The sequence below is a fragment of the Miscanthus floridulus genome, chromosome 6 (genome assembly GCF_019320115.1).
Source record: "Miscanthus floridulus cultivar M001 chromosome 6, ASM1932011v1, whole genome shotgun sequence".
NCBI classification, from domain to species: Eukaryota; Viridiplantae; Streptophyta; class Magnoliopsida; order Poales; family Poaceae; genus Miscanthus; species Miscanthus floridulus.
Window position 1 is genome coordinate 65,728,612 of NC_089585.1, and position 72,089 is coordinate 65,800,700.

Here is a 72,089-nt window from a genome sequence, read left to right on the forward strand (position 1 = left end):
AATTAATTATAGTAGTATCCTCAATAGAATTCATATTGTTTTCCATACTTCTATTCTATTTTACAGATACCTTAATTTAGATGGACACTTCTAGATTAATATGTATTATTATAATGCTACTTCTAAGAACTATGAGAGTTCATCACTGAGATGAGAGAGGTTAATTTGACATGTTGGTTTGGCGGTTCCACCAAAAGATGGCAGCATTGATGGCACAAGACTGAAATAGAAGGATAATGGCAACATCATGGGGCATTAAGCTACCGCCTTTTGCATCTCATCAAAGTTCATTTGTTATACTGTGTTTATTACTGGATTCTTAATTTCAAAGTACTTATAAGCTCTGCTAATTCTTAGTGAAGTATAATAATCCTGTAACAAAGCTATGCATTATCTGTTTGTCATTTGAAGAACAAAAGAAATTCGTTTTTTGCAAACTGATCTCCTATTGATTGCAATACATCTGATCCAGATAATTCCAAGTACCATGAAAACTGAGATGAGAGAGGTACCAGTGGCAGAATGGCAGCTCCATGACACCCACCAGGTACCTGATCAAATGCAGGGAGCTGTCTTGATAGGTTTATATGCCCAGGTCCATAGTTATATACTCCATTAGCCATTGTTCATCACTATGATGTTATTGCTTCTCAAGATATAATGTATGTGTAACTAAACTTTCCTCGAAACCAAGTTACATTCCAACTACAATGGTTCATATATATCTCGCTCTAAATTTACAATGATACACTTGACAAGGGTGCAGCATAGGATGTGTGTTCCATTTTGAGTGCATTTACACTGAAAGGTTCTTTGATGTTCACTTATGCAATTCCAAGACGGGCTACATATTATTTTGACATTTTTAGCAGTAACCACTGGCCATAAAGAATTGGAAGATGTGCAAACTTCATCAATTTTTGGAGATGCGCTGCTGAAGGACAGTAGAAGTCAAACAAATATATGAACTCTATAGGAACAGATCCAAGATTTAAAGTGGACAATTTGAAAATTGGTTACCTATTATTGCAGCTCACATCCAGAACAGGTTGATTACATTAGGTCTTTAGCATATTGGAAGGCTTCAAACAAATATGAAATAAGTTCCAAGTTGGTCCAGTTTTGCAGTTTTCTTAACCTTAGTTATTCTAAGTTGGTGGCAGATGAGAATACTGAATCTCCACTATCCCAAGCCTTTACTTCTGTATAGATCTTGTATGGTTAAATTTAATTTTCCTATGGAAGTGGTAATATTAATACCATATAACAAAGAGATGCATCTTTATTCTTTAACAACTTATCCCTCAACTTATATCAGCCATCAGTTAAGAATGGCGAGCAGACGATACAGACTTTGGATGCAAGATCGAGCCTACTGACTAAGCAACCAGAGAACATCACCCAAACCTAAAACAAACAACTTTGTTACACATCACAGGTTCTTAACTCCATCGATGAATTCAATTACCATGTATCCTGTAATACCAGTTTACGAAAAAAAAAAAAAAACTACACCATTGGCAATGACCAAAGGCTCAGAGCCACAAAGCGCAATCGCTGCAAAAAAATCCTCTCAAACGACGACTACAGACGTAAATTCCATGCAATTCAAGTTTTAAACCTCACACACCAACTAAAACAACTATACTAAATAAGAAACACTGGCCTAACCTGTCGTACAGGTGCGGCAAAGCCGCGCCAAGGTTTCTAGTAAGATTGATATTGACACCATCATCGATGACTTCGCATCAAGGAACGTTAGAAGAAATTTTTAAGGTAATTTAATATGTATATAAATTATTTCATATGAATATTGCTTTTGCATTCAGCTGCTTATTAGTAATATTTTGTATATGTGTGTATATATACTATCAATGGGTACTACTAGTAGTATTATCATGTTCATATAAAGGGACCCAAAATTTTAGCTTCGTTGTAGGTCAAAGAAAACTCAGGACCGGCCCTGGGACCACCGGCGCTGAGATCTGAACGTCGCGGGGAACCACCAGCTCAGAGGTCAGAGCTTCGTGGTGATTGCTTTGCTTGTCTTCGCTTGCGCTGCGCGGCACCAAGCGAGTTTCCAGTTTCCTCTTGGAGCACAGCTGTTCCTTGGCGTGCTGCATGGACGGAGGCCTGTATTTGTTTAAAGAGGAGGCAAAAAAAAAAAAAAGGATCGGTTTGCACTGGCGATAGGTGCATGAGTGTCTCATCATCCTCTGTGCTCTCAGCTTGTTATATTACCATAGTTAGGTATCTGCTGTTTAATTGGAAACCGATCGTTCAACTAATTGTTGGGTGACTGAATAGTCAAGATTATCTGCCAAGCCTGTCGCTAAATTTCGGTAGTACGCTGGAAGGGTACAGAGCTGAATCGTGGGTAGCTGGGTACCACATACCAATTGAGAACAAACATTGTAGGCCCGTAGAAATGTGTAGAGCAGAGAAAATAATATGACTGCCAGATTAATTTTCACTCTGTCGATTATGCATCCATGAAGAGATATTGCAATACACTCTAGTTCTCCTGTTATGTCTGGCGTGGTTCATCATCTGATCCAATACACTTCAAACGCCTGTGCATTTATGCCTTTGGTCTTGCAGCCATATGTTGGGCAATTTGGAAAGCTTAACGCCCTGTTCGCTTGGGCTTGTTTGGCTGATAAGCCATGGCTGAAAGTATTGTTGGCTGATTTGGTGTGAGAGAAAATTAATGTTCGTTGGCTGAAAAAGTACGGCTTATAAGCCAAATAAGCCCAAACGAACAGGGTACAAAACAATGCTTGCTTTCAAAACAAAACTATAAAACACCCTGCTGAAAATTTACTAGTCGTGGACAGGTTTGTACAACAGTGAAAGGCAAGTGCAGGTGGCAGAGGGAGTCATGATCATGTTACAAATGGCATACAGACTAGTGGTTTCTCAGGCGTAGGTTTCTTCATGCAAGTTCCCTGCTCCAACTTCCAGGCATCCAGCGGATGAATGACCAAGACATGGACAAGATGGTGACATCCCTCCTCTGTTCGCCAACTGGTAGTGTTTCTAAGGCAATGTCTTTCTTTTCTCGGTCGACCTCTTGTTCAATGGACATGTAACAATCAGTATGATGTCCGTGATGGATGGTTCGTTTAATTTGTGTAAGCATGGGGTCTCAGTCTAGAATAGTAGTCACATAAGTCAAGTAGGGTAGTCCTAGAGTGATCGTCACTAAAAAGTTCTGCCTATAGAAACAAGTCACATCATCCCAGAAACAGAGAAACGCCGTTGTGTAACTTTTTCATTCTTGTGTAAACCGGTACACAAGAAGACAAACAATGAGAGGGACAACTGAATATCGATTCATATTGCAGCAACCGCAAGAGTCTGTATCTATCTATATACACAATTTCCCTACCATTCTATTAGCTGGAAGCCTGGAAAGAAAAAACAACACGAGAGCTGGAAGAACAAGAAGAAATCAAGAGCCAAAACTGTCCTTCGTCAGTCATGCCACCGGATCAGCATAACGACGCATCAGCCTTGATCTCTGCTCCTTGAGGGCTTTGCCGAAGCCTTCTCACCTTGTTTGGCTGCCAAGCTTCATCCTGACAAATGCTCACACTCTTTGAACACAAGTCTCAAGTCTGTATCTAATGTTGGCGTGGCTGGCTAGGAACACGACAACAGCTCAGTGATCTTGGCACTTGAACCTGGTGTGGGTGTGGCTGACCCAGTTTGCACTATGCTAGGAGTTTATATAAGAAGGGACACAGGCAGGTGGCAATGGAAATAATGAACAAGAGGAGACTAAACTATGCACCCATCCACTTGCACCATGTCAAGAGTGGCAGCCCACACACTATATGTACTTGGACCATCAGACAAGGGAGTGAAAAACAAGTATCCCACTGACCACTGTCTATCTGATCATGTGAGCCTGTCTTGTCCCTCATCTCACAATAATCTACTCCACGCGTGCTCAACTTTGGCCTTTCAGGCATCAAGTTAATGGCAAAGTCAGTCTTGACCTCTCAGGAAATGGAAGCGTGCCCGCCAACCCTGAATGGCCCTCCATTGCGCCTGATGGACAACCTGACCGATCTCGCGCACACGCTTGGATGGATTGCATGTGTTCTGATCGGACTACAGCAAGGATTTGCCTGGATCTAGCCTTTGGTGTTCGCCCCAGATCACGAACAGCTATGTTCTGTATCTCTGTTCCGGGTAGACAAGATAGTAGCGCATTGTTTTGTAAAACATCTCGACAAAAACTGTGATAACTGCAAAATTTGTGTATGATGAGAATTCGAGTTTCTGAATGATATATGGGAAAATATTATGTGCAAACCCTCAGCTCAGTGTAATCGTGAAAACTCTTTAGAAAAACTTAGGATGGAGTTTTCTACTGGAGGTCTTAGAGCCATTGGGTTTCAGCAGAAAATGGCAAGACTGGATTGCATCTTTACTAGGAACTGCTTCTTCGAAAATCCTAGTTAACAGACAGCCAACTCAAGGGATTAGGCATTCTCGTGGTTTGAGACAGGGAGACCCCCTCTCCCCACTGTTGTTCATACTAGCTATTGATCCACTTTAACGCATCATCGAGAACGCGGCTCAAAAAGGATTACTTATGCCGATCCTCCCAAAAGCGGCAAATCTACGTTGCTCACTTTATGCCGATGATGCGGCTATCTTTGCGGAACCATCGGCCTCGGAGTTAGATCAACAACAACAACAACAAAACCTTTAACTCCCAAACAAGTTGGGGTAGGCTAGAGTTGAAACCTAGCAGAAGCCATCAAGGTTCAGGCACGTGAATAGCTGTTTTCCGAGCACTCCTATCTACGGCTAAGTCTTTGGGTATATTTCATCCTTTCAAGTCTTCTTTTATTGCATTTACCCAAGTCAACTTCGGCCTTGGAGTTAGATCGACTACACAAAATTTTAAATTTTTTTGGTGATTGCTCGGGGCTGAGAATAAACATTTCTAAGACAGAGATCTTTCCTATACGAGTGGATAAAAATACCGTTGATCATCTCCTCCGGAATTTTCCTGGGAAAATATGCAAGTCCCTGGCAAGTATCTTGAACTTCCCTTACATATTAGAAAGTTGCGCAAAATCGAAGTTCAACCTTTGATAGACAAGATTGGGGCAAGATTGCCGGGTTGGAAGGAAAGGTTCCTATCCACGTCGGGTACAGAAACTTTAGTTAAGACAGTCTTCTCATCACAACCCATCTATCACATGACAGCTTTTCCTGAACACAAATGGCTAATCAAAAAGATCGATCGTTCGCAAAGGAGTTTTCTGTGGAGGGGCAAAACTCCAGACAAGGTTTACGGTGGGCACTCTGGTGAACTGGCCAACGACATGCCGCTCAAAAACAAAAGGCGGGCTTGGGATTTTAGACCTAGAACGCTTTTCGAGGGCGCTAAGATTAAGATGGCTATGGTTCCAATGAAAGCACAAAGATCGTGCATGGAATGGACTAGAGTTACCTTGTGATAGCAGGGACCGTGAGTTGTTTGCTGCTTCCACGGTGGTGACGGTAGGGGATGGAAGGGCAGCACGGTTTTGGACATCATCATGGATAGACGGGATGACAGCAAAGTCTCTTACACCGTCTTTGTTCCATAAAGCAAAGAAGAAGAAAATATCAGTCCAAAAGGCACTTCAAGATAATCAGTGGATCTCACACATCCTTCCCATTCAAACGGCACGAGAAATCCGGGAGTATGTAATATTATGGGGAATAGTACATGGAGTTACACTACAAGAAAATAATGATGGTTCCATACGATGGCGTTGGACGGATGATGGGGAGCATACGACTAAGAGTGCATACCAAATCCAATTTGAAGGCTCATTTAGCAAACTTAGACTCACGCCAATTTGGAAAGCGGGGGCAGAGCCTAGATGCCATTTTTTGCTTGGATACTCCTTCACAAGAAGATACTCAATGCCAACAACTTATTGAAGCGCAATTGGACACATGACCCAAATTGCAAACTATGTGGGGTCGAGCCAGAAACACCAAATCACCTATGTAAAGATTGCCCCTTCTCGAAGCAAGTTTGGGCATATTTAAAACAATGGCTAAATCTTTCGGTGCTCAACTCGGTGAGAATGAATGGATCACTACACAATTACTGGTGCAAATGTCGTGCCAAGTTTCAAAGAAGACAAAGGAAAAACATAGATGGAATTATGATCTACTTTTGGTGGAATGTTTGGAAGGAACGAAATAGAAGGACTTTCCACCAAAAATCTCTACAACCGTTACAAGTCGCTCTTCTTTGCAAAGAGGACATCCAGCAGTACCAGTTGGCAACAAGGCCCATCGTCAATGCAGAGTAGCAGTTTGTTTGGTTTGGTTTCGTTAACTAGAGAGTTGATTTTCCCTTCTTTGTTCCCAACATGGCCTTTTAATGGTGTTGTAGAGGGTCTGTGCACGCTTGTCTTTTCAGCCGTACTTTTTCAGCGAAGGAACAATGTTTTTCTCTCGCAACCAAACAATGAACAGTACTTTTCAGCTTGTCTTTTCAGCGAAGCGAAGTAGTTGGCCATCGTGCCTTAGTTGTTGAGTTGTTATTGTTTCGTGTAATTTTGCTATAAATAACGTTGCATTTTTTTCCTTTTTATTCGTCTAATAAAAATCCGGCAAAGCTTTTGCCGCTTTTCTAAAAAAAAACTTATGTCAGAGTTTTTAAATTTTTTGAAGTTATGAACATCCATAGTGCATCTATAGATGTACATGTAGAAAAAATTGAGATTCAAATTTGTTTTGTAAAATAAATTTTATTTTCTTTGCCCTGGAGGGTTGTTTCCCTTGTACATAAAACTCTCTTTTCTCCATCTTAATTGAAGGGCAGAGCTCCTGCAGTTACATTCAAAAATAATAATAATAAATTTTAGGTGCATATGCTGATATGCACAGTGAGTATTGGTCTTCTAGTGCATATTCACCTGGAATTTGTTATTTTTATATGGGTTTGAATCCTTAAAATTTGCTACAATGTACATCTATAAATGCATTGTAGATGTGCATAGTTTCAACATTTTTCAAAACTCCTACTTATGTTTTTCTAAAGGGCCAAGATTTCAATGAGTAGAGGGTTTGCGCTGAATATTTTCCCGTGATATATAGCCAAAATGAACAACGAAATATTACATTGCTGTTTTGTTACGCACGGTTCGCTTCGTGTGAACATCATTCTAGCATTTTTCTAGTATTTTTTTAGTGTCTGCTTAGCTAGTTTAGTTCATTAATTCATCGACTTTTAAAATTACATCAAACCCAAAAATTTGGAATTCAAGTGAAATGATGCTTTTGTGGCATGTATTCCATGAGTTCACCAATACTTCTCTTGAATTGTTCCAGAATTTCACTTTTTTGGGCTTCTTAGTGGATAGAGAATTCATACATTTATTGGAATGTTTCCAGCTAGGCTTCACCGTTTCAAGTATTTATCAGATAATGTCGCAAAAGTTCCAACTTTTGTGTATGAAATCAGCAAATCAAATTATTTCCAAAAGATGTAATCACTAGAATAGGATCGCAACAGTTTCAGATCAGAATGTAATGGAAACAGTCTTTCTGATTAATTCCACTGATGACATCTATGAAACATAAATTTAGATCGGCTTCATCATTATGCTGTTGGTAAACCCGCGATTCATGTGCATAAGAAATTGTGCAAGCGAATGAGAGACAAATAATAAGAGAGGAACAAATCTGAATATTGATTCATGTTGACTGCCTCTATCTATATACAATTGCCCTATCTATTTAGTAGCAGAAAACACCAAGCAAGAACTGGGAAAAGAAAACAAAAATCAATAGCAAAAATTGTTTTTCGTCAGTCATGCCACCGGATCAGCATAACAACACACCGCGAAATGATATAAAGCCTTGATCTTTGCTCCTTGAGGGCTTTGCTGAACCCTTCTGTCCTTCGGCTCCCAAGCTTCATCCTTACAATCTGAACTGTCACACCTTGGACAGAACTCACAAGGCGTATGTAGAGCTGGTTTGTGTGACTAAGAACACCACTACTGTATGATTTTGCTCTTGGTGTGGTTGGTCCTCAGCAGGCACAATGCTAGAAATTTATATAGGCAGGGTCAGGCGCAGGTGCAGATGGTTGTTATAAGAGACAGAAAAGCATATAATACACCCACCTGCATAATGGCAAGACTGGCAACCACACAGCATGTACTTGGACCATCCGACAACAAGGTAAAAATCTAAGAGCCCAATGTCCATCTGATCATGTGAGTATGATTCATCTCATCTTACAATAACCTGGAGTTGGCCTTACAGGTATCAGTTTATTAGCAAAGTCAATGTTGATCCCTGAAAGGAGATTGGGGCGTGCCTGGCAACCCAAGATGCCCCTCCGGTGCGCCTCACAGATCCACAACCTGACCGGTCTCACCCTCGGCACGCTGAGAAGGATTTGCGTGGAACGCATGTGCTGAGATCTGACTACAGCAAGGATTTGCCTGGATCTAGCTAGCCCTTGGTGTCTGCTTAAGAACATGATGAACAGCCATGTATATCTCTGTCCCTGGGGATAAAATAGTACTACTGGAGTGTAGGGACAAGCTGCGCTTAACTTTGCTTTTGTGATGGCAATGTGAGCTTTGGAGAGGCATAGAGCATGCCATATATGGTTTCTAAAGAAGGGAGAGTGACCAACATTACAGCCTTGGTTTAGGTAATCTCTTCTTGTTTGCCCCCCTTCACTAGTTACCTAATTTTGAAATTGCATTGACCTGACAATATAATTCGGAGTTCCGGAAAAACATAAGTATTTTCATTGCATTTTTATTAGTTCATTTTTTTCGATTTTTCTTTTGGTTGGAGCTCAGATTGTACACCATGAGCCTCTTTTATGAATGCTTCCAAAAATGGGAAATGCTGGTGAGAAATAAATTAATTAGTTAAACCAACCCCCTACATGCTCTTTTTAAGTTTTGAGATTAGGCTTTGCCTGAAATGCATGCTAACGCACATTGGATGAACCCCCAAAAATGTCTTTACTCCAAAAAAGCAATCAATGAAGAAGGACTGTCTAAAAGGTTTCTTTTTTGGTTTTTCCGACATGAAGTCAACAAAAAAGATTACTTAGAGGCAAAAAATTGACCACAAGAATGATATTTGTTGTAGATTAAAGCTGAAAGAAAAAGGTTAAAAGTAAAATTAACAAGGGAAGAAAAATGTACAGGGAGGCTATATGTTGGATTTATAGGGAATCGAAATAGTAGAAGGGAAAATATTCATTTGTAGGGAATTTTTTTCCATATGATTGTATCCGTGCCAACGCAATGAGAATGACCGGACTTGCGTCCATATCTATATCCTGCGGTCATCAGAAGTCTGACGAGGCAAATGTAAATGCCACAAGGATGCAGTTGGTGGAAGACCAATAAGATGGAACCAAAGGAAATGTGTAGAACCCCAAGGAAGAGAGGGAGACCCAAATGATGCGTTCGGCTGGTTCAGCTTATTCTCTCTCCCAAAATACTATTCAATCGTCTAAAACCAGCCAAAATCTACTGTGCATCGGACCATCCGAGCCAGCTGAAAGACGCAGAGGACTTGTGCTGTTCCTTTAGAAGACTTCATTTTCCATTTCTCTCCTGGTACAATTCCTGAGGAATTGTGGAGTCCATAATAAGGCCTTCAGAATCAGAAAATAGCACTCAGTCAGTGGAAGCAGTCGTATACACTGCAGATTCAGATGTTCTGGTTTTCTGGCAAAGAAGAGGAAAGCAATGAGGTCAGAACGTCAAACTGCGTGGATCAACGTGTGTACTCACTACTCAGAGGCACCCGTGAAGGCATTGTGAGCGACCCATTGGTTGTTGTTCTCTTGTTCATTGATTTGGCATTCCACACATGATTGATGTGATTACACAATGACACAGTAGACACTGATGAACACCAGAGCGAATCCTACTGCTACCACCTCTATTTGTACTACACTATATTGGCCCTTGGCCCTCTATGTACAGCAGCTGGCAACCATTGTGGCACCAGCACGACACCCCCAAAACTTCGGCACCCGATGATGAAGCATCAGGCCAAGACGGTCGAGCTCGCCCGGCGGATCCACCACCACCAGTTGATCTTGGATGAAGCTAGCTTCGCCATGGCATGGATCCCAGCGGTGGATGGATCAGTCGTGCCAGCGCAGGAGCATGACGACGCAGCGCTGGATGATGTAGAGCCTGGCCCTCTGCTCCTTGAGGGCCTTGCCGAACCCCCTCTGCCTCCTCTGGCCTCCAACGAGCAGCTTCATTGTGTTGTGGGTTGGAGGAATTCTCCCAAGTGGGCAATGGGGAGGAGAAGCTATAGGTGTTGTTGGCTCAAGTAGCAGGTGTTGAACTTGTATCACCACTCCAATGGGCGCCGTATATATACAGCAGAGCAGGAACCTCAGCAGCTGATGATAGTGTAGGTAGCAGAAGAGGAGGAGAAGGCAGGCAATTGATAATGCGGTGCGAGCGGGCCAGACGGGGCGTGCAACGGCAGGCAGGCGCCAGTGAGACGGCCAGCGCGGCGAGATTCCGCCTGTCCCCCGCCTGCCCGTGCTCGGGGACCGCACGCCCACGCCCACGCCCACGCCCGGATGGTTCGCCCGTCGTGCGCGGCGCGCCCAGCGGTGCCGGGCCACTGTTTGCTGTTTGCCTATGGAAAATGTGTCGGGGGCCCCGGCTAGGGCAGGCGGGCGTGCGGCCGGACGGGGCGGGGGCCTCTTTCGTGCTCCTTCCTGCTCGTGCGGTGCGGGTGCGGGTGCGGCGTCGCTGGCACTGGCAGCCACCACGCCCTCCTCCCTCCCGTAGTCCTGTACTCCTGTCCCGTGTGTGCGTGCGCGTCTGACTGACCGAACCGACCGCCCGTGCGCGCGCGCCGCCCGATTGAATCTTCTGATCATGAGTTGCTTCATTCAGCTTTTAATGGTGTGACTAGTAGACCCCCGGCCAAAAGTCCTTTTCTTTCGGCGTTCGTCGGGGTTAAGCTTTCGTCCCCATTGCCCAGTCCCCACAAAAAAAACTTCAGAATTCAAATAACGACAATGTTTGAGTTAAGACGTGCAGAACCGACGGACACCTCGCTCGCTCACTCTCGTACTCAGTCCCTCGTTTCCTCCTCCTTCCACGCTCGTGTCTCGTGCCTACCCTAATGCGCGGCCATGGTTGCCTCCCTAGACGGTGGCGACGCGCTCCCCCACCCCGATAGCATCCCTCCCCCCACCCGACGTCCTCACCCACCGGGAGTGTCCAAGGCCCGCGGATCCGTTGTCCCTCTCCCCCACTCTAGAGAAATCCAAACAAACCGCTGACCCTCCCATACCCCGGCTGGCGGCGCCCTCCACAGATCCGACAGCGTCTCCTCTTCCTCGCCCGACGACGGGCATGGGGGCGTATGGGCGCGCACCATCTAGCGAGCCCGCGCCACAACAGTTGCCCACCAGGTAGGTCATGGCCGTGCGGCGATGTTGTGTTTCAAGTGTTTCTGGACGTTTTTTCAGACATGTTGCAAGTGTTTCAAATGTATGTTTCAATTGTTTCATGTAGATGTTGCAAAAGTTGATCGGGATGTTGCATATGTTGCAATGGTTGTACACGTATGTTGCAAGCATCTATCCCCAATGTTTCATGTGTTTTTTTTACATGTATGTTGCAAGTGTTTTAGACGCATGTCTCAAGTGTTTCACATGTCTTCTTTTGTATGTTGCAAGTGTTGCATCTGGATATTTCAAAACTAGATCGGGATGTTACACATGCTGCAATGGTGTATCAAGTGTATGTTTCAAATGTTTCATCTGTTTTAGACATATGTTGCAAATGTTTCATCTGGATGTTGTAAAAGTATATCAGGGTGTAGCACGGCGCGACCGGTGGCTGTTGCTGCTACTGGGGCGTAGCCGTGGGTCAACCGATGTGGGTTTCCCTGTGCGGGCCGCGGGTCCCTATGACGAACATGGGCGCGGGTGCTAGGGCGGGACGCGGGACACGGGGTGCGGGGCGGGATGCGGACACGACGTCCCGTCCAGACGTCCGAGCGCTAGGCGTTTCGTTCAGATAACTGTTTGAACAAACAAGTAGTCTTATATGTGTCATTTAGAAAGAACTGTTATATTTCTAGTGACACATATAACTAAATATCATCGGTTGTCATTAGAATTTACCCCTACAATCCTAAGCATAACCGTGGCAGGGGACAGCGGCCACATCACCCCGAAATCTCCGGGCCACAAGTTCCTGCGGTCCTAGTCCGCAAAAATATATCGCGGCTCTTCCCCTCCTCATCCCAATTCGCAAAAAAAATCTTCCATCGTCTCCCTCTCTCGGTCTCTCCCGAGGCTGCGCCCCTCCTCCTCGCGACCTGCGCCTCCGCCCCTGTCGTCCCTTCCTCTCTCTGTCCCTCTCCCTCTCTCTCGACGTGGTGGTCTGCGTCCGCAACGCTCACCTCCTCTCTCTCTCTATCTCTCCGTCTCTACTCTCCCCTTCCCCTCTCTCTCTCTCTCTCTCTCCCTCGCTCTTACGGACAGCTGAGTAAAGAGGGGGCACTGTGTGTCTAGGACTCCAAGGATGCCACACCTTGCTAATGACTCACCACTGCCCTGTCATCATTTTCTGGTTCCGCTCAGCGCGCAGTGGCGGACCCGGTGCGTGTGTGTGCCACGGATGAAGCGCGCACACTGGATCAGGACGTTAACAAATGAACCACTTATACTTGGGGGTTAGCGGGAGTGCATGCATGGGCGGAGCCACATGACGGCCATAGGGGGCTGCGGCCCCCCCTTGGTCAAGGGAGTTTTCTGAAGAGCGAAACGTGAGCAGCTATGACGTATGTTATTAAGTGCAATATGCTTGAGTGAATTCTTCGTCTGGTGCTATCCCAGCACCTCTTGCCGAACTCAGCACATGGTGCTTCGATTAAAAAATTGACTTGCACCACTATATATGCGCCTAAAGTCTTTGAACTGCTCTCCTCCCTCCCTCCTTCCCTCCCTAGTCTACGTGTAGGAAGGTGAAAATTGACTTTTTATTTGTTACTAATGCTTGATACTTGATATGCTGGACTTCATGCTAGCTTGGTGCAATATGTTGGACTGAAATTTACTAAGATATATACATCTTTGACGTGGACTGTGGCTAGCAATACCTTCTAATCTAAAGGATGCAACTGCTATTAGGCACTATAGATTTTTTAGCTCCCATGACAGTTGGCTGCTGCTGCCTACAACGATTGCTATACTACGTAAAGACAATATATGTTTCGCAAGCATTTCTCTTCTTAAAGCATTGGCAGGCATTGTATTGAATGATGTTGGAGCTCATCCACGATGTCATCAAACGAGTTTTACATATGCAGTGCCGGCCCTGAGGGTGGGCCAGGAGGTGCGACGACCGAGGGCCCTCGTGGGATTGGGGCCCAAGCCCAAATATATAATACTCCATACCCTTTAACTATAGTTTATTAGAATTAATAAGAAGATGCAGTGGCCCATCAGCAAAAGGAGTCGTCGGTCTCTTTCTTTCCACGAGGCAAGGAGCCGAGCCGCCAACACTTGCACACGTGCACATAGCGATCGCGAGTCGTGACTTCTGGACTTCTGGCAAGACGGCGAGACGCGAGACTGTGAGAGACGCAACGCCGATCACCAGTTCACCACACGATCACCAGCGCAGATCACCGAGAAACCGACGCCCGAGTTCCAGTCTTCCAAAAGCCAGACGACGACGTTCCAGACGACGACGGCGACCATGCAGCTGAGGCAGGGCTCGACGAAGACGACAACATCTGATCTTGGTTATTGCCTTCTACTCTTTTTGTGATTTGTGAATCTTAGTTCTGAATAAGTTTATGTCCAAATTGTCTAGGCCCAAGTTTTTTTCCTTGTTCAATTTTTGTCTAGTACTTTGTACTCATGTAGTCATGTTTTTCTTGTAATTTAGGTCAGGTGTTAGAATTTTAGAATGTTACCTAAGAAACATTTGTCGAGAGGGGCAATCGAGACGAGTTCGTCAGAGGGCCCTCAAAATCATAGGACCGGCACTGTACATATGCACAAGTACTTCCGGCATGTTTGCTGGTTGGTTTCTGGGCTGGTTTGGACTGGCTGGTGCTGGTTTATTATGAAAGAAAAACACTGTTAGTTGATTGATTTGGGCTGGCTGAAGTATTCATCTCATTTTTCATCTTACTTTCTGGCTTCTCTTGTTCACGGAGCAAGTGCAAGCCGGAAGGTACTGGCATCTATCGGTGTGGCATGAGCTTATGGAACTGGCCCCTCCTGATTTTAGCTCAGGCTCCGCCAATGAGTGCATGTGCGCGTGTCGGGCATGGGATGGGCCCATGGCATCATGGTGGGCAGTGGCGGGTGAGGTGAGACTGAGAGGCGCCGTGGATGCTGTCAGCGGTGAGAGGAGAGGACCAGGACCATCATCGGAGCATGCACACAATACTGTACTGCTCACGCTGGTTGCCTGATTGGCCTGCTCTGATTACATTGATTCATTGGCCCTGTTTGAATTCATGGGTTAGAGCTAGTTTGGATTAGTTGGAGCTCAACTAGTTCTAAAGTAGCCAAACAGGAGGGCTAGAGTGGGTTATTTGCAACTAGCCCACCCTAAAAAACTATCCCCCAAAGAGGTGATTATTTGGACTAGTTGGAGCTATTTGAGGTGGGGTCCACTATTTTCTCTCTACTTTCACCCGCACCAATGATTTGGAAAGCACATTTATTATCATTTTAACCCTTGTATCCAAACATCTCTTAAGCTAGAGTCAGTTCAGGGCTAGTCCTAAGCTAAAACTAACTCTAACCTCTAGGTGTGCTAAGTATCAAACAGAGCCATTGGCTGTTTCACTTGGTGTCCTAGCGCGCCCACCGATTCGGTCAAGCACTCAAGCCCCATGGGACAGCGCATGTGAGTGATTCGTAAGTACGACCTGCATCGAGATTCACGGTTTTCTAACGCTTTTCCTTTTTTGTTCGGTTTTCGACGTCTCTCATCTGTGAGCAGTCTGCCCGTGTTCAAAATGAGCAGAACTAGCGTTAGTGATCCTTAGGGCAACCACGGTACCGTGAGCCGGTTACCGGCTCTAAGACAACTTCCCAATTATATTAACTTTTAGCACATAATTAACTCATAACTTGAATAGACTAACATGACATTCTTACATATAGTCTTGAAATATGTGAAAGAAACTAGATTTTAATCAACAGCTAGCTTTTCTCTTTTCTATTAAAATATAAAATAATATGATTAGAGTTAACTCATACCATAGGAGCTAGCCTGAGAAGACTAAGCTTAACGCTGAAATATTTATAGTAAAGGTTAAGGGGATATACTCATTAGCGGAGCCAAGATGAGCACCTCGGGGGGCTAATTAATAGAGATTTAAAACAAATATCGAAGATTAACGGTGAAATCATGTTTTTTCTACCGTAAATACAAAGGAAAATCACTCTCACAAGGGGGCTGCTACCCCCCTAGCCCCCGTGGATCCGCCACTGGATATACAAGACACATGTATGTGCAGCTTGTATCATTATTTCCAATACGTGATTGAATCAGACTCTATACCATGACGGGATACACACTATTTAATTTAGGCAATCTCAACTTAAAACTATTGGTAGTTTCTATACCATTTAATATGCTATCACAAGTCAACCAAAAAATACAACGTGCCAAGTGATTTAACATGGAAAAGAGAAGAAAATAATTTGTCAGGAAACATGGTTTCGGCATGGTTGTCTGGTAACTGAAGACACCAACAATTTGACGTTGAGGCCAAGGAGTTATTTCTTCCACGAGCTTTGTAGGGCCCATGGCTTCTTCCTCACCATGACAAGCCCACACCCGTCCTCGGTCGGCCCTTTGCGGCTAGCCCATCTGCGCCCATGCATGGGAACACATGGTATATGCCCTTTATGTCAAGTTGTGATGAGTGATTGTCAGGAGATGATCGGCTTTGGTTGAGTTTGGAAACTAACCATTGTGTGAGTGTGTGTGCAGCATGTCTCTTGGCTATGTTGATGTGTAATGCAAATGTGGAGTACAGAGACGCTCAATGTACATGGACAAGGTCAAGTAGAGATATGACGTGTCAATGAACTAGGAGCGGTGAAGGACGGACGTAAAGCTTAGACCGAGGGACCAAGATGGCCGACCTTTTGCTTGTTCACACTTGTGGACATCAACAAGCAAAAGTACATGAGGAGGAGTAGACCATGTTGACCAAGTCAAGACGACAGTTGACCAAGTCAAGTGGAGACGCTGGGGGACTTGGTGATCGAACGGTCGAGAACGACGGTGACATGTGTCGAGATTATGGAGGAGGCGTAGCGGATACGCTTCTCCAAAGGGTTTGGTGGTTTGGGCCTCAAAACCATCGATGGCCGGTTTTCGGGTTTGGGTCTCAAAACCCGATTGGAGTTTCGGCGGGAATGGGAGGAAGCACGTGGCGTCATCACGAAGCTTGCATCGAGACGAAGCAAAGTCGTAAAGAGCCCATGGCCATCGAATGCACAAATCTTGAGTTGGACCAATTTGCCCCTGAAGTTAAGTGGTTCAGCCTAAATATCTAAGGGCATATTAGGGATTGTGTAATAGCTCTGTAAATAAGAGGACGTCAGCTCCTAACCAGATGTCTGTCCAGTATTTCATTTCCCGCACTTCTATTTAGGTGTATAGGTTGGTAGTTTTCCAGATCTAGTTTTCTGTATTTCGAGAGAGCCTAATACCTCTGGCTGTAAACTAGTGTTCCATCACTACTAATGTTCTGTGTACTAGTGTGTGTTCATCAGTGTAAGACGAGGCCTTGTGCAACTTGATCTTGCTGCAATGAAGAAGCTGACCTCTTCTATCCTTGTGCCAAGATCTTTTGATTCGCATGTTTTTGTTTTTTCCCTCCCGGTTCCCTCTCTTTGCTCCTTCGATGGATTTTGGTTTCCTGAGCTTTTGAGGCGGATTGGTATCGTCAGCGCTGTTCTATGTGAGTCAACCCGTCCAATACTCATAGCCCACCGGCCCGAGGGGGGGGGGGGGGGTTGTATCGGCCAGCCTGGTCACTTGCTTGTAAATGATCGTAAATTTTCAGCCAGCAATAGTGTTTTTTTCTCACACCAAATCAGCCAGCAGTAAATAATCTACGATCGTTTACGGCCTCCCGAACAGGCTGCTAATACTTGATGGTTATTCAGGAACATAATGGATGTTGTGCTCCCATGAGCTCGAGCACCCACTTGGCAATCCTGTCGGATGCATCCTTTTTTGTGGATGGCCTTGCTGAGTGGGAAAGAGGTGACTATGTGGATGTGGTGCCAATCAAAGTTGTTCAGCATCTTACGTTTGGCGATCAGCACTGCATGCAGCAACTTTTCGATCCGGAGGTAACGAGTCTTGGAGTCGAACTCGCTAACAAAGTAGACCGGCCGCTGAACTTTAAGCACGTGGCCAGGCTCCTCGCGCTGTACCACCCATGGCGGTACTTACCACCTGTATGGACGTCGCGATGTAAAGGAACAGTTATGTAGAAAAGTTTATCGGTTCCTTTCTTTTCAAATATTACACCACAAGTAAATCATTATACTATCAAGTTCTCTCGGGTATTCTTTCTTTATCCTGCATCTTGTTTTCTTTCAATGTCTATAGTGGAGCCCGGATGGTCCATCTACTCTTATTAAAACAGTTTGCTTTGGCCGATGCTCAGGGTGTCCAGGTCAGTAAAAAAAATTTACAGCGTCCGATCGTCTTTCCACGGTCCAAATTTATCCCACCGTTTGTACATTACAACACTTCAGCTGGTAAAAAAAAGAACTCCCTCGTCCTCTCCACCGAAGCCTCAGGGGCCGCATCCTCACGCCGCTTTCTGCCCTCGCGCCCACCACGCCGCCCTCTGTCGTCACCTCCGCCGCCTGCCGAGGCCGCCACCGCGGAGCTCCGCATCCGCCTCTCCGCCCTCCAGAGCAGCTTGTAGGCCTGGGCGAACGGCCCCGGTGCCGCCGCCACGTCGACCTAGGGTTTCGACGCGGAACCGGACCCAGCCCTGGCTCAGCCGGCGTGCCGGCGCGGGTGGTCGCGCTCCGTGGCCGGCTCACCGTGCGGCGTGCTGCTGGGCCGGCGGCACCCCTGGTTTGCTACGCCCTTGCTCCGGCGCCTCCCAGCGCCGCCCCCATCGCCCCTCCGCCCCTGCTGAGCGTCTCTTTCTGGACATGGCCTAATCAACGACTACATAACCAGGTAGCCGCATCAATTCCTGATTTATCTGTCCATACTAAATTAGCTTCAACATCTTATTTCTTCTAATATTAAATTTGGGATAAAATAAATGTTGATAGTATTTTGCTCTTCAGAATTTTACCTTCCTGTATTCTATGGTTGTTGCCCCAGAAGGCAAGTTCAACTCGTGAGGTCTTACGGATCAACCATATTTGATTATTTTGTTTTTAAATTATTCTTGACATATGCATATTTGCCGTATTGGCTTCTTGTCTTTTTAGATCTATGATTCAGTGTGCTTTGAATTAACACATGCATATATCCCGTGCCAGTTTTTTTTTGTTTTTTTGTATGATTTAGTGTGCTTTGCATGGAGAAATATTGATGTTGTCGCATCACCTAGAAAAACTCTCACCAATTTCTCTCTTTTTTGGTGTAGCGGAGTAATAACCCAAGAATAAGATACTAGGCCATTGATATTTGGCAAGTTCATCCTAAAGCAAATTTCTCGATCTGTTTAGGGAGTAAGTTCTGTCATGTTGTTCTCACATCGATTAAAACTCTTATCAGTTTCCTTCTACTTTTGGTGTAGTGGAGTAAAATTGAGTACCCAAGAATAAGATACTCAGCAATCATCAATATAAGTACTGTGCATCCACTCTTAGTTTAAAGAATTGCTGGCAACTAACTTTCATATGGACTCAGTTCTGTCAGGATTGTTCTACAACAGATATCCTATTTAGATCAATACGTTTTATGGTTCGAATTTTTATACCTATATTATCTGATTAGATGTACCTAATATCGGAGATCTTTCCTATAATTGTGGTGTCTTAATTAACATGTTCGCTAAGAAAATTGATTTTCCATGAGATTAAATTTGAAGCATTATATTAATTTGCTAATTTAGTCCAGAACACGCAAAAAAAATTGGAGAACATCAAAGGGAGGTGTCCCAATCTGTTATGGGAGTTGAGAATTCTCTTATGTTACCTGCTTGATCCAATGATGTTGTTTACTCCACACCATTGTATATTCTGGTACCTACATTCGCTAATTACTTCTGCCTGTTATTGGAGTTTTTTTGTTCAGTTAAACTTCCTACTCATCCAGTTAACTGCTGAGCTAACAAACATGGTGTCGGATCTTGTTTACCCCAATCCACTGTCTATTTTGATTTCTACAATCGCTAATTAGTTTTCCTTGTTATTGGACATTAGTTAAACTTCCTGCTCATCTGGTTAACGGTTGAGCTGAGCTTAAAACCCATGGTGTCGTATAACGTTGGCTGGATTGAACCACTTTGTCTTCATCCCTCAGTAGAACCCATTTTGGGAGTAATACTAGGCTAATATTGGGTGTTTAGTTAGCTGCTAATTTAAATTAGTTGGCACTGTTGTCCTTACCTTCTTCTGCTCCTGGTTCTGCTGAAATGCATTAATCATTAGGTTGTACTCCAAATTGGCCCTGCTCTACATAAAATATGATGTTGGTTCTACTCCAAATTGATTAGGTTCTGCTCCAAATTTGTTCATAGCGGTGTCAAAGGGGTCTTCTTTAGGTTAAACCTCGCGGTTCTACTATTTGGTCACATGAAGTTTCACCTTAATTTGGCCAGGTGCCTCTCTTTTTTGGCATTGTTTTTCCTGATTCGTCTTTTTAGCTAACATGCCAGATTAGTTGGTTTTCTTAAGTTGTTTTCCACCCGTTCTACCTCTGTCCTATGTTTGAGTAGACTTAGATATGCTCATTTGGGACATAGGTACGTACTACTATCTGATACAAGCATTTGCTATAGGGAATTCATTCCTACATAATATTTCATACTTTACACCCTTTGCAGATTTCGGTGCTCCCTCTATGTCCAGACTGCTGCTTTGTCCCTAGTGCCTGCTGCAAGTAGTGAAAATGCTTTTTGTTGTTATTTTATCCCAGATCGCTTTACTTTTTTTGCTTTTGCTTCTCCTAAATATTTAGTCCATCGGCAAGTTCAGTCCACATAGAAAAAAAATATGTTCTGAGCAAACTTTAGTTAGTCAAGCAAATATTGTAGATTGCTAAACATAATGTGTGTGTTTATATTACAAATTGCTCTAACATAATAGCTTCCTGTGACTGCTCTACCTGCGGCACATTTGGAATACATTGATATATCTGAACATTATGACTTCCTAACCTCAGTGTCCAAATAAGAACGATGTGTTTGAGTATCTTTCTTGCTGTCCATATATTTTTACTATATGTGCTTAGTCAGTGATTTCTTCTTTCTTCACATTTTGTACTATGGCCATTGGAAACATATTGATTGGAACACCACATTCTACAGCTTGTGTTACTTCCTAGTGCTGCTATTTATTGAGTTCTTAAATCCTTTTTTGCTCTGCAGTACACTTTGGAGTGCCATTACAGCAACACTAGCTTTGCAGACCTATCCACACGCCACAGGTTAGTGCCTATTTGTAGATTCATATTTGTACATTTGTTGTACACTGATTGGAAAATTAGATTTCACTGCGCCTGTTACTTATTGATGGTACTATTTATTGACTTCTTAAATTCTTCTTTGCTCTACAGCAGGTTTTGTGCTTCCATCACAGCGAGTAAAGCTTTTCCAGGTCTTTCCATACGTCGCAGGTTGGTGCCTATTTTTGGATTCATGCTGTTTGGGTTGGATATGTATTGATTGGAAAATCAGATCTTATAGCGCCTGTTATTTCCCGCTGATGTATATTAACACTTGTACACTTGATTATGCAGTACCGAATGTTCATGCAGTTACAACCTCTCTATTTCGTTCTGTTCATAGACACATCTATATCTGCCCTTGATCAATTTTAGCTCTCTTCTTTAGTAACCTCTAAGTAATGTTAGATGACAATATGCAGTCATGATTATCACTCTTTTATGATATTTTTTTCTCATTTCAAGTGAGGCATTGCCATATGTCAAACCATTCTAGCTACCTACCAGAATACCCAGGGAACTTATTCTGTTAGAGATCCAAACAATGCTACTGAGGGTATCTGTAAATACTTTTTTCTTTTGCAAACTGCATGGTCGATGTTTATTTTCTAGACTTCATTATTTGCAGGTATTTGTTTTTGGTCTTGACCTAGGTGTGGCAGATGAACTTCTGAAGTAAACCTTCAGGTCCATACAAACGACTTCTCTATGTCAAAATATCTGTACGAAAGTGTTGTTGATGTGTCCAATATTCAAACAGGTATGAAGAGTATCCTCTTCTGTGTATTATGCAGATCAATTTATAGACCAGTCGATGCTCAGCAGTAATGCCATCTTCGGTATCCGTTCTATGTTGAAACCTTTTTTGTGTCAATATTTTACTGCCAAAATTAGCACCCAAGTGGTTATAGTAATTCCACATTAACTGAGGAGTGTATTGTGTAAATTTAAACCATATGACAAGTCATTCGAAATTTATACTGAATGCTTCTATAATTTTCTGAACCACATACTACTGTATGGATTTTATCTTCTTAAAAAAACTATTTCTTTAGAGCATCACCTAAGGAGGCCAAAAAGGTGCTAAATGGAAGGCACCTGCGAGGCCAAAGCATGAGGCTCTCATGGGGTGGTAACCAGAGGCGGAGCCAGGATTCAAACTTAGGGGAGGGCCATGGTGTCCGCGAAGATTTAGGATCCAAATAACATGGGAGCCGAGGTGGCTACGGAGATTTTTTAGAGGCTCATAGCCAACAATCTTTAATTATTTGCCCTCTGTTTCAAATTATAGGACGTTCTGGCTTTTTTAGATTCATAGCTTTTGCTACGCACCTAGATAGACAATTATGTCTAGATACAAAGTAAACACTATGAATACCAAAACGTCTTATAATCTGAAATAGAAGGAGTAGTAGCCACGTTGAATAGAAACCATAAGAGTGAAAAAATATGCCAGCAATTAAGTAACAAAGGAAAATGAGATATGTATCCAATCCAGAAAGTACATTTATCTAATGTAGAAAAATTCTAAGGTATAGAATTATACATGTAACTGGATATCCATTACCATTAGTGATTCATAGCCTTTGTGCTACATCCCATTGCATAGCGACAGAGCGGCTGACAGTGCGTGAGACTGCGCGGATTGCATTTCCAATTGACTGCCGACGCGCGCGAGGACGCACGTGATGGACTAGTATTCATTAAGCTCTCCAAATTAAACCATAGGAGGATGATATTCCATACTTGTTTAGTGTAGGAACAATCTTTTCAAAGAAGCTTAGGTGTTTCTGGGTCATTGGAGCAAACCTTGTAGATTGGATCATTCAGCCACCCTCTTTTTTTTTTGCAGATTGTTTGTCGATAATATCTTTTGGTGCATGAGTGTCCATACGAAGAATCTACATTTTGGTCCTGCTTTTACTTTCCGTATTGGACATAATTTAGGAAGTGAAACTTTTCCGATGACAAATAACACTTTAATTTCCAATGGCAAATAAATAATTTTCTTAGGTATTGGTTGGAGTACAACACTAGAGATTAAAAGAGTTGTTTCTGGATTTGGGTGTGCTTGGTTGTCTTCTTCCAATTATCATTTTCCTAGGCATGTATAGCTAGAGAACATAATTGACTTTGGGTGGGACATTGACAATTCTGGTGATAAACTAAAATAGTGTCATACTGGTTCTGATAAGGTTGAATACTGATCGGCTTATGAAGATGAGTGTAATATACTATATAAAACCGAGACTACATAAAGAAGATGCTGGATAAGGCAGCAATACATAGATGGTTCAATAATGAGATGTTGAGATGTCTTTGTTTTCAGATTCAATCATGACCAGGTGTGCTAACAGATCGAATCGCTTGATGAAAGCGAACAATTCTAACTTTTGATTTCATCACCAGACACATGGCATAAGGCAAACAGAGTTTGAATATCCTAGGGACAAAACACATAGACAACTTTTGACAAAATACAACACATAAGACTTGAAAGACCCAAAAAACAGTTTGGCGCAAGAAGTAGAAATTACAAAATCATTTATATGTACGAACTACGAATGCATGAGTCACCTGTATCCATGAGCAATTCACTGTACTGCTTGCTGCAGTGGGTAGGCAAGATATGTAGCTCTTCCCAACCAGCTGTATTGACGCCCTTCATCTCTGTGTATATATAACCAAGGAGAAGAAAACATGCATGTCTGAATAGAAACCTGATGCACATTTGTGCCATTGCTCGGGGAGACAAGCTAAGAGGTGGCACTAGAATTCTTAGATCGGTTCCCCATAATCATATATACACACAGCAAGTTGCCAGATCGATGAAGAAGCAGGTGCCCACTTGTCTCGAGCTTGATATCAGGCACTTGGGATTTGCAGGGAGGTTCATGCTGGGTGTGCGGGAAGCATGTGTTTATGCTTCTGATACGATCGGGATGGCCGACAGGACACCGAGTCTGCTGCTAGCTCATGCAAATTGGTCTGAATTCAACCACATCGAGTTGACTACAGCTGACATGTCTCTGCAAATCGGCGTCGCTTATAATGAAGGCTCCAGTAGTGCAAAGGTTTAACATAATGGGAACGTTAATAGAATGGGATTTTGTTTTAGAAACATTGGGGATCCTGCTATTTTGATAGAGGGAATTGAGATCTCTAGATGCTTGGTTCGATTTAGTCCAATATTGTCAAAATTAGAAGAAGAAAAAAAGATGCATCATAACCACCTTTTTCAGTCATTCAGGACCTAAATTTGAACACTTATACGTAATTCATGAAATGCTAGAAAATAACAAAAACATAGGATCCAGGATTTGGTCGAAATGACAGGTTCATGTCATTATGAGGACAGAGAGTCTAACTAGATAGTTAGGTACTGAACAAATTCCGGATGGGATACCCATTAACTAGGCAGTTTCATGCTAGATAATAACAAGTTAGGCCTAACTATCTAGTCCTGCAAACTTCGTTGCAGTGTTTTTTTTGGTTTTAAGTTCTAGCTAATTATACTCGGGCGATTTGCTTAGTTGGCGCCACATCCCGTTTTGGTGGCTCAGAGTGAGATGTTGTACACATAGGATTGATCTGCAAGTTGCGTGTGCTTGTACCAGCACTCCAGCAGACCAAAAGATAATAGTATACATTACCATGGTTCCATCAAAGCACTAAAAACAACTTGCTGATTCATGTTGTCCTCCCCACCGATTAGTTTATGGCAATTCTCTTGGCAGTTGGCTCACAACATGGGAGTTCAGACAGTCGCTGGAGTGAGTTGAAAAAGATGAAACCTAGCTCAGAGGTCAGATGTGGCCTCTCATGCATCCGTTTCGTCCTATATGCTATGATCCCGACCCAACCCTAGGTTCACTCGATGAGGCACATGCCAAGGATGTATTGTAGGTTGAACTGTTGAAGGTCATCGCAACGATTTGAGCACACCTCCCACATTTGTTCTCCCTTAATAACCATCTTTGTTTGATTTACTTTGGCTACTACTAATCAGTTAGTTCAATCTGTTGATGCTACAAATGTATTTCAAACCTGAAACGTAATCAACCAACTATTCATATCTACGTGTGCACCTGAATTTTTGTTCATCTAATTTGTCACTTTGCGGATGCGAGGCACGCCACGAATACAACCCAGATATAAGAAAATAGGCTACATACGGGGAAAGTGAGTTTTATGAAACAAATGAACCCTGGGAGTATATGCAAAGTGACAACTGAAACATGCCACATAAATATACACTTGTAAAAGGACAAATACCCCACACATAAAAAATAGCAAAAGCTGGTAATATAAGTTCATCTTGTAAACTACCCACTACGTCAAATATGATTTTCAGGGGCGGCTAATGAGCATTTGTAGGGGCGGTTCGGCCAGCCGTCCCTACCATACCGTCTCTACAAATCATGCATTTGTAGGGGCGGTCGCTGGTGTTATCAGCTGCCCCTACAAATCGATTTGTAGGGGCGGTTACAGTACCAACCGCCCCTATAGTGCATTTTTCCGCCAAAAAAAAATTAAATTACCAACACGTGCTCCCCCAAATCATCACGTGCGTTGCAACGGAAGAAAAATAAATCAATTTAGCTGAGAAATAAGGTGATGAGGACCATCAGTTGTAGTGGTCTTCAACCGGAATGCCAAACACAATTGATAAGGGGCTAATTGCAACTCCATGTCTCCATCAATCTTAATCAGAGTTCAAATGATACAACTGTCAATGTTCCAAATAAGGAAACAACTGAGGATCTAATAACCACCATCAAACTCTGGTGATACAAGCTAATAATTGGAATCCCCAGACTTCTTACACTACTCAATTCATCATTCTGGGGAAACATAAGTGCCTTCTCTTGGGTGAGGTTCTTGAACAGGCTCTTGGCGGTGATCTGATAGAATCACAAAAGTACCAAATAAAATCAATAATATTTCATTTAGTTAGTGGCCGAGCAACAAGCCGAGCATAATCAACAAAGAAGTGAGAGAGGAAAGACTAACAGTAGACCCCTTGTATCTTATAATCAAAAGGAACATGGGGCATCTATAAAGAGATTGTATTGATGAAGCCAAATAATCAGCGTAATCTGATGATCTTTCTATTGTCGCTGCAAAGCTCAAGCTAACCAGGAAGTAGCAGTTCCAATCAGGACCAATACTCTACCTTAGAACCATAAGAGAACAGACCTGGAAGTAGCAGTTCTGATCCGGGCCAATATTACTCTACCTTAGAACCATAAGAAAACAGACGGAGCTAACATGGCTCTTCTAGAAATGCTAGGCATTGGTAAGGGAACACATGAAGAGAAAAAAATGTCTCAGGAAAGCATACTCAAAAGAATCTACTCACCAATGGCCACATGAACTGGAATCTCTAAGAACTAAGCAGGTAAGCTACTTTACCACAGATTCTGGAAAGTCAGAAGCACGATACCTTTTGATACTGGATGGATGTGGTCTAGTGCCGATTTCCACAAGAGCAAAAAATGAAAAGATAGAAATGCTCATCGCCAAGTAACTGGTGTGATTAGCTTGGACAATTTCTAAAACCTCCTACATCCACAATCAGAAGCAAATGGAAACCTTTCTTCATATATTTAAACACCAACTAATAATATTGTGAAACATGTACCACCCAAACATTTAGGTCCAACAAACTAAAATAGTTAGCACAAAAAGGAGAAGGAAAACTAAGTATCCACCTTGCCTGTTTTCCCCTATCAAAACCAGAGGGTTCAAACCATTTGGACCCGAAGAAATGAATCCATTCTTAGACCACACCAAATTTGGCTGTACTTTCCTTTGTGAACCTTTAGAAAGCACTTCATAAGGTAAAAAATCATTACAAAAGCCAATAGCAAAGAGGTAACAATCAGAAGCAAAAGCCCAAAAGTTGCAGCTCAAACAAATATAGAAATAGAGGACAAACTTTCTATTAAAAACTCTGCCCAATCCCACCAGTGGCTACCCCACAAACAAGTGAATCAAACATTCCAGGAAGCCAGCAGCAGCTGGTTACCATAGCTATGCTACAACATATGTCAAAATGGTTGGTACCAAACATACAGTAACAAAAATAATTCCAAAGGTAATCACAAATATGGTATGAGAACAAGATGACAGCAAGCACTGTATGGACAGACCAACAGATTCCCCACTAGTCATCGGGCTTCTCCCTTTGAAAAAGAAGCTCTTGTTGAACCCAATTTGACGAACTGATACTTTATTGCACCAGCCAACTGGTCACAGCCAACCAAGTTGAACTCCTAGGAATAACCTTGCTAATATTAACCGACTGAGGTGATGCATGCTCCTAAGTATAACTTTGGTAATATTGATAACCTTCTTAATACTAACCAACTGAGGTGATGCCCCTAAGTATCAAAATGAACAATTTTTAACAAACATTCACTTTAAATGCCACAGCCTTGCGAGAGTAAAGAGACTACGACCAAATGCAAAAGTAGCATCTGCAGCCAATAGGCAGATTATAGCATGGGCAAAAATACTATCACATTCCTCAAACAACTTCATATTTAAAACATCATTTTGATTCCTAAAAAATATAACTATACTATCCATCACTGGGCAAACATGAACCAATAGGGGACTGCATTAAAGTCTTGACTGCTGAGTAGCATGTTAAAATGTATTTACAATAATAAGAAAAGCTGCATAAGTGCACCATACTTCCAACTGATAAGTGTCAAACAAAGCATACTGTAGACTTATGACAGCACAAAACAATCATAATTATGACTTAGGAAGCATTGCCATAGCTGCCTTATTCTTACTGAATCTAGGGCAAAAGTTGACATTGTAATAACAGTGGCTAATCAAATCAAGCTCAGTAACTGTTAATCTCCTAAGATATTTTCACAAGGAGACATTCCAGCAATACCACTTAATTTTTTAGATGGCATAAACTTTTTGAGCAGAAATGAACCTTAAAACGCAGATTCTGCAGAAAGACTTTAAGCTCTTCAACATTTTCTAGATAGATGATAGATTATGAACTGATATTCTATGAACTAAGCAAATAGTATGTCCCAATAATCTAGCCATTCCATTTCTCCAGGTTTCCATAACCCAGAAACTAGTAGTAAGACCATCGCTCACTTGACAAAAAGGATATACTAGCACTCATAAGCATTCTCTTGCCCAAGCTTTAGTAATCAACATGAAAACACAATAAACAGAACTCAACAACTGTAATAACACTTACATTACGCGCATCGCCGTTCTGTGAATCCCCGTTAATTGATAGCTCCCCCTTCTTCTTCTCATGAGATGAGATTTTCTTACCCATCTTACTCACATCACCATTCTTCCCAATTGCATCGACATCCTCAAACCTCCAGTGCTCCCGCCTAGGCCTCTCCTCCTTGGGCGGAGGCGGATCTACGGATGCCCTGACCCGCTTTCCCCCTTCGCGGCCGGGCTCGTCCCCGTCACCACCGCCCTTGTGGCCCTTCCGCTTCTACGACGACGACCGCGGCTCACGGTCGGTGGAGTCACGGCACTCGACCGACTCCCGCGGGCGGCTAGACGAGCGGTCCCGCTTCGACGAGGGTGGCGAGGACTCGGATGGGGAAACAGACCGTCAGTTCCCGTGGCGGCGGTCGTCGTCCCCGCCGTCGCGGTAGCGGTGGCTACAACTGTCGTCTTTGTCGTGATGGTGACGGTGGCGGCAGTCATCCTCGCTGCCTCTGCCCCCGTCCTTGTCGCGGTGGTGGCGGCGGCGGCGGTCCTCGTCCCCGCCGTCGCGCCGGTGGTGAGCGTCGGTGTCGTGGCGACTGCGGCGGTGGTGTCGGTCGTCGTCCCGATCGCGGGATCGGTGGTGCCCGTCGTCGTCGCGAGTGCGGCGCGAGGAGCGGTCGCGATCCATGGGTGGGGATTGGCAAGGAGAGGGGTTAGGGTTTGAATCGATTCGCCAACGAGGGAGGGAGGGCTGAGAGGAGAAAGAGACGAAGGATCTGCTGTCGGCGTCGCGTGTGGGTTTCGAGTATTTATTTGTTGGAGCATTTGTAAGGACGGCTGGTTATTGAGCCGCCCCTATAAATAGTAATACTGAGGGCGGCTGGTAAGTGAGCCGCCCCTATAAATCCGACCTATTTGCAGGGGCGGCTCGTATCACCAGCCGCCCCTGCTGTTCTATTTGTAGGGGCGGCTGGTCTCTGGGCTTCCGAACATGCCACTGTAGGGGCGGCTCCATCACCAGCCGCCCCTAAAAAAAATTGTCCCGTTGCTACAAACAGTTTTTCACGTAGTGACCATAACCCCAGAAGGTTCACAGAGAAACAATCTTAATATTACTGATTATTGGGGGCCTACAACAGGCTCCTCACATTAATCATTACGAGACGCTAAAAAAGATGTAAACTAATTTAGTAAACTTGAGATGCTTTAGTTCTCAAGAAAGTTAAAATAACTTATAATTTAGGACGGATGGAGTATGTTCGAGAACATTTACATGAACTATATGTATTTTCTTTATAGTTTAAATTAAATATAAATCCAACTTGGCCGTTGGAGCTAGAGATGAGGCAAACAGGCCTAGGTTGCAATGACCTAGCTAGCTAGAGAGAGAGAGTGCACCGTGGAGATATGGACAAAATGATATGTTCAGTTAAAGAGATTTCAACCTGGGAGGGATGGCATGTTGAATCTCTAGCAGCAGAGATTAAAGAGAGTATAAACGTGGACTAAATTCACTTATTCACATATGGCTTGGGCCCTGTCCTTGAATATGAAACAAGGCCCCACAAATTAGGCAAAGAAATGGAGGGAATAATCGAGTGATCAAGTGGATAGGCACAGTTAGTTCATATATATACTAAGGTACCATTCAATTAGAAATATCCGTATGTACATAACTATGACTAATTCTCTAGCAATATATGGTAGTCAAAACAAAATTAGAAAGAAAAAGGAGATAGAGAAGCTAAGGTGGTGTTTGGTTGCCCCTCCTAAATTTTAGTCGCTGTCATATCGAATGTTTGGACACATGCATGGAGTATTAAATATAGACTAATTATGAAACTAATTGTATAGTTTACGACTAATTTATGAGATGAATCTTTTAAGCCTAATTAGTCTATGATTTAACAACGTGGTGCTACAGTAAACATGTGCTAATGACGGATTAATTAGGCTTAAAAATTTATCTCGTGGAGTACTGACAGATTATGTAATTTATTTTTTTATTAGTATCCGAACACCCCATACAACATTCTCCCGACACACCTCTTAATTTTTAGTCACTGAATCCAAACATCACGTAATAAACTGAAAGAAGTAGTAGTCCGGTGTTGAAATATTCATCCTCTAAGTAGATAGGGGCCTTGTTTAGATTGCTGTTAGAAATCAGTATTTGGTACTGTAGCACTTTCGTTTGTATTTGATAATTATTGTCTAATCATGGTTTAACTAGGCTTAAAAAATTCGTCTCGTAATTTATAATCAAACTGTATAATTAGTTATTTTTTTATCTATATTTAATACTCTATGCATGTGTACAAAGATTTGATATGATGGAGAGAGAGTGAAAAAACTTAAATCTAAAGAAGGCCAGGAGCTGCAATGCCGGAAAGGATACTTGGTCATGTTCCTCCTATATGGTGGCTAATTAATGCTAGCTACTAGTCGTGCCAGCAGAGGAGCATGACGACGCATCTGCGGATGATGTAGAGCCTGGCCTTGTGCTCCCTCGAAACCTTGCTGAGTCCCCCTCCTCCAGAGTCCCTCTGCTTCTTCATCATCTATTATATGACAGAAACGAATCTTCTGGCCGGGTTGGGGGAGAGGCAGGTGAGGGAATGGAAGAAGTGAGAGTGGCACGCTTGGATCGCTTGCGGAAACTGAGCTCGGCCTCCACTTATATAGAGCTAGACTAGATAGCGGTAGGCAGGCAGTGTGATACATAGTCCATGCCAATATGCCATTGCCATGCCAGCTGAGCGAGTGAGCTCTAGGGCTCCAGCCTGTGTGTTTGCACTTGTACTGCTGTACACGAGACGAGGCGACAGAGGAGACTTGTACAGTTGTACTAGTCCTGTAGATCGTGGAAGAAGAAAGCGAGGACGTGTGGTCCCGCCTTCACAGTTCACACCATGCGTGTGCGTCGGAACGTGGGTGCGGGCCCAGCACCCACACGGGCACGTCCGCGCTTTCAGCCTGGCCCGTTTAGTTCACCCCAGAGTTGGCGCCGGCAGAATTCGGTTGGTACTGTAGTGCACTGTAGTGTTTCATTTTTATTTGGTAATAATTGTCCAATCGTTGACTAATTAGGCTCAAAACGTTCGTCTCGCAAAGTACAACCAAACTGTGCAATTAGTTTTTGATTTCGTCAACATTTAGTACTCCATGCATGTACTGCAAGTTTGATGTGACGGGGAATCTTCTTTTTGCATAGTGTAAAAGTTGGGAGTTTTGGTGAACTAAACAAGGGCTTGGGTCGTTGGGCGGATTGGATTCCCTCTGCCTTGGACCCGACCTCCTCTCATGTCATTTTGGCTCGCCCCAACCGGGCCGGCCTGGCCCCCACGTCGTCGTCTTAAACTACTGGTAATCATGGCGATCGCCTCGGCTACGCGACCTCCACGTCAGCTCCACCAGCTGACTGCTGGGGACATATGTAGAGGGCCCACGGTGGCGCACGCGTGCACTCATATAGATCATTGATGGCGAGCGTGCGGGATGGCCCGCGCAAGGATCGATCGTCGATCGGGGTCGGGGGCTCGGGGCCCCACAGCCTGCGTGCGTGCATCTCCGACTCCGAGTTACTCCAGCAAGTCAGGGCGCGCGTTTGATTGTCTGGACGGGGCCAGAGCATGAGGGCTAGCTGCAGCGCCCCTCGTTGTTTGCCTCAACGTTGCCGGACTGCACGTTAAAGCAGCTGGGAGCTTGGCGCCCAGAAATTCATTTCTCGCGGGCTCGGTCCGGTGCTGGCTCTGGGGGGCTCGTTTTCGGTCTTTTCTGGACGCTCCCTCTGTCGCGCGCTAGGAGAAAATGTCCATGCCCTCTTTCTAGGGTTCGCCCTTCTCTTTCATCCCCCGCCGTCGCTCCCTCTTCTCGTTCTCTCCGGTCTTCACTACCCCTCCATCCCCACTCTTGCTGCGCAAGTGCCTCTCCGTTCTTTCCTCGGTGCGTGGTGGCGGAGGGGTCGTAGGTGGGCCTTGCATGGCTCGCATCAGTTGCTCCTCTTCGGTCTTGCCAGTTGACGAGTGCGCCTACGCTTAGCCGTCATCTTCTTCCTTGGGCCATCCATCGACGATACGCGCGGCGGCAGTGCTTGTTGTGTTTGTGTGCTTGGACGTTGGCCTATGGTGGATGCTGCTCCAGCAGTCCGGTCGTCTTCCTCGCCTGATCTACTTCCTCCTCCCATAACCTATGTTCTTTGTCGCTGCTTCCCCTCTGTCCTCCAAGCAAGGTGAAATCCTGACATCTTGCTTGTTACGTGACCCGATTCGGTGGTTTACCTGCTCTATTGCGTTGTGATGCTCGGATTTTTGGGTGCCTCAAGGCATTTGTTGGCCTAATATGTGAGCTCCCAATCGATAATATTTTCATGATTTACTCTGCTTGTGATAATCCAATGTGTGGCAGACCCGTCCGAAATAACACACCTTCGGAGGCGCTCGTCTTCCACCAGACACTAAGCACCCCGAAAGTAAGCTACATCGGACGGATTCCGTCGAGCACACCCCAATGAAGAACTTAAATAATCTACGTTTTTCCTCCAGGATCCAACAATGAGAACGAGTTTACAATACTTAGTCTATTTCATACAACAAGAATTCTTAGACATACTCCCTCCATACCTACAAAGGAAGTCATCCTGGCTCACACCACCGATTTCGCAAAGTTTGTCGTCTTGGCCGCGCGGTCGTGGTTATGGACGCGTTTGCCCCTGCATTAATCACGGAGTCCATCGTTCGGCGCATGTTTATCGTTTCACGAGCGTGCATAGCGGCAGTAATCATGGCCGCTTCGTTTCACTCGACACCGGTTCGCACGCCTCCCTTAAACGCCGCGCCCCTTCATCTACCGTAGCCTCGCCGCGTGCCTTCATCTACAGCATCGTCTCGCCGCTCTTCGTCGAGGACTCCGTCGAGCCATGGACAACGTCGAGGCGCTGCTCTCTGTCAAGGACTCCGTCGATTCGCTGCTCTCCGTTGAGGACTCTATCGAGGCGCTGCCGGCTTCCGTCTACGTGCCAAACTCCATCGTGGAGGTGCAGCCTGCCGTCGAGAATTCCATCTACGTAGAGGTGTCGGCTTCCGGCGAGGCGCCGCAGGAGGTGTTGGTCTCCATCGTTGAGGTGCCAGACTCCGTCGAGGGCAGGCAGTGTGCTCGCTGCGGCACGTTGCACGCCGGCGGCGTCTTCTCAGAAGCTTGCTTCCATGCACGACGCAATGCTCGCAGGTGTGCATGTTGTGGACTCATGCACGAAGACTATGACCTATCAGCACAGATGTTGCATGACCAGGTGAAGTTTGAGTGTGAGATCTACATTCCTAACGTGCACAAACTTCAAATGGATGGTGAGACCATTATTTTGCCCGAGGAAGTTATCAAGAAGTTGGACGAGCACATTCACTCAGTGGCAAACAAAGATCATTAAGGTACAATGATTTAACCTAAGATACATGCATCTCCATACTTGAATGTTCTAATCTGCATAAACTAACTTGATCATTCTAAGTTTCAGGGACAGTAGCAATGGCTTCAGCAAGCAATGAAAGTTCACATCCAATTTGTAGTGGCAGCCTATCTTCCCTCTCTAGTTTGTCCTTGTGCATGTGAGGTATCTTGAATTTGTTGCACCCTTTAACCTTCATGGCTTCCTTCAAAACACTTTGAAGTGTTACAAATATCCTATTTGCTTTCCATGGGGAGTACTCCATGAATGCCTATGTAACATGTGTTGAAGAAAATCAATGAATGAGTACATTTTCATGTTAAATAAACATTGCAACATGTGAACAATTGATCTTTTTACTTGTTGGACGGCTGGAACTAGATTTTCTATTGTTTTTGCATCTTTCTTGTATTGAAATGCTTGAATAGCCCAAAAAAACCCAAGTCCAAAATGTTAAAATCCGGAGAATTGGGTGGTTGACAAATGAGTCTTATGTCGTAGCCTTCTTGCTTAGCAGCCTCAGAAAACTTAGGATCATCCAATTTTAAATGTGAAGGGGCATTATCTTGTTGAATGAATATCGGCTTGCTCATATCTTCTCTAGGCCATTTGGCTCTAATGGCGGGCAGCACTTTGTTTAACATGAAATCCCTAATCACATCTCTTGTGATTGAAGTAATTGGCTTGATCACTAGTTCTCCACGAAGACGGTTTTGACTTCTTCTAACAGCCGGTTCATAAGTTACCAAGGGAAAACAACCTATTTTGCCATCAAAAACACACTCTCCATTCCTAAACCTTGGCTAAGCACAAACACACAAGAACATGAGCCTAGGGATGTAGTTCTTGTTCTTACAAGTGCGATGAGGGTCATCTTCCTTGGGTAGCAAATAATATTTCTCGGATTTTTGAGATAAGTAGAACCATTTTTCATCAATGAACACATAGTCAAAAAATCCTTAAACCTTGGATCACCAACCAAACCTTGCTCAACCATATCAACACACCACTTCAACCTAGTCATCTTGTTTGTATTAGTGAGGTACGGTTTGATGCTACTTGAGTGGCGCCTAAGTAACCCTTTTTTTAAATACCTTTGAATCCTAGACTTGCTTATACCAAGTTTGCTAGACACATCTTCTACGGTCATTCTTTGTTTGAGTGGAATGCTACGCAATTGTTCCAAGTCTAGAGGGATTGCCTTGTGACCACATCTACCCCTCTTTTGACTAGCAACCACAACCGGAATGTCATTGGCAAGTTGGTCTTTACCTCGCTTCCATAAGCGCTGTACAGTTCGAATGTGGAATCCAAAACGATCAGCAACAATGCTTGTATCTTTCTTGCCAAGTTTCCCATTTTTACTCCTAGCTAACAATGCTTGGTACACTTGTTTTGTTTGTTGTTCGGCCATGTCCTTCCTTCTGCCATGTCCTTCAATCGGTACCTCAACAGCATGTTCTAGTAAAACAAAAAAAAAGAATAACATTCATCTACTTAGCCGAGAGCATAACGAAAGGAAAAATAACCTGAGAGCATTACCAGCAACGTTTGCAACGTAACCTAAGTCAACAACGCCAAATTCATCCAATGGAAGGTTCAAATCAAATCCTACAGATAAGGAAACAACAAAATGAGAAATTTGCATGCTATGAACATCATAAAAGGAAAATCCAAATTGAGTAACAATAGGCACAATACCAGCATTGCCGTCACCTTCTTCTATGCGGATGTTGAGATCAAAGGCAGCATTCCTTGGATCAGCCATTTCATTTGATAGATGGAAACAGAAGCTAAGAAGAACACCGGACAGTGGTAACGTGAAGCTAAGAAGGAAAGCAACGTTTCTTGCCTTTAAATAGATGGCGCAGACAGGCAGTCCAAACGTTTTGCAGCGATGAAACCGGGTCGTTGTGCGCGCCAGCAAAAAAAAAGTGCGCCACGCGAATGTTTCACAGTGAAGAACAAAAATTTGGAAACGAACTACGCGCGCTTCAAAAAATTTTGGCAACGAATGCATGCAGCGCGCGCCATGCAGCAGCAGCACTCCACAACGAGCAGCGCACGAGCCAACAGTACCATGCAAAAAAGATTCGGTAGCAGCAGCCACAGGCAAAAAAGTTCGAGTCCACGGGGTTTCGAACACAGCACCACCGGACTCGGGACTAGCTGCGCTAGCCAATAAAACTCAGGAACTTTCTCCTATGGAATGCAGCCATAGGCGTATTTATTAGGGACAAATAGGGAAAACTCTACCATAACTCTACCCTAATTAATCATTCCTTGGTAAACACAATCATGTCCTAAATGACTTTCTTTGTAGGTATGGAGGGAGTACACTATTATAGTACCAAGTTCAGAGTACGGAATTTAAACAGCTGAATTACAATAAACATCTAACGGTAGAATACAAGGATCCGTCTGTGTCTACCAGAAGAATCCTCCACACAACAGCCACCCTTCAAGCTGCACCTGCAACAACAGGGTAAATAAACCCTAAGTACACAATGTACTCGTAAGACTTATCCGACTAGTGGGAATAATTTTCCGACTCTAAAGGATATGATAAGCTTTATGGTTTATTGGGTTTCATTTTTGCAAAAGCATTACTAGTAGTGAATCCTTATGTATGTACTTTATTCACTGTTCACCTAAACGGTCGTTTAGCCCGTTTAAACACCGTGTAAACGCTACACAGTGGTGCACCGTTTCCGTTTAATCACCCGTTTACCCCGTTTAATTGGCCGTTTAGCCTGTTTAATGGGACGTTTTGCCCGAATAATGGCTAAACGGTAGGTGACCGACTGTTTACCGTTTAGCGTTTAGGAAAACACTGACTTTATTAGCAGTCATGATTAGTTCATTAGCTAACCATTCTATGTAAGCATCTGTTCTACTTTTAAGCAAGAGTTGAGCAAACAGATCCATTTCACCATCTTTCATCTTCTAGTTCTTACTACGATGCTAAATCGTAGATAAGTCGTACTAGATTACCCGCCGATTCGCGAATCAATATGCCTAGCAGGGTACCCCAAAACACACGCCCCACTTGTACCCCAGGCACAAGCAGGACCAACCCATCACTCTCCTATCAAGGGGTCCAGGTTCCCGTCCAAACTTGGACTCTAAGCCCCCATATCTAAGTCCCGGACTCAGTGTGATGCTTAGACCTCCACCGTCCTCGCCTCCAATCAGTCGGTCTGAAAAGAGTCAAAAACCATGACAAGAGAGCAACGAGCCTTCCCTGCTCCCATAAACAAGTATGTGCTCAGGATAATAAGTCTGTGACCTGACTAGAATCCAATGCAATGATCGATCCTTAACCAACATGGACAGGAAAAATAGTGTAAACAAGCTGTGCCCCGTTGGCCGTGGGATACAACCTCTTACACCCACCAAAACCTGTACCATATCCCTGTCCGGTCTCTATTTCTTTTCACCATTTTAGCATGAGAGTGATAATAATAATCACCTATTGTGAGTAACGGTAGGTTACTCACGCTACCGAAAAACCTAAGCATAGCAGCTACTCGACCTAAGCTAGTAGGACTCATAGGTAGGTATATCTATGCATGTAGTTTTGATATAATTCCTGTAACGTAAATGCACATCATATATATATTTCTAGTGATTATTCAAAATAAGGGTTATGCACCGGGGCTTGCCTTGGGTAGGCGTGGTGTCAGCTCAGTCAGTCCATGGCGGCTCCGGGACCTCCTCGTACTCTTCAATCACGTCTTCGTACTCTTGCTCGCCCTCGGTCACGAACTCCACGAACTCGTTTTCTACATGTATGCAATGATGATGCAATGCTCAATATTAAGGCAACACCAGTTCTTAAAATAAGAATACATCTACTAAGCCACTAAGCTAGCTCTAATGACTAAGATACCAAGCTAATCATCATTCCCATCAAACCAGCAGGGTTTCAACTACAAGTGCTACTTAGCAACTAAAACATATTCTTACTCTTATTAACGATTTCCTATATACTACAACAAGGAGTACTTAGCTATCATATTTCTCAACCGATTCTAAGCCTACAAAAATTACAGTAAGCACATAATAATACAATGAATCTACTGTAAAAATTTCATAGTCAAAGATATTACCAATTTGCCACAAAAATTCCTACAAATGCTAACCTAAATAATACTAAACACCCACAAATGATTTAATAGCTGCTGGTATCAACAAATATATATATGAACTAAATACACTAACAGATAGAGCACAATTTTAGGAACCTAACAAAATTAGTTGCACAATTTTTGGACACCAATGCGAATTGATATTAATTTTAAAAGTTTCGCTCAGAAATTAAAATATAAAGCTATTTCTAATTCCTTAAGAAAAAGGAAAAACGAATTCCACCCGCGGCCCACCGCCGCATGGCCCGTGCGGACGCAGCCCAACGCGAGGCGACCCACAATGGGGAGGCCCACGCGCACGCGACATATATGCAAAAACACCCCTAAACTCTAGGCAAACTAACTCGCAGTCCATGTCACTATTCCTAGAGATAACAACTATGCAACGAAACCCTCAGAAACTCACTCCTTTACAACGGCACGGTCCTCGGCAACCCGCGTGCGCGTCGGCGCGGCGGCGATGGCATTGGACGGCCATGCCGGCTAGCTGGGACCCGCCCGGCTCCACTAACAGGCCGACCCCCGTCTACAACCCTAGCGCCTACACTAGCCTAGGTTATAGGAGCGGCGGAGCTCCCGGAAGTGGTGACCATGGCGTGCGGCCATGCGCGACAGTGGCACGGCCATGCCGGCCACCCTAAGCCACCGCGGGGTGAACTAGCTAGCGCTATAGCATCACTATCTTACCCTAGTTGCAGCTACGGTGGTGGTTTGGCCAAAGGTTCCCCGAACAGGGCTGGCCACGTGCAGGTGGTGAGATGCGATGGCGCTCCAAGATGGCGTTGCCACGTTAATGGCCACGGCGAGGCGGTAGAGGTGCAAGTGAGGTGCGTAGGGTGAAGTGGAGGTGGAGGCGGAGTTCGTGGTGTAGATGGATTGATGAGGGGTGAAGCGGTGGGTGGTTGCCCTCGGCCATAGCTGGTCCTAGTCTTAATGGCATGGCGGAGGGGAAACTCCAAATTGGAGCACATTGTGATGCAATTCAAGGCGGGATGGGGACAGTTGGCACCCGAACACCGGCGGAGACATGAGAATGCGAGATTTAAGGCAAGCTCCCGCACTCTGGCTCACTGGGGTCACGACGTGACGGCGGAAATAGAGGCGGTCGAGCGCATAGAGGCAGATAGGGGAGAAACGAGAGGACAGTAGGCGGTGATGACGCGTTCGTTAGCTGGCGAGCGCACCATGGCGCGATGCAGCTAGTGCAACCAGTACGGCCCACAGCTAGCACTAGCTGACGACACGCGCTCGAGGTCAGCGTGGCCTACATGTTGTAGTGCCATAAATGTCATGGCAACAGCGGTCCGGCCCCATGCGCACAGCGCCTAGGTGGACTAGAGGCACAGCACGGTGCAGCGATAGGCAAGAGCGAGACAATGATGAGACGACAGCGGTAGCATCGTAGCGTGTGGTGGGGGCAGTGTGTGGGGTAGTGGCCGCAGCGCTCGTTTGTGTGAGCAACAGCAAGGCAGTAGCGATGCGGTGCAGGAGCACATGGCGATGTTGTGGCCGCGAGGCACGGCGTAGTGAGCAGGCGTGCAGCGCGGTGACGGGATGGCGGCGGTAGCATCACAGCGTGGCGGGCAGCAAGATGTAGGGGGGAGGGGCGCGGCGCGACGGCTCATGTTGGCGGCTAGCTGGCGCACCTGAGCGGGCAGCATGCGGCAGCAGCGGCTGGCCAACGCGTTGCCACGCATGCGCGTGCTCACACCGACGTCATGACGTTAGGGCAGCAGGCTTGGTGACCATGCACAGACTGGGAAGTCAGCCGAGAACGCGTTGTGCACGGTTTTAAAGCATTTGAAACCCCTAACTAGTTGCTCCAATCCCCAAACCCACTTCGCTACACCATAGGGGGTCCATTAGGCTACTACAACAAGCCAAAATACATCACTATTCCTTAACCCAATCTCTCGTGATAAATTGCTAAACATAGCAGCGTCTTACAGTCGACAGACTTAAAAATTTCTAAGTGTTAGAGCTGAATTGGATTTCCAAATGCGATTTCTAAGCTAGTGGAAATATTAGCTAGCAAGATCATTTTTCGACCGTGAGTATTTCATTGTCATCTACAAAGTTTGCACTTCAAACCTTATTTAAGTATCACATGCATATTCTATAGCATTTTTGCTTAATAAAAATTGATTTTAAACCCTAAGTGATATAACATGACTATTGAATTAACTTTTGCTTCGCACTTCCGTTGATCGCTTTGAGTTACGGAAATTGATCTACACTCTTTATTACATGCATTAACACATAAACATGATGCTCATGACATATTTTAGTAAATGATTTATAGTGTAACACCGAGGGTGTTACAAATCTACCCCCCTTAAACAAAATCTTGTCCCGAGATTTCATGTGCCTACTGTGGGAAAAGAGATAAGAAATAAATTCTGATTTAAACAATTACCTTGATGAACTAGAAAGAAGGTGGGGATAATGCTTCAAAATATAGCTTTCTTGCTCCCACGTTGCTTCATCCTTCGAGTGATTTTGCCACTGAACTTTGTAAAACTTCACCACATTATTTCTAGTCACTTTTTGTTTTTCGTCCAAGATCTTGACAGGATGCTCAATATAAGATAAGTCGGGCTATAGGGGAAGTCCTTCCACTTCCACCACTTCATCAGAGACCCGCAAACATTTCTTTAACTAGGAAACATGGAAGACACCATGTACTGCTGACAAAATATATGGAAGCTGGATACGGTAGGCAGCAGAACCACACCAGGCCAAAATCTTGTAAGGTCCAACATAGCGAAGGGCTAGCTTCCCACGGACACCAAATCGATGTACACCTCTCATGGGAGATACCTTGAGATACACATGATCACAAACTTCAAATTGCAAGGGCCTTCTTTGCTTGTCCGCATAAGTTTTCTGACAACTTTGAGCTACCTTTAAATGGCTCTAAATAATACTGACTTGCTCTTGAGCTTCTTTGATAAAATTAGGCCCAAAATATCCATGATCACCCACCTCAATCCAGTTAAGAGGTGTTCTATATTTCTTACCATACAGGGCCTCAAAAGGTGCCATACGAATGCTTTCTTCATAGCTATTGTTATAAGAAAACTAAGCTAGAGTCAAGCATGCATCCCACTTTTCAGGAAAAGAAATGGCACAAGCCCTCAACATATCCTCAAGTACCTGATTGACTCTTTCTGTCTGACCGTCAGTTTGCGGATGATAAGATGAACTTCTAAGAAGACTAGTACCAAGACATTCCTGGAGTTGCTCCCAAAAGTGAGTGACAAAGACTGACCCTCTATCAGAGACTATGGTAAGAGGAACTCCATGCAAGATTACAATGGAAGACTGACCCTCTGATGTAGATGGATTGATGAGGGGTGAAGCAGTGGGTGGCTACCCTCGGCCATAGCTGGTCCCAGTCTTAATGGCATGGCGGAGGGGAAACTCCAAATTGGAGCACATTGTGATGCAATTCAAGGCGGGATGGGGACAGTTGGCTCCCGAACACCGGTGGAGACATGAGAATGCGAGATTTAAGGCAAGCTCCCGCACTCTGGCTCACTGGGGTCACGACGTGACGGCAGAAATAGAGGCGGTCGAGCACATAGAGGCAGACAGGGGAGAAACAAGAGGACAGTAGGCGGTGATGACGCGTTCGTTAGCTGGCGAGCGCACCATGGCGCGATGTAGCTAGTGCAACCAGTACGGCCCACAGCTAGCGCTAGCTGACGACACGCACTCGAGGTCAGCGTGGCCTACATGTTGTAGTGCCATAAATGTCATGGCAACAGCGGTCCGGCCCCGTGCGCACAGCGCCTAGGTGGACTAGAGGCACAGCATGGTGCAGCGATAGGCGAGAGCGAGACAATGATGAGACGGCAATGGCAGCGTCGCAGTGTGTGGTGGGGGCAGCATGTGGGGTAGTGGCCGCAGCGCTCGGTTGTGTGAGCAACAGCAAGGCAGTAGCGATGCGGTGCAGGAGCACATGGCGATGTTGTGGCCGCGAGGCACGGCATAGTGAGCAGGCGTGCAGCGCAGTGACGGGACGGCGGCGGTAGCATCATAGCGTGGCGGGCAGCCAGACGTAGGGGGGAGGGGCGCGGCGCGACGGCTCATGTTGGCGGCTAGCTGGCGCACCTGAGCGGGCAGCATGCGGCAGCAGCGGCTGGCCAACGCGTTGCCACGCATGCGCGTGCTCACACCGACGTCATGACGTTAGGGCAGCAGGCTCGGTGACCATGCATAGACTGGGAAGTCAGCCGAGAACGCGTTGTGCATGGTTTTAAAGCATTTGAAACCCCTAACTAGTTGCTCCAATCCCCAAACCCACTTCGCTACACCATAGGGGGTCCATTAGGCTACTACAACAAGCCAAAATACATCACTATTCCTTAACCCAATCTCTCATGATAAATTGCTAAACATAGTAGCGTCTTACAGTCGACAGACTTAAAAATTTCTAAGTGTTAGAGCTGAATTGGATTTCCAAATGCGATTTCTAAGCTAGTGGAAATATTAGCTAGCAAGATCATTTTTCGACCGTGAGTATTTCATTGTCATCTACAAAGTTTGCACTTCAAACCTTATTTAAGTATCACATGCATATTCTATAGCATTTTTGCTTAATAAAAATTGATTTTAAACCCTAAGTGATATAACATGACTATTGAATTAACTTTTGCTTCGCACTTCCGTTGATCGCTTTGAGTTACGGAAATTGATCTACACTCTTTATTACATGCATTAACACATAAACATGATGCTCATGACATATTTTAGTAAATGATTTATAGTGTAACACCGAGGGTGTTACAAATCTACCCCCCTTAAACAAAATCTCGTCCCGAGATTTCATGTGCCTACTGTGGGAAAAAAGATAAGAAATAAATTCTGATTTAAACAATTACCTTGATGAACTAGAAAGAAGGTGGGGATAATGCTTCAAAATATAGCTTTCTTGCTCCCACGTTGCTTCGTCCTTCGAGTGATTTTGCCACTGAACTTTGTAAAACTTTACCATATTGTTTCTAGTCACTTTTTGTTTTTCGTCCAAGATCTTGACAGGATGCTCAATATAAGATAAGTCGGGCTATAGGGGAAGTCCTTCCACTTCCACCACTTCATCAGAGACCCGCAAACATTTCTTTAACTAGGAAACATGGAAGACACTATGTACTGCTGACAAAATATATGGAAGCTGGATACGGTAGGCAGCAGAACCACACCAGGCCAAAATCTTGTAAGGTCCAACATAGCGAAGGGCTAGCTTCTCACGGACACCAAATCGATGTACACCTCTCATGGGAGATACCTTGAGATACACATGATCACAAACTTCAAATTGCAAGGGCCTTCTTTGCTTGTCCGCATAAGTTTTCTGACAACTTTGAGCTACCTTTAAATGGCTCTAAATAATACTGACTTGCTCTCGAGCTTCTTTGAGAAAATTAGGCCCAAAATATCCATGATCACCCACCTCAATCTAGTTAAGAGGTGTTCTACATTTCTTACCATACAGGGCCTCAAAAGGTGCCATACGAATGCTTTCTTCATAGCTATTGTTATAAGAAAACTAAGCTAGAGTCAAGCATGCATCCCACTTTTCAGGAAAAGAAATGGCACAAGCCCTCAACATATCCTCAAGTACCTGATTGACTCTTTCTGTCTGACCGTCAGTTTGCGGATGATAAGATGAACTTCTAAGAAGACTAGTACCAAGACATTCCTGGAGTTGCTCCCAAAAGTGAGTGACAAAGACTGACCCTCTATCAGAGACTATGGTAAGAGGAACTCCATGCAAGATTACAATCCGGTCAAAATACAACTTGGCATACTTCTTGGCTGAATATCTGGTATCTACCAGGAGAAAATAAGCGGACTTAGTAAGGCGATCCACAATGACCCAAATAGAGTCATACCCCTTTGCCGTGCAGGGCAAACCCACAAAAAAGTCCATAGAAATATCCTGCCATTTCCAAATAGGGATAGGCAAGGGCCGCAAAAATCCCAGTGTACGCATATGGTCTGCCTTAACCCTTCCATAAGTGTCGCACTCCGTGACGTACTTGGTGATATCCTGCTTCATATTTGACCACCAATACAAGTGGCGCAAATCATGGTACGTTTTGTTACTTCCTAGATGGATGGATAACTTAGAATTATGAGCTTCATCCAAAATTTTTCTTCTAAGATCCTCTCTTGATGGAACAACTAATCTGTTCTTGAACCTCACTACACCAAGATCATCAACACTGAAATGAGAACCACGCCCTTCGGCAATTAACTTCTTGATATGCGGGATTTCCGAAACATCTTGCCTTTGCTCTATAATAATTTGATCAAGTAAATCCGAGACTTGAGCAATATGGGCTAGCACCTCAGTATGGTTGAGAGACAAGAGTGCTTCTTTAACTTGATACGACTTCCGGCTCAAAGCATCAGCTACCACATTAGCTTTTCTAGGATGATAATAAACTTCTAAATTGTAATTCTTGATTAGATCCAACCATCTCTTTTGCCTCATATTTAACTCGGACTGAGTGAAAATATATTTGAGGCCTTTGTGATATGTAAAAATATGAACCTTGTTTCCCAACAAATAATGCCTCTAAATTTTTAGAGCGTGCAGCACAACAGCTAGCTCTAAATCATGGGTGGGATAATTCACCTCGTGCTTTTTTAGCTGGTGTGAAGCATAAGCTATCACACGTCCATCCTGCATAAGCACACATCCCAACCCCGTCTTCGAGGCATCACAATATACATCAAAAGGTCTATCAATATCCGGTTGGGCAAGAGCAGGAGCAGTGGTAAGGAAATACTTTAGAGCTTGGAAAGCTTCCTCGCACGCCAGACTCCATACAAACTTGACGTCTTTCTAGAGTAACTTAGTCATTGGTTGGGCTATTTTGGAGAAGTCAAGAATCAAATGCCAATAATAATCAGCAAGACCATGTAACTAACGAATTCGGTGCACTAACTTGGGAGATTTCCAATTTAACACATCCTGCACCTTGCTTGGGTTTAGAGAGACACCTTTAGATGTCAGAACATGTCCCAAAAACTGTACTCGATCCAACAAAAACTCACATTTGCTAAATTTGGCATACAACATGTGTTCCCTTAATCGAGTCAGTACTATCCAAAGATGCTGTGCATGCTCTTCTTTGTTCTTGGAGTATATCAAAATATCATCAATGAACACCACTACAAACTTATCTAACTCTGGCATAAAGACTAAATTCATGAGATACATGACGAATGCAAGAGTATTGGTGAGACCAAAAGACATGACTAGGTATTCATACAACCCATACCTAGTAGAGAAGGCTGTCTTTGGTATATCTTGTGGCTGGATCTTAATTTGATGATACCCAGAACGAAGATCAATCTTTGAAAACACTTTGGCACTAGCCAATCGATTGAACAAATTATCAATATGAGGTAAAGGATACTTGTTCTTAATGGTTACCACATTGAGAGGGCGGTAATCCACACACATCCGTAGAGTACCATCCTTTTTCTTTACAAAAATAGTTGGACAACCCCATGGGGAAGAACTAAGATGGATAAATCCCTTCTCCAATAATTCCTCTAATTACTTCTTCATTTCAGCTAGTTCTTTAGGAGCCATGTGGTAGGGACATCGGGAAATAGGAATAGTGCTAGGTTCTAACTCAATAAAAAAACTCCACATCTCTATCCGGTGGCAACCTAGGTAGATCATCAGGGAAGACATCTGAGAACTCATAGACCACATGAATAGAGGCAATATCAGGAGAAGCTTCAACATGAGCAACAACTGGTAGGACTATATATGAGGGCATAAGAAGAGATATCCTATCCTCGAAAGAAGGAAGCTATAACTCAACAACTCTCTGCTCAAGGTCCAAAACTACCCCATAAACTCGCAACTAGTTCATACCCAGAATTGCATCAATGCCTTGCCCAGATAGCACCATGAACTAGAGGCGGTAAGTGTGAGTGGCTAGCACTAATCCGACTATGTCTGTCCGAATATTAATGCACAACTACGCACCCAGAGTACTGATTCTATAGGCAATAGGTATAGCCATAAGAGATATGTTGTGCCTTTGTGCAAACCTCATGCTCATGAATGAATGTGATGCACCAGAATCAAACAACACATATGTTGGGTGGGAATCAATGGTAAACAACCAGCCATCACCGGTTCATTCTGCAAGATTTCCTTAGCCTCAGTGAAGTTGACTTGCCCAGAGCGACTTACGGTCACCTTCTTCTTGATGATCGTCCGCTTGATCAGACAAGAGTTAGCTGAGGGCTGAGCAGACTGTGTAGGCTGGTTCTGCGGACACTCCCGAGCATAGTGGCCCTCCTTGCCACACTTGAAACACACACCAGACTTGTTCCCCTATCCCTGACAAGGTGGGGCCTATTGTCCCTGTGGCTATTATTGCCACCTGCTGAGTAGGTGCACGGTACTAAGTGGGAGGTGCCTAGTAGGTCTGCTGAGGCTGCCAAAACGACTGCCCACCCAAAGACTGATAGGGCATCTGCCTGACAACATGTACCTTCTGAGCCTAGGGGTGACTAGAAGACCTAGTAGTCACCCGCTTGCGCTTCCACTTAGCTTGAGAGTCATATTGAAGTCCTTCCATGGCAATAGCAGCATTTATCATAGCACCAAAAGTCTGGTAGTTCCTTATGTATAGCTCCTTCCGTAGACTGCAAGAGAGGCCACGATAGAAATGGCCCCTCTTCTTCTCATCAGTATCAACGTGGGTCCCAACATACTATGATAGATGGTTGAACTTGTTTACATAGTCCATCATAGACATGCTCCCTTGCCTCAGGTCTAGAAACTCCGTCAACTTCCTGTTCAGTACACCAGCAGGAATGTAATACTCTCTAAAAGTAGTGGTAAACTCCTACCAAGTCACACGGTGATCCACCGGCTGCATGGCATTGAACGTGTCCCACCATGCACTGGCAGAACCCAATAGCTGCTGCGCTGTAAAGCGCACCTTTTGCTCCTCAGTTACAATGAGTAGCAGAAACTTCTACTCTAGAATACAAAGGCAATGCTCCACATCTAGAGGCTCAGCAGTCGGTGTGAACGTGGGTGGGTGCGTCTTTAAGAAATCCTAATAAGAATAGGGTCCCTCAGGACCACGGGCACCACCCCTGTTCCCGCCATTGCCTCCGTGGCCACCACGGGCGAAGTCACCAATGGCCTAGGCAAGCATCTCCAAGGCATAAGCTGACTCGCACCGAGTAGCCAGCATCTTTGCCATAATCTCCGCATGGGTCATCGGAGGTGGCGGTGGCAGAGAAGGAGGAGCTAGAAGTGGGGCCTCGTGGCTCTCCCCATTGGTGTTGCCAATGCCCTCACCATGACCATTATCACCTGGGTCTACCCCAGCACTGGTACTCCCATGACCAGACCTCAAGTTTATCTGTAAACAGATAGGAACCAACCATTAGGGACAACCCTCTAGATTAGGAACAAGAGATTATTGAAATGATAAGACTTTTATTAAAGTATTCTTTTAGGTTATCCTATCAATTCACTAATCCAAATTATACATATAGGGGGAGTTTAGTTTAAGCAAGATTCTCCTTTCATGATGCATGCATCGGCCTACCCGTTCACTCAAGCCAGAATATAGCGGCATTCGCAAAAAAATTTGGCACCTCGCACACTCACTTTCCGCTTGCTAAACGATTCTTACGCAGCGTAAGTTAGTGTACCTGTAGAAACTTGATTAGATAAAACCAGTGCCGATATCCTAGATAGACTATATTGCTAGGGCTTAACTTATTTACATAATTTTATCGCATCCTACTTTTTGCACCAAACTTTTCCATCCAAATCTACAGTAGGGCATTAGCTGCTCCATCAGCTAACCCCATATCATACCTAGGGGTGATCGCCAACTCCCGTACGATGCCCTAGCAAACCAGGAGACGATGACGAAGACCACGGCGGGGACCACATCGCATAGGACGCCTGGTGAACTACCATCATGCCTACAGTGTCGCCACGGCTGGCGCAGTAGCACCATGCCATGCCATGCCGCGACGTGGCCACAAGACCATGACGACAGCCATACCCGGACGTGCTCCATAAGACAGCATGGCTTGCAAGTTAAGTTAGCTAGGCCCTCCCTTAGGCTTATGACCATTCGGTCCGAAGAACCTATTGCTTTGTATGCGCCCTATCCCCGAACTTTATATCAGGGCCGCCAAGGCACCCATCTCAAGAGATCCGATCCATCCTCTACCATTTCATTCATTCCCCATAGTAGTAGGGCTCCTAAAGCTTCCCTTCAGGAAGCCCACCGCGTAGCTTAGATAACCTCTTCCACCATTCTTGCACCCCACATTGTAAGAACTTTAGAGCATTCAAGCGAGGAACATGCACTCGATACATAGGGCTCTGGCCTGAACCAATATAAATCTTTGTGTCTTTTGGATGCTACCATTGTCTTCCTAGAGCAGCGCGGTGATCATATAAATTTACTAGTCTGGTTTACAAAACATTGATAATTGGCGTGCCAGGTAGGGGATAGTCGCGCACTCTCAATTGTTGAGAAGGAAGCGATGGCTCCTTGCACCGCCGGTGGACTCGCTCGCGGAATGGCCCATGGTGGCTACATCTGCCATGAAAACTACGAGTTCATCGGCGTCAAAGGGCCATCGCCCACGTCTGCCTTTAGCCATGGCCTGGACCTCCGCCCTAAAGATTTGGATCCCATGGCCCACGGTGAACACACTCCTAGAACTGCCATCAGGGGCTGCATCCTGGAGTTCACCAACATATGGGGCCTAATACCCTCTCCCATCACTGGCCAAGGCCAAGACTTCCACCCAGGAAGCCAGAGGCCTATGGCTCATGGTGAGCTCGCCCGAGGAATGGCCTGCGGTGGCCACATCCTTCTGAGGAATCATGAGATCGCTCAAACCAACGGGTCAACGCCCGTCACCGGCTCCTACCCAGTCCAGACTTACCGCATGGGAAAACTCGACTCCATGGTAGAGCCATGCCCTAGACAACATCTTCGCCGTTAGCGGGATGCAACGAACTAGGGCACGCACGAGCGATGAAACTACCCACCGCCATGCGCCCTCAAAGCCAGCTCCTGTAGCGATAGGTCACGACATCTCTCCATCGAAAGCAGAAATTGCACCTAGAGGCGGAGACGTGGCGGCAACGACATCGTCGCACTGAGAGGACTCAAGCTCCAGAACGCATGAGCTCTTCCATCTAGAAACTACAATAGGCCGGACATGAAGAAGTCATCCCCGGGGCTTGCGAGCCCTTTGAGGACATCAAGCCGGTAGGGACCGACCCATGGCTGCCCGAGAGGTCAATCCACGCTAGCTACGACTGCTCAAAGTAGTCAAGAAGCAACCCCATTAGCTCACCATCCAGGGACTAGAATGAATCCATCGCGAGCAAGCACTCAGGGGCTCACAGCACCATGAACAGTAACTCCGCCATGAGCAGATGCTCGAGGGGTCGTCGCAACCCGAACAATGACAACTAGTTCCATGACAGCTTTTGGTACATCGGTCAGTCACATCCACTTTGACCGTAGCCTCTCTACCTAAGCACGTCCACATACATATACAAGCCCACCAATAGTTGCATAAGCTTAAGGCTGACCCATAGAGCAAACCAAATAGCATGATGCCCATACGTATATCCCAGTGGCGCTTAACTCCCAAGTTACTCGATCCGACTCGCGCTCGCAGCTAGACACGACTCGCTCGTGGGGGCTACACCCGTGGGTACATGCACACGACCTGTGGCATAGCACTGTTTGCCATCGTCTCAGTGACCGACCCCCTTCCAACTCCTTTCAATCATGTCTCTCATCATAACGAGCCGGTGACCCGCACCTCGATTTCCTGCTCACATGGGTCTAAAAGGAAACAGGGAAGTCACTCGAACAAGGTGAAGGGAACGGAGGGAAAGGGATCTTTTGCTGCTTGGTCGCTTTCTTCTCACATCATATCAGATCTGCAATCTACCCTTGACGCTTCATTGCTCCAACGATCGCGCACCTTTTAGCCCTGCAGGCCAGCCCCTAGGCTAAAACGTGCACCCATGAGCCCAGGGCTAGGGGGAACGAAGCACATTCCAATTCAAATGAAAAGAAAAGCAAAAGGGCAGTAAAATGGCAAAACAAATGTAATGACCACGCGCCACCCACACAGAACCTAGACTTGTTCATTATAGAAAGATCGTACCCAAAATGCTAGATAATCACACTAAAAGACCTTCACGCATTAGGAGCCATGAACTGGAGACGAACGGTGGTAGCCAGCACCCTACTTGCGATGGCCTTCGCCCCTCAAGCGAGAGCACTGCCTATGGCGAGGATGTCGCTCTCGGATCTCTACGACACACATCCTCATCCAACGGAATCAAAGTGACACCACCATAGTGCGAGCCAACCGACGTCAAGGCAACGTGAGCACCCCGACGAACCCCCCTTAGAAATTAGGGAATGCACATGGAGATGAGGCTCATCAAGGCGAGACGCCAGCTGGGCACTCCCTTGGCTAGCGCCAAGCATGACGTCACAGAGGATCCATCTAGAAGCGATCAGTGCTGCCAGCTTGTTGTCCATCTCCAGCACCTTTTGGTTCACAACCGCCTTCTCTTCTTGGTCTGAGAGCGCCCTCGCGCGCAACCCTAAAGAAAGACATATCGATTCACAACCGGGCACAGCGACAGAACGGGGGCGCAACCCAGAGTCGATGAAGACGCACCACTACAGGAGGAGAGCAGCCTCTGGCATTCAACTTCGAGGAGCTGGCGCCCCTGCTTGGCCATGTCCCGAGCAGTGCCAGCCGAGATGAGCTACGTCTCTTGGGCAGCCATCATGTCCTTGAGGCCAGCCATCTAGGATGTCAGAGCCTCGATCTAGGACCGAGCCTGCACCTGGATCGCCACTTTGTCAGCCATCTAACACTGGGAAGGTCTCCAACTCCTCGCACAAACATTGCACCTCAGCCTCCACCGCATCCAAATGGCCATGGTCGGTGGCACCTCCCACATGTGCTTGATAGGCCAGGCGCAAGAACTGAGATTTCTCCATTGAAATCTCCATCGACTCCTACAGAAAGGAAGGACAATCAGACGATCGCAGCAGGAGCGGAGTAGACACGACGAGGTCAGAAGACTAGTAGACTCACCTGCGCCCAGATTGCCACTTTGTCAGCCATCTGACACTGGGCCTCCACGCCCAGTTGGGTGACCACGACAATCGCATCGCACATCTCGACCAAGGTCACCTCCACCCCCTCACGGCCTTGGGAGGCAACTTCCCCCATGGCTCGCACGGCCGTGTCATCCACCACAAATAGCACCTCACCGGAGCGCACGGGATGAGGCCACATGAAGGAGTCCTCACCTAGGTCAAGCCCCTCCTTGAGGGGTGAGCGTAGGGCCGCAATGGAACGGAGCCCGGCCACTGTTCCAGGGGCAGCGATGTTGCTCAACAACTCTAGCCACACAGGAAGGCACGCGCCACCCCCCGAAGGTTTAGGACTGAGGGCCCTAGAAGGGGCTCTCTACACCATAAAGATCGACAAAGATCAGACAACCCAGTATCATCAACAAGCACGGTGAGAAAGAGATCGAAGAACGACGTACCTAGTGGAGCATTCCACAAAAGGTACGATGATCCGTCTTTCCATGAGTGACCCAATGGAAAGGGTCATGGAAGCAGGCACCAATGCTGACTCCACTGAACCAGAGGCCGACAAGGCATCCCCTATAGCGTCGGCAGGGCTGGTCTCCTCCACGCCGTGACCTCCAGTAGCCCCTACATCCCCTGGCTCGGACATCCCCACGCAAAGTGCTAGGGACATAGGGCGCTCGACCCCTCGTCAGCAAAAAGGTGTTAGAGGAGGTCTTGGTACACTCCCCTAGGCCTCTCTAGGGAAAGGCACCAAACCTCATCATCTGCCCTGGTTGCAGCGTCCACCTCCATCGCGCCCTCCGTATCTTCCCCCTAGACAGGAGCCTTCGACCCCGACAAAGAGGGGGCGATAGGAGCCACGAACAAGATGTCCTGTCCACCATCGGTGATGGCACCAGGATGCTTCGGGCTTGGCCCCATCAGCGGTGATGAAGCCACCCGCTTCCGAGCAGAACCTTCCTCAGTCACAACACTCGCCGAGCGGTCGGAACCGCTTGGCCCGGTGCCATCACTGGACCCGCGTGAGGCATCGGAGGGCGCTCTAAACGGCCAGCAGATCCTCATCCTCCCCCTCAGAGCTCCCCTCATCATCATCATCGTCTGACAATGAACCACCACGCTTCTGACGCTCCATGTGCTTCAATGCCTTCTCTCACTTGAGACGTTTCCTCTCCCTAGCGACCGCCTACTCCTGAGCGGCGTGCTCAGCGCCTCTAGGGCATGGGAGATGGAAACAGGAGCTGAATGAGGGCACAGGCTATGGTAGCAAAATAGATTAGCGAACAACCTTCAACGAACGAAGGAAAATGAATCTTGGTGGCTTACCAGGTTAGGCCGAAAACTCGTCGAGAACGCCTCCACCGCGCCTTTGGCCATGACAACGGTCCCAGAAGAGACCAATTCGCCGATCCACTTCATGACATCAGAGACCTTGAGCACCTCCATGGTCTTGTGGGTCAGATCTTCAATTCTCAAGTAGTCACACAACAAGGTCACCCGCTGCTTCAAGGGTTGGACTCGTCGCTCGATCATAGTACGCATGATCATGACGCCGTCCAATCCAGCCGACACCTGACCCTCGAGGATCTCTAAGATCTCCGTCACCTTTGACAACCGTGTCTTTTCACACCCCCAACTCCACAAGGCCAGTCTCACCGGCGTGACACCAGAGATAGGAGAGAGGGGAGCAGTGGCATCATCCCGAATGTAGAACTAGTGTCTGTACCAACCGAAGTTTGAGGACTTCCATGGCAAGCATGGGTAGCTACGAGAGACCCCCTAGCACATCTGAAGATTCATCCCACCCACAAGAGCGAGCACACAGCCGTCAGAACCATGCACCTTGCAGGGTTTTCACCTCAAAAACCATCCAAAATAGGTCCTTGTTGGGTGCTATCCCTAAGAAGGCCTCACACATGACGACAAAGCCCACCAGCTGTAACACCACATTGGGAGGTAGGTGTTGCAGCTAGACTCCATACTCACGAAGGAATCCACAAAGGAAGTCGGACATCGAAACCGCGAACTCATGCTTGTGGAAGTCGGTGAACGACACCGCCTCCCCAGGTTGCGGATGAGGCACCACCTCGCCGACAGGGGCCCTCCACCCGGTGACCTCCTTCAGCTGAAGGAGACCCTTCGCCACGAGGCACTGTAGCTTTGCCTCCATCACCAACAAAGGTATCCATTCTCCCATCTCACGACATAGGCGAAAGAAAAGGTGGAAGCGGTGGAGCAGATGGCAACAGCGGCGATCCATGTGACCTAGAGGTAAAGCTCATGAACTCGACCCCTTTCCTTCTGTCTCTCCTTCATATTGCAGGAACAACGACAGAAGGCGAGAACAAGGAAAGGGATCGGCTCGGATAGAGGGAGCTATTTATGTGGCGGCGACTAGGGAAGCGAACCACACCCACATAGATTTTGCCCTAATACGGGCCCCACATCTCCTCAGGAAATGAGCCGACGCACCATAAACACGCAGGGATGCAATTAATACGCAGAATCTGGGAGGTCGACCGCCCCCAGGATTCACGTGCAGAGCGCCCCACGGTCATCAGTAGAACGCGCACATGATCACACACCAAGTGAACACCGTTAAGCCACAACCGCGGCAAGGGAGGCCCGAAAGCCCCCGAGCCCATGTGCAAGGTCACCGGTCGTGACCATGACCCAACATCATGCTTAGGAAACCCACTCCTGGGCCGGTCCTTAGAAGGGCTCGAGGCCACAAAGGGATAGGGGCAAGGAGGAGATGGGCCCCTGCGGCTCTAATCGATGGTGCGGTGCCACACGACCGTCTCTCTCTCTGTTTTTGTCGTCCGCTTTGAAGTCTCCCGGGTTGACCCCCTCTAGGGGGGAGGCATCTTGCCCCTAGGCCATTGCGGAGGTGGTTGGGGACCGACATGATTGACGACTGATGATTTATGGGACGTCTCTCGATGAGGCACAGCTGAACTCCACATCGATTGGGGAGGATATCGAGTCCCACTCGAATTACCCATTGACCCTGACAAGGCGCACCACTGCAACCGCATGGTTATAGTGGACATGCCTCTCCCCATGTGGGGCAAAACTGAAATTCACCTATAGCAAGGCACCATGACCCCTCGGGTGATGAGGGGCGTCAGGAAAGAAGGAAGTGGGCGCCAGCGGCCCCACTATCAGGACGAGGCCCAGCCTCGATCGCTTCCTGCTTGAGCCCCAGGTTCTCGACCTTCAAACGGATAGCAACGCATCCATTGAGGATCAAAATCCAGATGGTGCCAAGTCGAGATGCCAACCCCCGGTCAGGGAAGACGTCTCAGAAACCCTGACACCGCCCAAAAAGCACACCTTAAATTTTTCCCAAAAACACAGGACGATCCCAGGCCAAAAATCTCAGAAAATCCAACTTAAAAATACAAACAAACTCAGCCGAGAACCGTGGCATTCTACATGCAAATCTTTCCTCATTCCAACACGATAGTAGCAACCCAAGCCCCGGAAGCTATGATGCTAGAAGGGGACTTACGGGACGCTCCCCTCCGCCATTGTGAACAAACACAACGGAGAGGAGCACCTCACAAATCTCCTCCTAACATTGTAGCTCCTAGAGCATAAAACACGGGGAGAGAGCGGTGGCAGCACCATCATCTCACGAGGATAGAGACTGCATGGTGGAACTGTCCACAGCAAGGACCACCTCGCGCATCCAAGCCGAAGGGCCCCGGGAGGCGAGGCGGTCGCAAAGCTGCAGTTCCGATAAACATGCCACCTCATCCTACTCTGCTCGCAAAGACCCTTCTAGCATCCGCCACTGGAAGGAGAAACGATGGTTGCCGGCCACCATGGACCGCATTCAGTAGGACACATCACGAGAATATCATGCACCTACTCTCCCAGAAATTCTCTACTTCTCTCACTCTATTTAAACGTCTAACCGATCGGAAACAACTCGTGACTGCCTCAAACGGTAGGAAGGTCTCCATTTATAGGCTTGGGACAAACTGAGCAGCCTGAACCCCCCACGCCGCGTGGCACACCACGGGAGGTCACCGCCAACATCAAATGCCCACGTAAGATCAGGAAAATCGACTCTCACAAAAGTAGGACCAGTACGACGTCGACGAGACTACTCGGTCATTGAATGCACTTACCCATAAGGGCAAAGCACAATGGCCACCTACCGCATTGAACGCACTTACCCATAAGGGATCAAGCGACGAAGCTTGAATAAGCCACGACTACGAACCTGCGCGCAATGCCCACGTACCTCAGTGCTTTCACGATCACTTCGTGATCATAAAAACGCTAGGGGGCTACTGTCGGGGTTGTAACCCCGGGGTTTCTCAAAGCATCGATTAGTTAACAGGCCAAGTAGCCCATAACATATTAGCTAGCGAAAGCCCAAATGACTGAGGCCCAACTAAGCCAAGCGAACCAGGCTGGACGCTAAGGCCGAGGTCAGCCACGACCCCTCCTTCGTGCCTTAGCCACACAACACTGGAAAGACGCTCGACCTCTCCCCTATCACGACCCCTGGAAGGAACGGGGAGAGGTCGAGCCTAGCCAAGCGTGCCTACTCTGACAAGAATAGGCACGCCACACTGACCCCGCAAGGACCGAGGGGACAACAGTCACATCGGTCCGATCAAACGCCATCTATGTGCCACGCCGCACAGACAAGACAATACCGCCCAAAACGGTGACGACAGGTACGATGACCACCGACCAGATATGGCCCGACGAGACGAGAGTACAATCCTGCCCGCTACGGATGAGATCCACGACGAGGACCTTGACTTAGAGGCCATCTAGGCCGGCGGGAACCATGACCCCAACGATAGTGATCGTGGCCCCCGGCTCCTCAAGACAACGAGATGATCAATGACCTAGGGGTGGCCACCAACTCCCGTACGATGCCCCAGAAACCAGGAGACGATGACGAAGACCACGACGGAGGCCACGTCGCACAGGACGGCTGGCGAACTACCATTGTGCCTACAATGCCGCCACGGCCGGCGCAGTAGCACCACGCCATGCCATGCCGCGACGTGGACACAAGACCATGGCAACAGCCACGCCCGGGCATGCTCCACAAGACGGCGTGGTTTGCAAGCCAAGTTAGCTAGGCCCTCTCTCAGGCTCACGACCCTTCGATCGGGAGAACCTATTGCTTTGTATGCGCCCTGGCCCTGAACTCTATATAAGGGCAGCCAGAACACCCATCTCGAGAGATCCGACCCATCCTCTACCATTTCATTCATTCCCCATAGTAGTAGGGCTTCTGGAGCTTCCCTTGGGGCAGCCCACCGCCTAACTTAGGTTCTTTTATCTCTTCTACCATTCTTGCACCCCCTATTGTAAGAACTTCAGAGCATTCAAGCGAGGAACACGTGTTGGATCATGTCTGAGACTAGACGTAGGGCTCTGGCCTGAACCAGTATAAATCCTCGTGTCTTTTGGATGGTATCATCATCTTCCTAGAGCATAGTCCGGTTTATAAAACAACGACACATATATTCACGAATATTCCTATACAAGCACAGACTACTAGGGACATCTTTGGTTTCCTGTGCCTCCACCGCTACTAGGGATATCTTTGGTTTCCTGTGCCTCCACCGCCTTTGCTCCCTGGGCCTTAGTTGTAGGCCCATAAGCGGCCCATTGGTGCCATAAAGGTTCCTTCCCTGACCGTGCGGAGGCCCTTGCCCGAGCCTGTCGGAACATTCGCCTTGGACGTCTTTGCCTCCGCCTTGAACGTCTGGCCTTCGCGTTATACTTGGCTGAGGACCGTCGTCTCCGAGGATCTTCGCCGTAGCTCATGTGCCTTCGCCAATCCAGAGGCCACGGACGATGGCTAGAACCTGAAATCCCTACGAATCGTGTTTCTCACATCTTTATTAGTTTCTTTAGTCAGGGTTCAGGCCAGCCTCGGTGGCTCAGATATCTGTGTCCCAACATGATTATCCATGTCCTGTGATGTATGGCTTGTGACATCGAACACATGCCACTATAGAACATATCCCTTGGGTTTTGAATTGATTATCCACTTCTTCTCTCAGCAACGAAATACATACATAAGGAAAGGATGGGCTGGCGAGCAGATCCTTAGGCATGTTTGCCTTTGTCTTTGTCGTTCAAATTATCTGATTCACATCCAAGTATAAATAGGACGACTAGACTTTTCCATTGATTTCTGTGAACTAATAAATTCTTTGACTCGGCTTTTACTAGCCAGAGCTTTATGCAAAACCTGACTAACATCTATAAAGTCTTGACCCTCTTGTCTTTCTTAATGATGATCAGGTGGCTTGAATCCTATACTCTTATAAAGCAAAACCCCACTAACAAATTTTTTTAGTTCGCTTCGCTGAAAAAACAAGCCGAAACATTGTTCTGGCTGATTTGTTGTAAGAGAAAAACATTGTTCCGGCTAAAAAAACAAGCTAAAAAGTATGGATTATAAGACACGCAAACATGGCCAATTCACAGCGCTCCACGTCATAGCTTCCTGGCCCACGCATTCACCTCCACCCGTGCATGCATGTCATCTTTAGAAGTCCCAATCCTGTGCTGAGGCACGCGAACAGCCAGCATCCACCCATATGTCCCTTGGATCACCATGGCCCTCTTCATATCCAAAACAGTTGTCCACCAAGTCACGTTTAATCAAGAGACCACTTCCATTCAGCTCCCCTTTTATTAAATAATCAATTTGGGTATTGCAAGCATTGATTGGTGCACATTTATATAAGCGCCTACATAATCTGAGTAGCCTCTCCATAGCCCCTCACATCTTCTATAAAGCGAGGCTGCACACAAGCTATTGTTGCTTCGCTGCATGTCTCAACCTGTATTCAAAAAAATCATCCGTACCTGCAACTACCTCGTTATCCGCCCTTGAATCAAGGTATGGAATGGTCAAGCTTCGTTCTCTTGCAGTAATTTATAACCAGCGACAGAGAGCAGGCCTTTGTCATATGGCCTTTGTCATATGGGCATTCTCCTAGTAAGCTAAAATGGCCAAATCTGTATAAAAAAATATCAAACTATAGCATCGGTTTCTAGTGTCTCTAAACTTTCTAATGTATTCAAAAACATTTTTATGTAACTTATGCTTAACCAATTAAGATGTGATATATAGTTTCAACTCACCTTCACTAGTAAAGAAATAATCATGAAATTTTGTTCTAAATTAACAAAAGTGTAAACCGAGCTGGGTAGCAAGGAAATAAAAGCAAGTGACTGCAGCACCCCATAAAGATATATGGAAGAATCTTAATTTGAAAGTGTCAATAGAGCTAGCTTCACCACATTGTATAATAAAATTCTCCTATGTGCTCCATAGACCATGGTACTTCTATTACCATCACCGTTGGATTTGGAAAAGACCAGAATATGTGATAATCTTTTTTTTTTTAGGATGGCAGTCTTTCAAATGACCGATTCTTGACTTTATGTTCTACTAGGTAGCGTGCCCGTGCGTTGCTACGAGATAACTAACAATTTATACTAAAAACACACGGATCGCATGATAAGATAACAATACTTTAAATTAAATACCAATGTTAAAGTGACATTTAATCCAAAAAGCAAAGTTTATGAATTTAACACAGTCACGGAGTGCGCGGCGTCGCAGACTCACAAACTCTAAAGCTTCCAGAGATTGTGTCGAATCCAACCTAGAGCCTTGGAACCCTACATCTTTTCCTGGACGGGCTTCACTTCGGATGCATCGGTAGCAATATCAATGATCTCCACTCGATGGACCAAGTCGTATGGATCCCCATACAATGGCTCAGACATGTAGATTTTGTTCTCCTTGTACTTGGATACACTTGTTCCACTGAAGCTTTCATTGAAATGTTTAGACACGAACAATGTGTGATCACCGATGTCCCTCACCCTGGACCACTCCAACGTACGATCGTGGAGGTTGCACTTGTAGATCGCGCTACTGTAGGTGAAGCTCTGTGTCTCGTGGAACGTGCTCATCATGGCACCCACAATGTGTAGCTCACCGTTTGATTCCAGATAGCTGCGGTGATAGAGCCCCGCATGTGGCGACAGCGATGGTAGCAGCGTCGCTGTTGGAGTAGCGCCGGTGGCGTTGCTGCTGCAGACGAAGATTTCTCTAGTGCAGTCGATCGCCAAGAACTTGTCTTGGCAGTGGACGATGGACCCCACAGAGAACTCTAGTTTGGTGTCGAGCAGCGTCCATGCGCTGTCGACTCCAACTCGACAGAACGCGACCTCCATGGAGCACCCAAGCATGGTCATGGCCACGCACTCGCAGCCGACGACGTGAGGCGGCGCCGAGAGCACGATCTCACGGAAGAACACGTCCCTCATGTCTTCTAGCTTGATGGCTCTGCTTGCGGCATCCGCGTCCCCATAGCCATTGGTGGGATGGAGGAGCCACCGGGCGTGGACCCTAGACACGCGTTCCGATGAGGACGCCACCGCGACGTGTTCTCCTGCAGACAGGAGCTCAATGCGGGGGGCACGGGCACCGGCGAATGGATTTAGCAGCGTCACGGACGCCATCTTGTCCATGAGTGCTAGGCACCCACACGAGGAGCAGCACGCCACCTTGCCGCGCACGCCAGGCAGCGTCTTGGATAAGACTTTCTTCTCCGGGACGTAGTAGAAGCCGATGCGGTCCGCGTCGGGGTCGAACGGGAGCAGCAGGAGCGGCCCGAAGGTCGCGAACGGGACGGCGGCGTGCCATGGGGAGCAAGCGGATCGGAAGGACGCCGTGTCATGGCCTGATGCGAGACGCTGCCCGATGGACTCGAGGAGATCCTCTGGCAGGCCGGATCTCCAGTCAGGGAGAGGTAGGGACCTTCTCTTGGGATTGGGAGGCTGAGCCATGGAAGATAGATGACATCAACTATGGTTCATGCAAGAAACAGCAAGCGAGGGCGATGGAACACTTGAGCGTGAAACCAAATGAAAAGAGGAAAAAGTTGTCCCTTTTGCAAATGCAAAGAGGAAAAGTAATTAAATATAGGCAAATTTGGTAAGGTTCTCAGAAATGCAAAGAGGTTTCTTTTGTCTTAATTCTCTTTCATTCTGTGTTAATTCTCTTTCCTTTTGCTCGTTGCCATGTATGCTGGTGCATGCAAACATGCAATATGTATATGGATAGCACAATAATTTTCTACTCCCTATTTTGCTGTGATTCATCTATCACATGACAGGCAATATTCAATCAAGGAGAATGGCACGATCAATCAGTAATTAAGATGTCGTGGGATCACAGGCGTGGACAGACGGACGAACCAAAACAAATGTCACACCAAAAAATGTTCACACTTTATTCTTTTTAGTTATAGAAGATACCAAAGGTATTACTAGATATCTCCATCATCTTATACTCCGTATCTTTTAAACCAGAATGGAGTACGGTTACATCAGCACCTTTACGGCCACTCATGTCGACCATGGGTGGTATTACCATGCATATCACACCGAGAATAGATGCAGATTCCTCCACTGTAATGGCACAGGTTTGCACTTTCAAGTGTCTCACACTAATTGAGATGGTATAAAGGGGATGCTTCAGCCCCTTGTTGTAATAGAACCGTCTAATTTATAAGAGCTCAGGTACAACGGCTAATGCTAAAGACATCAGCACATTCACACTTCAATCCATATAAACCCGTTAGTTTGTCTAGTGTCACGACGGACCTTGATATATCCACTTTACAACCAAGATCATACTCAATTAACCAACATCATATCACATACATAGAGTTTGTAATGGAATTAATTAATATTATAAATCAAGTGCTTGTAGTTGCTATTGGGGTCATCTTTTGTAATAACAACTCTGCTCTAGTGAATTGTGAATTGTAGAAGAATTTTTTATAGGCTATTCACTCTTCTAGCATTTGGATCCTTACAAGTATCAACTTCGATAACATGGGATAAGAATCAGAGCTATAGCACAAATGAGGATTTCTGCAATAGTGCTAGACTATCTCAGTAAGATGGGCTATCGATGGTACTTTATGGAAACCTATAAACTTTACTTAAATATACGCTACATGCGTACTTAAAAGAGTGTGTTAAAAATGAATATTGCAAAGATCTTCAAACTAGAAAAAGATAAAAGCCATGGAACACTATCGCGGGTATCTTGCTGACAAGAGGAACTCTTCTTCAAGACTATACTGTCTACTTGACTCCTGCTTGCTTGTACCCTCAAGTAATGGATACATCACAGCCTTTTGTTTCTCATCACATATGTTTGTACCTGTACGTTGCACAACCCGTTGTACGGATGCTTGAATGCTTTCAAGGTTCATCTCCACCTGTCTCATGGTCGGTCGATCCTCTGCTTTCATTTTGACACATGATGCTGCTATTGCAGCTACTTCCCCCACTTGTTCACCTGCCTCTTCTATGATCTGAGGATCAAGTACATTGACCAAATTGCCTTCCGAGAGCAATGCTGTGAAATGGGCCACAAGACCATCATCCTTAGGTGATCTATACGAGTATGGCTTTTTCCTAGTCAGCAGCTCTATAAGAACAACGCCAAAGCTAAAAACATCACTCTTCTCGGTGAGTCTCCCAGTGTAGTAGTACATGGGATCTAAGTATCCAAATGTTCCTTGGATAGCAGTCGAAATCCCGGTGTTATCCGCCGGAATGCATCTTGAAGCTCCAAAATCAGACACTTTTGCTGTCATTGAACCATCTAAAAGAATATTATGGGACTTGATATCTCTGTGGATTATAGGGAATGACACAGCCATGTGAAGGTAGGCTAGTGCTCTAGCGGTTTCCGTTGCAATTCTCAGCCTAAACTCCCATGGTAGTGATGTTGGTCCTTCAACATGAAGATGATCATAAAGAGTGCCATTTGGAATGAATTCGTAAACCAATAGTGGCACTTGTGTCTCAAGGCAACATCCAAAGAGTTTTACCACATTTCGATGGTTGATTTGAGAGAGAATTGCTACCTCATTAATGAACTCATCAATCTCTCTTTGGATTGCCACTTTTGACTTTTTTATTGCGACGACATGCTGGTCGGATAGAATGCCCTTGTAGACAGTACCATGTCCACCTCCGCCAAGCTCGCGAGCCTTGTCGAAATTATTTGTTGCTTTTTCCAGCTCTATCAAGGGGATGATCATCTTCTCAGCGATATCAGCCTTTTGAGACACTAATTGTTGCAACAAATGTCCACGGTTCTGCTTGAAGAACTTCTGCTTCAGCATTCTTGCCCTTCGATGCTTAATCCTACGAGTCACAAAGGCAGCACCGAGTACCAGCACCAAAAGACCTGCCCCGCTGCCAACTCCCAGGCCAATACTTAGCCCTGATAATACAATAACAAACAATTTTTTTTCTGTCAGAGTCAGTGTGACATACTATTAGGCTTTGAATTATGACAGAAGAGAGGAACTTGTTCCGTGCAAGTACTTGTTGAAACAGAGGAAACGATCAAGGAGTATTATTGAAATACAAAAGCAGAGTAATGTGTCTGACTGAGTGGCTCTGCGCTCACCTAGAGAAGATTTGACGCAGCCATGTTCCACGTACGGGTTACCACCAGCACCGCCTGGGCACCGGCACTCGTACGATCCGTCCGTGTTTGTACAAATACCGAAACAATTTCCCGGGAGTGCGCACTCATTGATATCTGATGAAGCAAACAAGCACACTGTATGTTACACAGTCTCGGCCTGTTCGCTTGTTGGTTTCAGCCAGCCTAAACCAGTCAGCCAACAGTGTTTTTCTCTCACAATAAACCAGCACCAGTCAGAGGCCGTCTGTCTGTGTGCTAGTAGTGTACTACTGCACTGCGCCCAAAACGGTGCCGTGCCCGTGCAACGTGACAACGTGCGTACCTTGGCATCCGCCTTCACCGGAAAGGTAGGGGTTGCCGTCGTAGCCTTTCTGGCAGCGGCACACGTAGCCAGTCCGGTAGTTGTTGGTGACGTTGTGGCAGGCGCTGTGGCTGCTGCGGCAGGCGCTCCTCGCCGCGTCCGAGGGGCAGGACGAGTTGCCGGCGGCATCCGCATCAGCCGTTCCCGGGACTATTGGGGTCGACGCCACCGCTCAGTCCAGTACCACTGGAACCGGCGTCAGGGACATGGAATCCCGCACCGAGTTGTTGAGCATTTGCGCGGCGACACTGTCAAACCAACCACGCTCGGCGATGCGCACTGCCACAGGTAGCAAGCCTGTGTTCTCAACGTCCAGGTACTTGAACTGGACGGCGTAGGACAGGCGGCCGATGGGGATGGGCGTCTCGCAGCAGCGGATACCGGAGCACGCGTTGGCGCCATCGCCAGGGGTGGTTACCACGGCGCCGGCCCACTTGTCGTCGATGGAGCAGAAGGAGGAGCAGCCGGTGATGACGTTGCCGCTGCCCCCGAACAGCGTCCCCTGAACGTTGCACCCTGTGACAACCAACTGGTTGCGCCACTCTGAGACCACGTACGGGCTGCCACTGCCACTGACAGCGTCGAGGCCGCAGCTCCAGGTGCCGCTGCCGTCGACGGATGTGCTTGAGTTGATGTTCACGGCGCCCGCAGCGTACAGGGCCCGGACCGTGGAGTTGGCCAGAGAGATGTCCACGATCTGGAGGGCGCCGTCTCCGAGCAGCAGCCGCGGCGGGTGGCGCGTTCCATCGCAGGTGAGGTTGAAGCCAGGGAGGGAGCAGCTGGCGCCGATGCCGAATGGATACGGCACGCTCAGGTTGCCGCAGCTGGATGGGCAGGTCGGCGGCGGGCCTGCTGCATTTCCGGACTGAGCTGCTGAAGCCAAGGAGAGCTGCAGAACCAGAATGTCTTCTACGATGTTTCCAGTAGTTGTGGCATGTCCATCCACCGGTCTATCCATTTTAAATAGTTCGAGATATATCGAAAAAGAATGTATGCCATTTGCCATCTGGTCAAGGAAACAAACCGGATCCTTCCTACAGCATGCTTTCACTTCGACCTACCACGCGCATACGTGAATGGCTTGCCATAATCTTGAATCTGCGCACATGCTAAAGCTGCGTGTTCCACGATATTGCTTGCCATCGGTCTACTGTTTGCTTTTCTCACCGGCCAACGATCCATCAGTAGCGGTGGTTCTGTCTGCAAGGACGGGATTTCATTAAGAACGGCTACTACTGTGATTTTTTATTTGGTAATTCATACCAACTATTTGAATAAGTTTCAAACTTGAAACAAATATCCTAGAGGGTAAAACACATTTGGACAGGGTAAAGCAGGTAAATTTGGCTCCGAATCACAGTATAATAAGGATTAAAAGTCATCAATATTAAACATGATAACGGAGGACAAACTATTCTTAGGTAGCGTTTGGTTAGGAGTCAAGGTGGGGTGGGACGTTCCGGTCTCTGGTTTCTAGGATAGAATGAGGACGGGACGACTACAATTTTTGTTTAGTTGAAGAGGGATGAAACCAACCCATTTTCTGTTTGGTACGAGGACATCAAAAACGGGATCACCCACTGATAGGTGGGGTCCATTTGTCAGTTTTTTTTTCTTTTCTTCTTCCCCGGAATTTTTGGCGCCTGTTCGGCATCGGAATTTCTGGCCCTTGCGCTTAAGGGTGGGCAAAATACCCAATACCCAATTCCCAAACCCGATTTATCCGAACCCAGACCGGAAGTATCCGAACCCGAACTACTTGGTCACAATTTCAGATAGTGATTGTAAAAACCCGAAATTAGTTTGGGTAGCTCGTGTAATGTTTCCTGGTACCCGAACTACCCAAATTATCTGAAATATCTCAAATATTTGCTCCTCTATTCCTAATATGAAGACATGAAGTATTTCAGGGTAAAAATCCTTTTGGGTAATGCTTTTTCGGGGTAAAAATCGGGTAGCAATTTTTAATACCCGAATTACTCGACCCGAATTTTTCGGGTAACCCGAATGCCCAGCCTTACCTACGTTGTATCTTCCGTCCCGCGCCTCCTCCTTCCTCGATAGGGGGCTAGCGCTGGTGCCCCTGCTCGCCCGTCCGTCCATACTCGCGCCGGAGCCCGCCCGTGCTCGCTCGTGCTCCTACTCCTCGCCGGAGCCCACCCCTTCTCACTCGCCCACTCAGTGGATCCGGGGACGTTGCTCGCTGGAGCGCTTGCCCGGCCGCGCCCGGAGCTCCGACTCGCCCCCAGACGCCTGGAGCGCCACACCGCCCCTGTGCCCGCCCGCCGGAGCCTCCTCTCCTTCCTCCCTCGCCCGCGTTGTCCCACCTAGGGTGCCCCCGTCCCCTCGATTTGGAGGGACGGGAGTCACGCGAATATGCCCCGAATATTCCCTACTGGGACATCTCGGTCCCTCCACGACTACAAACCAAACAGGCTGATACAGAGGTCTATCCCATCCCATCCCACCAAATTCCAGCAACCAAACACTAACTTATAGTATCCAACAATAGGAGCCACGTGCCCACATGCACTTATCATCCAATTCAACGAATTTATTACCTATGGATGACCTAGTTGGCTAGTCCTTACTCTACGAATGTATTATAAGGGTAGTTGATTTCTAGTAGGGTGGAAATGGAATCTTTGTTAGTGGGATATCTACTCTCTTTTTTTTGCCAGATACATATACAGATTCGAATGTTTGAATATGAATCTCCTATTATACAACTAAAAAACAAAATGTGAATAATTTTTCGTGCGACTTTGTTTTGGGGTCGCCCGTCTGCCTCCCCTTGCGATCCTGACGCCATCCCACGCAAGTTTCCGCGCCGCCAGGTGGGTCCGCGAACCACGTTGATCCCGCGATCGATCGCCCATTAGGAAAGATTGCCGCCGCACCCTCGCTGCCTCGCCTAGTAGGAAAAATGCCGTGATCGCCCACGTTGATCCCGCGATCGCCATCCGTGGGTCGTGGCAGCCTCGGTCTCCTCCGTGCTCGTCGCTCCCCTTGCGATCGCGGCATCGCTCCCGTCCCCTCCGTGACTCGCCGCTTGGCCGTGCTCCGACCACCGTGAGGTAGCACGACACCTCCCCCCACGGGCCCATCTCACCCAGCGCCGCACGCAGCACGGTAGCAGGAAGCTCTCCGCGATCAGCACGCAGCGCTCTCCGCTTGGCCATGCGCCGCACGCAGCACGGCCGCACGCAGCATAGCAGCAGGACACCACCACCGCACGCAGCGCCGCACGCAAACCTCGTCGGCGATCGGCTCCGTCGACGTCTTCAACTCCTACGCCGGTAAACCTCCCAATTCTACTCCACGTACGGCCGGGCCAGAGAAGAGTTCCCATCTGATCTTCACGCATCGAAGCCTGCATCGCCGGCGAGGATGGCTTGGCAATCAGGCATCGCTGCCCACGCCGACATCACCGAGGAGCTCTTGTCCGGCTGTCCCTGTCGTCCTTCCCCAACATCTAACCTGGAGCCCCCGTCACCGGCGAGGACAGCTTGGCGATCAGGCATCGCCTCCCATCACGCTCGCTAGCTGCCCATTCCAGGTGCTGTTCAATCGCCCTTCTGTTCATAACGCAACAATTGAAGTTTGTTTTCCCTCCTGCCTACTGTTCATGGTCCGGCAATTGCAATATCTAGCACCGGCGATTGACTGAATGGCTGAATTGGGTGTAGTGTAAGATTCAGTCAGCAAAACACACAGAGGCGAGGTCAACTGCAACTTGCAGCTGGTCGAGTTGGATTGCTTTACAAATTGTTGTTGGTAGAAATGCAGGCTGCTCGTATCTAAAATTCTTTAAGATGGAATATATAGCATCTTGTTTCTATGAAATGTCAAAAAGAGAAATATATAATCTAGCAGTGCATTTGGTTTGACTATAGCTCTGAACAAGAAGGTACCAGCCGGCAGTAGTAGTATGACTGCATTTATAAACACCTTTTCTTCAGGGCGATTAGCAACTGGAAGCCATTATCGACCTTTTTTTTTGGCAATAATGAGGTTTATTTAATAGTGTGTTTCCCCTCTCCACTGCATGCAACCTGTTATGTATAATGCCAGATCGGAGTAGCTGACTTGCTGGACAGTATAGAACTAGGATATTCAGAGTTCACCTATTCTGAATTGCTGCTACCAACTGATGGTGCCAGTTTTCTCCCCCCATTTATCCATAAAGAACACACTGTTAGAGTTAGCATTACATCTACTTCACAGCCATTCTCAAACTGAATACCTAAAAGACGGAACATTTGTCAGCTTCTACGCATTTGTCAGCTTGTAAAAAACGCCTACTTCAGTCATTCTAAAACTGAATACCTGAAATAGTTTCCATGCCACAAGTTGTTGCATAGTTTACATGCCACAAGTTGCATGAGCGGCAGGGTAAAAGATTAAGTATTCATATCTTTTTTTCTTGAGAAAACACCAGACGAGAACAATGCATGTACATGTACATGTTCATGAACAAAACAGATCTGTACCTAAAATATTATTTCTACAAACTATAAGCTAGCCTTCACATGTACATGTTTTTTAGGATATAACCTCCATCACCAGCACGTAGAGCTGTTGTCAGATAGTGAATAGGACTGAATAGAAGATTGGTTCGTACAATTTTTCTGTAGGTAGCACTAAATGTACAAATTTTTTAGTTGCCATTTGATTTATGGTACAGTCTCTGAATTCAGGCATAGCCTCTGAATTTGATTGTATCTAGCTTATGTGCAGTATTGAGCAATAAAGGAACACGAATTTGCTGGGGATGGATGCCGAGTTTTTTACGATGTGAGCTGGTTGTCTGTTCTCTGGTTTTGACAGGGCTTGGATGCGGACTTGTGTTCTTTTGGTGGTTTTCTTGAGGTCTTGAATTGATAAGCTATTATTAAGTTTACTGATAGGCCAGCTGAAAAGAATTGTAGCTGCTTTTGACCAATTTATTCTGGGATCTAACTTTATTTTTTTTCTTAATAATTTCTAAAACTGACTGAAGCTAAGTGCTAATGAATCATTTTATAATCAATTGCATAGCTGAGGAAAACGATAATTTACTTAAAGAACAACTAAAAAGAACTGGGCATTCGTGATTTTAGTGATCCTTTCAAACCATCATATATAGGTGTATGCTAAATACACAACTGTCAGTGTCACTATGTACTCCAATGGTTCACTCAGGATGTTTCTGAAAGCCTATCAGTAACATGTGTGGCTGCATGTGTTTTTGTGTGAAGTCAAGCCATATTTCATTTTGTCAATATTGTATACTTTATCTCAATAACTGAAGTCAAACCGTGCTGCAGCTCATTCGAATTGGACACCAACAGTAAGGAGCTACAACATCGACAGATCATTATTGTGAATCCAAAGGTGATCTCTGGTTTCAAATTCACATATATCTTATCCCTAAATTTAATTACTTTTTGAGAAACAAATTATCGGTGCAGAAAGTGACCAACAAGTAAATATTTGTAGTTTTGCCGTACGTTGTGATCGGAGGTGGCCTAGCACTCAATGACACAGGGTTTATACTGGTTCAGGCAACGTGCCCTACGTCCAGTTTGAGTCAGTCGGTGACTTTATTCCTGAGCCCAGGTGCTCGAAGTTTGCAGTGGGGTTACAAACGAGAAGGAGAAAGATAGGGTGTACAAGTGGTCCGGTCGGAGGAACCGAGAGCAACAGGGGCTCCGCTATGAGCTCAGTGTTTAAGCGAGTGCTTGAAGTCCGAACCTGGCGGTTCTGTGGTTGTGAGCAGTTGAACTTGATCGATCTGGATTAACTTTTCTAAACTGGCTTAACTTTTTTCTCTTGGGAGAGAGTGCATCCCCTTTTATAGATGAAGGAGAGGGCTTTACAAGTGAGAGGGAGAGAGTATGTATGCTTCTAAACCTTGTTGCCCACGCTGGCAGGTACAGGATGATGGTAGGCGCCCACAACACTGTTGGATGTCGGATGCACGTGGGAGGTTACGTCATCTTGTTCGGGTATGGCAGATGTCGGTACCTGCTATACTGTTGATGCCCAGAGGCATGTGAGGAGTTTCACCATGTTCACTCGATACGATAAATGCCGGCGCCCACAACACTATCGATGCCCAGAGGCATGTGGGGGGAGCCTTACCGTATGGGAGTTAATGGCGTCCACAATACTGTAGGGAAAATGTCGGCGCCTACAACACTATGTGTTAGGGAGGTTGCAGAGTACTGTTTCTGCAGGCGTACAGTGTACGGTCCCTGGTATCGTGGTTTGACTTGTGTGTCCTGCCTTGCTTTCTCCGTTCGTTCCCTGGTCCTTTCCAAGCGAGCGTCTCTGGTCGGTTGGTCCCAGCCGGCTCTGATTGTGCCAGTCGGAGAAGAGCAATGAGCAAGGTATTCGCGTACCCCGGTCGGAGACGCGGGGTCGGAGTCGAAAATGGTGCTTTGGCCAGGCCTTCCAGTTGAAGAGGCCGTCCGGAGGCGGGCTAGAGACCGAGCGAGCGCTCCGGTTGGAGAGGTGGGTTGGAGTCGGAAGGCGGGTGTCGTTCCTCCTCGGCCAGGCCTTCCGGTCGGTGATTGGATCGCTCGCTTGGCCTATCGTTCCGATACTTGGGCTGGCCCATGAGGTATGCATTGACTGCTTGGGACGAGCCTTTGTTGGAAAGCCGGTCCACGAGGGACTCCGGGTTTTATGAACCCGACAGGAGCCCCCGAGCCCCCGGGCGATTCAGGCAAAATCATCTGGGGGATTTTTTGTCCTGATGGTGGGTACGCGCGAGCGCACCCGCGGGTGTAGCCCCCGGGTGATTCGGGCAGAATCGTCCGGGGGGTTTTTCGTGTTGCCAGCGGGGGGGTTGTTTCATCGGCGGGAGCACACGAGCACACCTGCGGGTGTAGCCCCCGAGCCCCCGGGTGATTCGGGCAAAATCATCTAGGGGGTGTTCGGTAGCGGGCATGCATGCATGTTTTTTTAGTTGAGACGGGATTGTCAACCAAGGCGTCGTTGTGCGCCGTGGCGTTTAGTTTTTTAGGGATCGGGTGAGATGGAGCTCACGGATCCTGGCGTCGATGCGCGTCGTGGGATCGAGCGAGGCAGATAGTCAAGGGATCAGACGAGACGGAGCTCGCGGGTCCTAGCGTCGGTGCGCGCCGTGGGATCGAGCGAGTCAGAGTTGTGGAGCCTAGCCTTGGTGCTGCCTGTGCAGCCAAGGCGGTTAGTTAGTTAGTTTAGGGATCGGTCGAGACGAAGCTCGCTGATCCTGGCGTCGGTGCGCGCCATGGGATCGGGCAAGTTAGAGTCGTGGATCCTGATGGGGCGAGTTCGGGGTCGCAGACCTAGGATGTTTTGGAGTGTAGTCAAAGCGTAGCCGGATGGGGCGAGTTTGGGGTCGCAGACCCGAGATGTTTTGGAGTGCAGTCGAAGCGTAGCCAAATGGGGCGAGTTCGGGGTCGTAGACCCAGGATGTTTTGGAGTGTAGTCGAAGCATAGCCGGATGGGGTGAGTTCGGGGTCGTAGACCCGACCATTTGGTGTCTTGAGCCCCCGAGCCCCGTTGGGCTTTAGTAGGGGTCAGTTTGAGTTGTGTGCGTTACCCCATCCTCGGTTCCTCACAACCGGAGGGGATGAGTTTTGTCGCTTGTCCCGATCGCTCGGGCTCGAGCGACGCGCTCAGTGAGTTTGCTAACAGGTATGATCGAGTGGAATCCGGGTCCGTTGCTCGTGATGGGGTTGGCATAGCCCTCTTGTGACATTCCACTACTCCTTTACCTGCAACCCGGTAGATGCCTGGGTCGTTCCGGAGACCAACCCGGGTGGCCTAATGGCCACCCCTCGATGGAGATTCTATGGGCTTGGTAGAGGCTTAGAATCGAACGAGAAGGTTGAGATGACCCTGTTTGCCAGACTGGGCGAGGGCCGCACAGGGCTCATCTGTGTTTTTCTTCCCTGGCTCTATTGTTGCTCATGTCGAATAAGGCAACTGCCGCTTCGTGACGCAACACGGAGCGTTTGTGATGCGTTTCGCCGCATGTGCGATGCTTAGTTCCCGAGCCCCTAGGAGGTTTAGGGCCCGAATCGTCCAAGGGGCATGGGCGTATGGAATGAATGCACGTATGGATGTATAAAATGATTTATAAAGAAATAGAGAGGGTCGATAGTGTTACCTTGATGACTCGAGTGACGGGGTTTGAAGAGCTCCAGTCAGAAATGTCCGACCAGGACCCGTGCTCGTCGTTCGTGATAGAGTTAGCATGGCCTACATGGGGCGTCCCTTTGCTCCTTACCTGTCCCTCGATGTGTCTTTCTGAGCCGTTCGATCGACTTTAAGAAGCCCGACGGTCTCTCCTGGCGGAGATCTCGTTTTGGGTTTTTTTTCTAAGTCTCGCCTAGGGATGCGGAGAGCCACCTATGTGTGGTGGCGCTTTGGTTCTTATGCCCAACGTGCAGTAGTGGCTGGCATGTGGTAGTGGTGGGCCATATCCAAGCCATGTCCCATCTGATCAGAAGCCGTTCCATCGAGCAGGGCACGTCTCATCGGTCAGGGCGCATCTCATCTGCATTAAATGGGAAAGAGAGAGGGTTTTTCGCTCCACCGTTTTGTCTTTCTCGATCATCATGCCCTCCCCTAACTGATGTACCCTTTTCCTTAAGTAGGAGAAGGGAGAAGGTTTTCACCCCGTTCTTTTGCCTATTCCTCATCTGCCGCCTCCTTTCCTTTTCCTCCTTGCCGAGAGCGTTCTTGAGAGCCACAGTGGTTTCTAGGAAAGAAAAGGGAGAGAGCGAGGGAGAAGAGAAAAACTCACAAATCCTTTTGCGATCCCAGAGCAAAATGTTAGACTGGAGGCCATCCACTGTGAGGGAGTCGGTGTTGAAGGCCTTCATCGTGAAGGGGTTTCTGCCGCCGAAGGAGGTGGCGCACTAGAGAGCTCCCGAGAGGGAGGAGTTCCCGCAACCTCGGCCTGACGAGGTGGTTTCCTTTCTCACCTTCCATGAGCATGGGTTAGGATACCCCATGCACTGGTTCCTACGTGGGCTCCTCAATGAGTGGGGTCTGGAGCTGCAGCACCTTAATCCGACGGGGGTGCTGCACATCACCGGCTTCATCACCGTCTGCAAGGCTTTCCTAGGGATGGAGCCACACGCGGACTTCTTCCAGCGGCTGTTCTCTGGGAGAGCTTTGGCGGTGGGGAATCTGGCTGAGGTCGCGCCGGTGGGGGGTTTCACCCTGTAGAGGAAACCAAGCGCGGGAGGCACGTATCCCGCATACATCCCCTACGACTCCAATCGAGGGTGGTACGGGGAGTGGTTTTATATCAGGAATCTAGCGGAGGCGCCGTTCTCAGCATTCACCGGTGGGAGGTCGGAGAAGCAGGACAGTTGGTCGTGGGGTTGTGCCCGTAAGGAGAAGAAGAAGGTGGAGATCATCGAGGAGGAGCTCCGGAAGATCATGTGGTGCAGCCTTGATGGGGTGCAGGTGTTCCACACCCTTTACCGCCACCGGGTTGCACTGTTGGTGGAGAGGACGTAGCCGATGTGGAAGTACAGCGG

At 46.8% G+C, this 72,089-nt stretch overlaps 1 long non-coding RNA gene and 2 pseudogenes across 1 annotated transcript; 1 reads left to right on the forward strand and 2 right to left on the reverse strand.

Annotated features, from left to right (window-relative positions):
* The first annotated feature begins 17,903 nt into the window (after positions 1 to 17,903).
* LOC136458314 (uncharacterized) lies at positions 17,904 to 20,817 on the forward strand. Its single transcript, XR_010759967.1, has 4 exons — positions 17,904 to 18,248; positions 18,667 to 18,751; positions 20,614 to 20,672; positions 20,802 to 20,817. It is a non-coding gene; the product is annotated as an uncharacterized lncRNA (long non-coding RNA).
* A 12,586-nt stretch (positions 20,818 to 33,403) lies between these two features.
* LOC136460638 (uncharacterized) lies at positions 33,404 to 35,113 on the reverse strand (annotated as a pseudogene).
* Positions 35,114 to 60,786: 25,673 nt separating this feature from the next.
* LOC136460639 (wall-associated receptor kinase 5-like) lies at positions 60,787 to 63,568 on the reverse strand (annotated as a pseudogene).
* Positions 63,569 to 72,089: the final 8,521 nt, after the last annotated feature.